The sequence below is a fragment of the Anastrepha ludens genome, chromosome 2, assembly GCF_028408465.1.
Source record: "Anastrepha ludens isolate Willacy chromosome 2, idAnaLude1.1, whole genome shotgun sequence".
NCBI lineage: Eukaryota > Metazoa > Arthropoda > Insecta > Diptera > Tephritidae > Anastrepha > Anastrepha ludens.
In genome coordinates this window covers 93,006,950-93,067,758 of record NC_071498.1, presented here as the reverse complement: position 1 = coordinate 93,067,758, position 60,809 = coordinate 93,006,950, and the positions used below count along the sequence as shown (strand labels likewise).

General features: G+C 34.2%; 4 protein-coding genes and 1 long non-coding RNA gene across 8 annotated transcripts; 3 read left to right on the top strand and 2 right to left on the bottom strand.

The window, feature by feature from the left end:
* Positions 1–9,017: 9,017 nt before the first annotated feature.
* On the top strand, positions 9,018–12,116 carry LOC128854770 (uncharacterized). The gene is made up of 5 exons (XM_054089147.1): positions 9,018–9,172; positions 9,228–9,573; positions 9,634–10,921; positions 10,988–11,210; positions 11,550–12,116. The coding sequence occupies exons 1-5, from the start codon at positions 9,134–9,136 to the stop codon at positions 11,697–11,699; spliced, it is 2,046 nt and encodes a 681-aa protein (XP_053945122.1). The 5' UTR covers positions 9,018–9,133; the 3' UTR covers positions 11,700–12,116.
* LOC128854769 (endoplasmin) lies at positions 12,021–16,035 on the bottom strand. The gene is made up of 5 exons (XM_054089146.1): positions 15,791–16,035; positions 15,591–15,680; positions 15,265–15,347; positions 13,456–14,732; positions 12,021–13,364 (listed from the first exon to the last, which is right to left on the bottom strand). The coding sequence occupies exons 1-5, from the start codon at positions 15,828–15,830 to the stop codon at positions 12,461–12,463; spliced, it is 2,394 nt and encodes a 797-aa protein (XP_053945121.1). The 5' UTR covers positions 15,831–16,035; the 3' UTR covers positions 12,021–12,460.
* A 2,990-nt stretch (positions 16,036–19,025) lies between these two features.
* Positions 19,026–19,586, top strand: LOC128854768 (uncharacterized). The gene is made up of 3 exons (XR_008453645.1): positions 19,026–19,189; positions 19,261–19,364; positions 19,437–19,586. It is a non-coding gene; the product is annotated as an uncharacterized LOC128854768 (long non-coding RNA).
* A 4,251-nt stretch (positions 19,587–23,837) lies between these two features.
* Positions 23,838–53,725, bottom strand: LOC128854767 (discs overgrown protein kinase). Of its 4 annotated transcripts, none has more exons than XM_054089142.1 (5): positions 53,602–53,725; positions 52,255–52,372; positions 43,531–43,931; positions 27,806–27,895; positions 23,838–27,738 (listed from the first exon to the last, which is right to left on the bottom strand). In XM_054089142.1, the coding sequence occupies exon 5, from the start codon at positions 27,641–27,643 to the stop codon at positions 26,336–26,338; it is 1,308 nt and encodes a 435-aa protein (XP_053945117.1). In that variant the 5' UTR covers positions 27,644–27,738; positions 27,806–27,895; positions 43,531–43,931; positions 52,255–52,372; positions 53,602–53,725; the 3' UTR covers positions 23,838–26,335. The 4 variants fall into 4 exon arrangements, with proteins under 4 accessions (XP_053945117.1, XP_053945119.1, XP_053945118.1 ...); XM_054089144.1 differs by lacking the exon at positions 53,602–53,725 and adding an exon at positions 53,102–53,541; XM_054089143.1 differs by lacking the exon at positions 53,602–53,725 and adding an exon at positions 52,769–53,072.
* On the top strand, positions 35,761–37,465 carry LOC128870327 (uncharacterized). The gene is made up of 4 exons (XM_054112957.1): positions 35,761–35,800; positions 35,860–36,789; positions 37,204–37,373; positions 37,436–37,465. The coding sequence occupies exons 2-4, from the start codon at positions 36,204–36,206 to the stop codon at positions 37,463–37,465; spliced, it is 786 nt and encodes a 261-aa protein (XP_053968932.1). The 5' UTR covers positions 35,761–35,800; positions 35,860–36,203.
* Positions 53,726–60,809: the final 7,084 nt, after the last annotated feature.

Genomic DNA, 60,809 nt, shown 5'->3' with positions numbered 1-60,809 from the left:
GAAGTTTGGTGAAGTATGAGGAAATGGTTTTAAGGGTAGAAAGTAGGCGATGGCACGCCCTTTTTCCAACATTTTCAATTGAGCGCATATATTCTTTATAAATAATTCCTTATACCAAATTTAACTTTTGGGGACAAGTGTCGGCATATAGCCGCCCAATTAGTTCGTAGATGCAAGGCTCGTGACGTCTGTCATTCTGAGCGATAAGATGCGGATAGGTATAGTAAAAGAGTCACGTTTTCATTTAAAGACATTAGGGGCCATTAGCGATGAAGTCTTATCTCCCTTATAATGTAAACTTAGAATGTGAGACGACGGTAGAGTCAGAACGAATTTCACTGCCAGAGAAACCAGCAGGCTTTTTATATATTTATATTTTATCCTACACACGATGGCTAAATGATCTAGAAATGATATGTTAGATAGTGACAGTTCTGACGAATATTACTTTGAATCTGATAAGACGGAAGATGACGGCATTACTTCGTCAAGTAGAAATGAAATCTGTTTTTGATTTTTTGAAACATTTTTCTTGTGTTAAATAAAGCCTTCGTTTTCAAAACGTTCAACGTATTTATTTTCTTTACTGCGAACTCCAGTACCTCTCGTCCTCAGCAACGCTCGCTCGTCGTGCGGCTTCGTCCCCAAAGGGTTAATAAAAGTTAGTTAACGACTTGAAATTAAAAGTTAGTCCGTGCGGAGTTTCTTGTCTTCCATCGGATGCGTCCCCAGATGGCGGATCGCGGAACGCTCGCAGATATGGTTAGGTGGGAATTAAAATATCACTCGCGGACCAAAACAAGCAAAACACTTTAAGCTAAGGTGTTGAGATGCCCGTGGCGAGAGCTGCAGTGCTGGTAGTGCCTAAATAACTAGTCGTTAACGGTTCCCTCCGATGCCCTGGCAAGGTCGGTTGTAGTAAGTGCTGTACTGCGGTACACCGGCTCTGCCGTGGCGGACCATTCCGTGAGAGTGTGCTGGCCACTTTCCATCAATCTTCCCCATTACATCTACAGCTCTAGTTGACTATAGATATCTGCCCGTTGGAGGTCTCAAAATGGTATCAAAACGGCGATTTAATGCTACTTAGGGAGTGCCAGACTGGCACTTCAGCCATTTGACCTACCTACCCTGTTAACGAAATGCCAAATTTTTTGAAGTTGTGAAAATGTATTATATATATACTTATACATACACATGCATGTAGATTATGCACTGGTTATCCTCAATCTCAGGTTCTATTGTTTCACAATTGATATATATAGCTAAACATTGTTCTTAATGCACCTGAAACAAATATTCTCAAATACCTACATTGAATTAACCCTTTCGAGTCCGATTTTTCCATCCGCGCACTGACACCCGAGGCAATTATAATTTTGTTTACATAATGGTTTTGAACAGTAATAAACGGATCAAGATAGACAGACATACATATGTGCCTATACCAAAAGCAAGATAAAAATATAGTACAGCGGAACCATGAGAAGCACTTTTAGCACTTCTGACGTTTGTAAACTCTTACTCTCTTTTCATTTTTTTTTTTTCATTCAAATAAATTAGATGCCAAAAATATTTTTATAAAAATTTAGTTTCTCTATGGGATAAAAGCATATAAAACTCGAAAAAAACTAAATATATTAAGATTTTAATCCTTAATCAACTAAACCGGTATATACCTATATCGCAAAAAACCATCACAGAGCTGACAGAGGATTTGAACATTGCTTATGCATCCATTCAGGACATTGAGCCGTGTTGCTGCAAAGTTGGTCCAAAGAATTAGACATGCAAAAAAGGGACCGTCTTGATATCGAATATCGCCAAAGGCATGATTTCCAAGACTGAATCCGACCCAACATTTATCAAACGCCTCATTATTAGAGACGAGACTTGGGTTTATGAATACATCACGCAATCCAGACATCAGGTGAGTAAGTGGAGCGCTTCGAATGAACCTAGACCAAAAAAAAGCAAGTCGTTTTCAGTCAAAAAGAAAGCTATGTTCACGATTTTATGGATTACAACTTACGGTATTGTACGCCACAAATTTTTGCCAAAAGATCAGAAGGTCAATGAGGACTATTATTTGGGCGTTATGAGATGTTTACGTGAAGCAATTCGCCAAAAAAGAAAGGATTTCTGGGAAAACCACTGGGGGATTTTGCACCTTGATAACGCACAGTGGCACAGTGCCATCACCCAACAGTCATCGAATTCACCTGATATGGCTTCCTGCGATTGTTTTCTGTTTAATCGAGTCACCCTACGGGAAACTCGTTTTAACAGCCGAAAGGAAGTATTGGAAAAACGAAGACGGCAGAACTGGATCAAACGATGGCATTGCAGTTGATGGGGAGTATTTTGAAGACTATAATATCTGTTTTGAGGAATAAATTTGTATTTTGAGTTTTCCGAATATATTCTGGGAACTTTTTGATTAAGGAGGTATTTACAACCGTCTTGCTGAATTCGGAAAAAAAAATTTTTTTTTTTTTCGAATATCTGTGCTTCTCTAAATGTTCCACATATGAGTTATTATTTCATCACACTTTGTGCAAACACCCACCCTACCATTAGCATTACGGCCAGAAAAATCGCTGCTGGTAAACCGATAAACACGAAATTGCTCTCAAGAATGATGGAGTCGAATGGGTTAAGAAATGTAAATCACAAACTAATAAAAGTGGTTTTATTTCAGCATAAAAATACATTTACTTCTATTTTTTGATTTTTGTGTTAATATTTCGAAATAGTGCAATACAAAAAGTGAAAGGTATACATATAAAAAAATTTACACCAACTTGGCAAAGCAATGTGATTTTTATTATTTATTGTTATCGACATAAAACTTGTTGCTAGATAATAAAATGTAATATATAATATAAATATATGGTATATATACATATGTATGTATATAAAATGTAATATAAATAATACCAGAAGAAAAACCTTATACCACTTTCAAAATAATTTTGTTTGTTAGTATTATTAAAATAGTACATATAAAATTATTGATTTATTATTAACTTAAATATAAAACTGCAATCATTTGATCGAACTCGATTGTATTGTAAATTAGATTTGTTTTTTCTTATATGACTGAAATCCGACAAAACTTTAATGTATGAAAGAGATAGATTCAATTAGCTTTTATTAAGCACTAGCAATCCTCCGATATGTTTCGCTACACCCAAACGGAATGTTATTTTGTGTTTTCAATTAAACCCCAATTTTTTTATTATTCTCTATCTAAAAGAAGTCAAAAATTTTAAGGATTATACTGGTGTACAAATAATTGTTTTCCTTTTTTTCAGGAATCCTATTCCTATTCAATGCCATCCAATTCCTATGTTAAATCGGTCGCTGAAACCGAAAATCCAATGGGAGAGGTGGATATAGGTGAGGTGTGCCATTTTATTTTTTCGATCTGCCAAAAAATAAAACTCAAAAATTAATTTTTAATCCAGAGAAAAAAACTAACGCCCAAGAAGTTAGTTTTATTTTCGCTCAATCAATAATCATTCAATCAATCAGTCGAGCATTACTGAAAAATAAGCAACTTAAAAAATAAGGACGATTTCTTCTGATCAAAAAAGCAACAACTCCCAAAAAATTATTATGCCAGAGCGAAAAATTTTCACTTACAAAATGTGTTTTGTTCTGAGAAAAATTAACACCCAATAAATTAGTTTTATTTTCGATAAAAAAAAAAATCTTCAAAAATAATCATTATTTTTGATGAAAAATTTAAGACTAAAAAAATAATGATTATTTCTAATCATAAAATAACAATCCACAAGATATTCATTATTTAAAATCGATCAAATAAACTCTAAAAATTAGTTTTATTTTTGATAAGAGTAATATAACCCAATAAATTATTATACTTTCTCAAAAACACAATGAAACTCAGAAATTTGTTATTATTATTGGTCGCGAAGAAGTCAGAAATTTGACGGTTTGCAAAATTTAACCGGCTATTTACATAGGTATTTCATATTCATCAAGCAATGCCGGTATGGTGTAGCCACCGGGCGGCATCGTCTATCTCTTCAAATGGCAAGTCCAGTAAACATACTGTTTCGACGAGTTGGGTCCAATGGGAGAGGTATTTTAGGTGAGTGGGTTTAAGGGGACATGTAAATAGGTGATTAGTATCGTACGAGATACCTTCACATGCCAGACATATGTTGAGTATGTAGGATAGGTAGGAGCTTAACCTACTACAATATCCTAAACGTAAATATGGCAAAGTAAGGCGGAAGCTCTTCATCTGCAATGCGGAAAGACTCTGATGGCGGCATTTTGGGATCGGGAGTCTATGAAGGTGGTAAGAAACTCCCAGTAGTCTGGTCCAGTAGTTTCAGAGATGCCTCCTGACTCGCTTGGATGGTGACTCAGTCTCCAGTAAGTACCTGCAGAAATCGTTCCTGTCGCAACAATCCAGCAAGAATTGTTTGCAGAGCATCTTACTATGCTCCTTAACTGGGAGCATAGAAACCTCGCTATAGCAAAGTTGCAAGGGAAGCATCCTGTGGCTGTTCTGATGGCAGTATTGCTTTAAATGTCGCCAGCAACATTTCTTTGCTTTTGCCCGATGTGCTACCGGTTGCGTTTTTGGGCCTAATGACAATTGAAGTGAAACATTTTTTTAGTACTATTTATTTAAGAAAATATAAAAAAAAAAAACCTTACGAAAGCGGCAGGGAATCCATTGTATAATACTGAGGTAAGAGAAAGGAGAATTCTATTGATTGAGTGCTATGATCTTTGGAAGACAGTGGCATTATTCGATTATTTCAAGAATATTTTCATAAGTGGTGCAAATTTGGAAAAAAATGTGGATTTTCTCCAACGGCATTTTTTTTTAAAAGATAACCACATATACATTTTACGATAAAACATTATATTCATAAATATTATGAAATATAAAACCTTAGTTAAATACTTACTTGGCTAACAATTGCGATATAAATACATCTTCAACGATATTTTAGGACTATCACCAAATACGGTCCTGAGAAAACTTAACTATTTCCTTTCATAATTAGAATGTTGGGTCCTTGCTCGTTCCAACACGCTTCCTCTCCCATAACCTTCCATCCAAATTTTGATAATAATAAAAAGTTTAGCCATTTTTTAAATGCATAACATTTCGACCAATTTCGACTATCTCTCGATTGTTTGTTTAATGTTTATTCATTTTTTATAAAAATATAGCCCATTATGTAACGAAAACCATATAAATCTGATTTTCAAACTTTGGACAGAAATTAAAAAAAAACGTTGGCTTTCCATTTCTACCACGATAAAATTGTTTATAATGTCTAAGTGCGTGGCCCGAATTTAAAAATTATAACACGCAAATGTAGGCACTATATCAGCCTTTTGATTTATAGTACTTTTTATAAATTACAATTAAGAATTAATAGCAATATTTAACGTTAAAAATACTTATTTTTTGCATAAGCTTGAAAAACTGCCGTATTCAGATGCTTATTTCACTTAAATACAAACACAGAAAAGTAACAATATTTACTTATAAACATTCTTTATTAAATGAAGATTCGATTTAAAGCTATTTTTACTAAATAATACTCCAAATTCTATTAAAATTCTGTTATTACAAATGTTCTTCTAAACGTTTGTAATACCGTGCAGAATAAATGTGAGGAGCGAACTGTAAAACGAACGGTGTGAGAGAGAAGAACAAAGCGAAGTAAGAAAACCCAATCAACCAAAAGGGAACAATTCTTTTATTATCATTTTTTATTATTTATAGGGGCGCTTTTTTAGTTTCGAATATATATACATTTTTTTTTTTTTTCTTCCATAAAATATTACACCTGTCGTTAGACAATAAGTAATTTGATTTACAAACGATGGAATGAGAGTGATATTGAAGGGCCAATGCCCCCAAGCTCAATTAGAAGATATATATACATATTATTTAAAAACAAGTGGTTAACAATGACATATACGATTAGTTGACAATTGATTACATGGATTTTGCAAGATCTGTTGGTGTTTGACGGTTAAGCCGATTATTACAAAAAAATATATTTTTACAAATACTGAAAATTTGGAATAAAAATCGCGTGATTTTTTGTCAAAATTTTCGCCTGCGGCCCTTTTTTGATTTCGAATATACATGTTACAAAAATTTTTTTTTATAAATAGTGAAATAGTGCAAAATCAGACAATTTTTAGCTCAAATTTTCGCCGCGGCACTTACAAATTTTACAATAAAACAACATTTTCATAAGTGCTATGAATTATAAAACCTTATTCATGAACAGAGGCAAACTAAGTTACTTCGTGAATGGTCGTATTATAAACACCAGTACTCGAATATTAACCTCAAACGTACAAAACCTGCCTATCCATTATCGGTACCCACCAACCACATTACTCCATATACACGACTCCGTATTGGGCAAACCATAACTACAAGCGTACACCTATTACAGGGTAATACATCCAACACCTGCCCCTTCTGTCAGTGTGCATCATCTACTGGTATCCTGTCCAAAACTTGCTTCTCAAAGGCATCACCACTTCAGCAGTACAGATCCTCTTCTACTTTTAAAAGATGCCACTGAAGATATCATTAAAAAAATTTACAAATATATGAAGGACATCGACCTACTCCGTCGTATCTGACCCAACACACATCACCAGCCAGCCGAAAGCCTCTGCTGCCAGCGCTGCGTTTGCTTGAGTTTATTTATAATTTTATTATTATGTAAGCTTTAAAAAAAATAATAATAATAAAAAATAAATAAAAACCTGAGTTAAATGCTTGCTGGGTTGACGATTGCTGTATTCACTTCTCTTCAACTGTATTTCAGTACATACTGCAAATGAGGTCGTAAAAAACCTTATCATTAAACTTCTCCAGGGGGTTTTATAGGGACCCAGGAGGTTGGGACTTTCAGAGTTATAATGGTGGCCTTGCTCTTTCTAATGGGCGTGGTGGGTGGTGCCACTCCCCCTCCACCTCCGCCACCCATTCAAATATATCGTGGTAGTAATGGAAAATTTTGCCAAAAAAAAAACAAAAGAGGTTCGTAAAAATGTTAAACCCATTTTTTAATATCCAGAAAATTTTCGGTAGACAGTTTTATAGCCTATCAATTTTTTTATATGGAGGAAAGTGCACAACACCGTCTGCGAAAAAAAAATCAACGAAAATCCTTATCATTTTTGTTTTCGTTTGATGATGAATCACTGCACAGCTCTAATGAAAATGGCTTTGCAAAAATCATATATTCGATGAAAACTCTACTTATTATCGATAACTGCCTATATATGGTCGATGAAATATTGAATGAAATTCGGAACAAAAGCAGTAGACTTGGAAAACAATGTACAGGTATCCCTTGTATAACGCGGTCTTATACAACGCGGTTTCGATATTACGCGATTTGGCTTTGACGATATGATCGAAGATGACATTTATGAAATTATGAATGAAGGTACAGACCTCACCGAAACAGACCTAATTCAATTAACAACTGAATCTCCATCCGTCTCAAATCTCGCACAAGATGACGTCACTTCGGTGGAAGATATCTGTGAATCAATTCCCAGTTTCACTCTGAAGCGCATACGAGAGGGTTTAAGTTTGGTTGAGAAAATGAAATCTTTCTTTACAACTAATGATCCTTCGCTGGAGAGATCCAGCAAAATAATAAGGGAAATAGATATTAATCTAGCACCTTATTACGAAATTGAAAAGGAGCTTAAAAAACCACCCACCAAAAACTGATAGCAATTATAAAACCAGTAGAAGAACCACAAGGTCCCACAACTAGTTTCTTATCCAATAGCGAAAACTATTATATGTTGAAGAAATATCTTCTGATGAAGCTATTGCTCCCCCAAAACGCCCACGTGCAAAGATCTTTGAAGACAGTGAAACAGATTAATTACCATATGAAGTTTGAAGAATAACAATAAAGTTTTTAATAAACCTTTAATTTGTTTTTAAATTTTTTAATGTGCACATAATTATTTAAATTTTGTTTTCTGAATTTTGAAATATGTATGTACATATGTATTATTATTCATATCATGTGTTTTTAATTGTATAAGAAAGTCTGAACTTTAGTATTGAGTTGAAATATATGGGCATCTGTTATTTTGTATGTATTTTATTTAAAAAAAACCTATTGGAACATAACCCCCAAATTTATATGAAAACTATGTTTTAGATAACGCGGAATTACATAACGCGCAATTCTTCTGGAACGTAACTATCGCGTTATACGAGGGATACCTGTATTGTATTTGTAGGTTTTGCTGTTTTGAAAAATTATGCCGGACATACATCCATTAAGAAATCGAGATAGGTATAGTCCATATACATGCTCAGAAAAATGAGAAGAGTCGGGTGTGATTATAAATCGATCTCGGCCAGCCTACCATGAGCAAAGATTAATATCTATACCAAGTTTCATTGAAATATATTAATTTTTGCTCTAGTTACCGTTAGCATGAATAAATCTACGAGGATATATCGACTATTCTCCTCATTCTGAGTATTTATTTACATATATATTTCTCTATATAAGTTACGACTAAATTTCTGTCCGTCCGTTACTGATCCTACCGTCTGATCTTACAAACTATTCAATGTTTATGAATTGGATTGATTCCAAAAAACAAATTTTCCGCGCAAATTCAATTTTAATTAATTGTTCGCTTGTATGTAAAGTTTAGTAAGGACAGAAACTAGCCTTTCCTTCTTTTAGAATAGGCATTTCTATCTCTATAAGTATATATTTTTATTTTTATGACCCAAATATCGTACTACTGTCCATATTGGATAATTTTCCGAAAAGTGAGAGCTCAATCCTCAGCATATTGAAAAAGAAAATCATGGCGCGTTATCGAAATATTATTGCATAATAAATAAAAACATAAAAGTTATTTGAAATTTTCCCGATACTTTCCCTTTTTATTTCGGGTAACTATTTTTTATTTATCGGCGTAAATAACAAGTATATATCGGCGCAAGTCACATCTGAATCAACACTGGTGTTGTTTTGAATTTTGCGCTATTTTTATTAAAACGCTATTAATCATTATTAAAGGTGCAATAAAAGTATTGTGTTTGTGATAAATAATGCGCGTTGTAAATTCATGCATTTTGGAATTGCGTGAGGTGAGCCAAGCGTTGTTTTCTATAATTTTAACTAAACCTCAAATCCATTCTTTAGTATAAAGACAGAAGAATTGTGTGTCAACTTAAGGCAGACTATTCAGCGAATGATGACCTAAACACCAAAAAACCACAAGGTTTTCATTGGCTGGAGGAACAACATTGGCGAAATTTCAATGCACAATTGGAACAGCTACTTGATAATCTAGCCGATAAGACACGGAGTCGTAATAAAATTGTGCAGGAAAGCTTTCAACTAAATGATGAAGTCGACGTGGAAGTTAGAACTTCTTCAACACCTTTAAAAACACTTTTAGATTGTTTAGGTCATGTAATGCCTGGAAGAAAAGAAAACACATTAGCGTTGGATTTTTTAGTTCGACGTCGGATGAAAAACCGAGATGGTAAACCAACCTGATTGATTATATTAATAAATTTGTTAATTATAATCTAAATTTTATTAGGTTGTCACACTGGTACTGTCGATGATTTGGAATATAACCCGCTACCGATATCGAGCACACCCAATATTACTAATTCGCCTTACGTGCCATCAAAGATTGGGAGTAAAAACTCGGATCTTGCCAATGTTGATCATGATATTTCCGATGTTGACGACGAGGATCGATATTCGCCGAAATTATCAAGTGAATACACCTTGCCAGTTTACACACCTAAACCCATAAACAAAGAAGATGACATATTTGCAGTCTCCAGTGAAGATGATTACAACATTAGTGCTAACATGGTTGAGAAGTCAGAGATATCAAACGCTACAGTAACTAATGGTTGTTCAACGGAAGATACGAAAATTCGTCAACCTCAGCAGTCAAAGGAGCAATATAGCAGCTCAGATGTAATTTTACCGCAAATTCCTCTTGAAAAAGGCAATTTGAATAAAAGTGAAAAGAATGCGAGATCGCGTCGTCGTGTTCACTACCATGGTACCGAAACTAAATATGAACTTGTACAAAGAGGTGAGGAAAAAACTGAGAAACTTTTATTAGATATAGAACAGAACGACGGGCAAGAGGAAATTTTAAATGTAAATATTGATGAAATAAAAGAGTCCCAAGATGATATTAATTTGGAAAAATACGTGAAAACGAAGAAAGAAAAGAGCGTGAAATTTGGTGCCGAAGTAGAAAAGCAGAAATCGGATGACACGTCGCCAATTTGTAAAAATGAATGCAAAACTGATAACCAAATCACTAGATTGCGTCGTTCTAATCGTTCGCCAGCGGCGGTACCTTTGCGTTACAAAGACAAGGAATCGGCTCCTACATACAAAAAGAAATCAAAGGCAGTTAGTAAAACCATGCTGCAATGTTTTGGATCTGATGGCGAGAGCGACGATTTCATTGAAAAAACGCCCACTAAGGCTGCTCCTAAAACACAAATTGGATCAGCAGAATTGACATTGTCAGTGAAAAAACGCAAGCGAGAAGAGAAAAATGAACGTGGAACATTGCAACAGGAACAGCGATCCATGAGTAAATGGTTGACAAAGAAGAAACCTGAAGAATTAATCGCTCCTCAGAAGAAAGAACCAAAACCGACGAAGTCGTCGCGAGTGAAAGAAACTAAAAAGAGTGAGACAAATTGTTCGAGTGGCATAATGCGCATTGTGTATCCAACACCCGAGGAGATAGCTAATAATGAGCGTAGAGAAAAGGAGCAGATGAAAGTGAACAGAAAAATGAAAGTGTTATTGGAAGACCTTTTGCAAGCACCCAAAAAAGTAAAAATATTGTAAGTACATGAATATGTCATATTTATCTAACCATTTAAATGTAAGTCTATGTGTTTTTATTACAGATCACTCAATCATATGACTGCAGATGACATTTTGAGCACTTTTCCAAAATACAAAGATCTTCTTGACGATATTTTCACTAAGCTGCGATCTAAGCCGAAAGTGACTGGCTACAATGGCATTAACCACTATTCGGTTATTGAACTGATCGACAATGAAAAACAGTTAAAAATCATGAATAAACTCGGCGAAGTCTACGAAAATGAAGCTGAAGGAACGTCTATGGTAAATAAAAAGTTTGTTCGTAAACGCAGTGTTATAGTTGCGTTGCACGTTTCAAATTAACAAAAAAGTCCTGTGCAAGTGCATATTTGAATCAAAGTACTTTAATACTAGCGTTGGCAGTACTACAGCAGCCAGCGCCGTAAATACGTTGTTGATGCTAGAAACCGAAACTAAAAATGTAAGAATCAAGACTTGCAGCGAAGTACAATACTGCGTTTATGAACAGACACAAAACTATGATAATTGAAGTGAGTTATGAGCCGTAGATTAACGGATTTTTCCTTGTACTGCATTATTTATGTATTCTTTGAATATTTCTAATATATTTTTGCATTCCAGTACTCTGCACTTTTCGCCAACGCCTTGATGCCAGTATGGCTCGTTAACATTTTCAAGGACGAGCACAACTTTTCCCATAACGATGCACTGTTGCGATTAAACGATCAACAAAAGTACATGCAGTATATGGATGTAGAGGATAATCACTAGGAAGTACCCTGGCATATACACATATTTGTTACTCCATTATTTTTAAGCATACGGTAAATTAGCTTAGGATGAAAGAGAAGTCTAAATTTAAGATTTCTGGTCCAATCGGGATTGATTCTAATAGTTGACACTATAATTCGCAAAAATAAGACTGGAAAAACGTTAAACCACAGCCTTTTATTAAATTGTTAATGTTATTTTACGCGTTCATTCCGCAATTCTCTTAAGCTGCCTTACCACTATTTGTAAAGCATTACTTTCATCCTTGTATGTAAGAAATTGCAGTATTTTTCGTAATCCAACAAAGAAAATTACTATAACAGTTTTTATATCTGAAATATTTTATTGTAGATTAAATTTTGAATTTTTGTTAATTGAATACAAATAGAAAATATTTCTATTATTTTACGAAACTTATTTAAATCTATAATTCCGCCCACGTGATAGGTGTGTCTTTGTAAATGCATGCATTCAATATACGCCCTCTAAATGGAAACACAGTTTTTGAGACGGCAGAGGTAGTACATGATCTATGTATGTGTGCGGCCGTTTTTAGCGTGAACACATTTTTCCCCATCACATTAATAAATAATATTGTACCATTTACAATTTTATAGTATAAAGGAAATTATGTGGATCTATCGGCCTTTACATTCTTTTACAATGCCAACAAAATGAAATGAGCGGTCAAACTAAAAAGAAATCAGTCTGCCATTCTTAGTAAATAGGTATGCTTTATCTAAAAACTAAATTTCCCTAACTTAGAGCTCGTCGTGCACCTCATCATCCTCCGCCGTGTTACTGGTATTTTCGCTTGAGTCATCGTTATCCTCCTCATTGGCAGTAGAATCTTCATCATCATCATCATCCAATTCTACTTCTTCTTCCAATGGCACTCCCAATGATTGGCGCATCATTTTTTCAATTGTGTCTGCAAAATCAGCAGTTTCTTGCAGCATGTAACCCGATCGCAAGGTTGCCGTGCGGAACATCATCACAGCCATATCCTTAGCAGTGTCATCGGCTTCGTCAGCTTCAACACGGCGCAAAAGTTCACGAATTAGAGGATGGCGAGGATTGATTTCCAATGTTTTCTTTTGATTCAAGTAGTAGCTACGTTGTGGATCATCTGACTTTTGATGAGCATTAGATAAAGCCAAACGCTCCATATTTCCGGTCCAGCCGAACATACCAGCAACCAGTGCACAAGGGGAGTTGCTTAAACGCTCAGAGACTTGTGCCTTTTGGATTTTATCCTTCAGCGCTACGTCATTCAACCATTTTACGAGAGGTTCAAATGCTGATTTCAATTCTTCGAACTTGGATTTGCTCTTTTCCGATTCGTTCAGTTTGAAGCCTTCCTTGGCAACATTTTGGAATTTCTTGCCATCGAATTCGGGCAGCGCAGAAATACAGTACTCATCAACAGCTTCGACAAGATAGAGAACTTCATAGCCTTTGCTTAGCAAGCGTTCAACGAAAGGTGATTTTTCCACTTCGGCGCGATTGGCACCAGCAATAAAATAGATATGCTCCTGTTTTGGTTTCATGCGTTCAACGTACTCAGCCAACGAAGTGACGCCTTTGCCATTGGACGATTGGAACCTTAATAGCTTGGCGAGGCGGGAACGGTTGCTAGGATCTTCCATGATTCCAAGTTTGATGCTAAAATTTAAAAATAATAAAAAATTAATTATTCAGAATGAAAATTGAAAATTCTTAGGTAGATGTAAGTTAGATAGATTTAACCACTTACTTTGTTGAGTATTCCTTCCAGAATTTAGTGTAGTTATCTTTGTCGATTTTCTTAATCAAATCAAGCACTTTGCGGACCAACTTTTTCTTGATGACCTTGATGAGTTTATGCTGCTGCAGTGTTTCACGTGAAACATTCAATGGCAGATCATCGGAATCAACAACGCCGCGAATGAAGCTCAAATAATTGGGCATCATGTCGTTGAATTCATCAGTGATGAAGACACGACGTACGTACAATTTGATATTATCGGCGTTAGTTCCATAACGGTTGAATGATTCGGAAGGCTGCACTTTAGGAATGAACAATAAGCTCTTGAATGTTACCTCGCCTTCAGCAACAAAATGTGTATGCGTTAGTGGTTCTGTGCTATCCTTGGTAAGTGTTTTGTAGAACTCAGTGTATTCTTCCTCAGTGACTTCGGCGGGCTTACGGGTCCAAATTGGTTTGCTGTCATTTATCAATTGCCAGTCCCAGATAGTCTTGGATACTTTCTTTGTCTTTGGCTTGTCAGAGTCTTCAGCTTCTTCCTCAACTTTAGCATCTTCTTCGCCATCTTCTACGTCATCCTCTGCCTTTTCTGGTTTCTCAGTTGTGGCATCTTCTTCAATGGGGACCTCTTCCTCAACAGTCTTGCTCGACCACATTAAAATTGGGAAATTAATAAATTGCGAGTACTTGCGGATCAATTCGCGTACAGTGTCTTCTTCAAGAAAATCTTGTGCTTCATCCTTTAAATGCAAAGAAATGATGGAGCCACGTTTGAGTGTATCGCCACGTGGATCTTCAACAATGCTGAAGCTGTTAGCATCTGATTCCCAAATGTACTGCTTGTCAGCATTATGTTTGGTAGTAACAACTACACGATCAGCAACCAAGAAAGCTGAGTAGAAGCCAACGCCGAATTGACCGATCATATCGTTAAGATCTTGACCAGAATCCGCCTTGGAGGCATCTTGCATTTTAGCTAAGAAATCGGCAGTACCCGATTTCGCGATTGTACCCAAATTGTTTATAAGATCCTGATGTGTCATACCAATACCCGTATCCATTATATGCAGCACCTTATTCTGCTTATCGGCCTTAATGCGTATATTCAATTCGGGATTACTATCCAATTCGGACTTATTCGTAAGTGCCAACAGGCGAATTTTATCGATGGCATCGGAGGCATTGGATATTAATTCACGCAAGAAGATTTCCTTATTGCGATATAATGAATTGATGATGAGCTTCATCATGCGATTCACCTCTGTTTGGAATGTGAATTTCTCGGCCTATTAATAAAAGAAAACTTATTAATTTAATTAAAAATTCGAGAACTTGTATGTTTTTTGATAGATAGATAGAGATAGATTTTATTCTGCTTCTGCTCATCGCAGTACCTCATCCAGACCCAGTTCTCTTGTTAAGCTCAGGATAGAGCTGGATTGGATTGGGGCATGTGCCTTTTTCAGGCTGCAGTTTGCCGAGATGTTTTTAGTTAAAAATGGTTATAATTTGATTGGCGAAAAACTGGCAAACTTGAAAAAAAAAATTCCTCAAATCAAACTGAAGACTTAATTAATCTTTGGATTTCTTATGTTCCAAGATGTACTCATCACTCTGACCATTATTAAAGTAAATATGGAAGTTACATTATAAAGCCAAATTCATCGCCGCCCAAGAACAATTCAACTTATGTACATACATATAATAAATTTTATAGAGATCATTTTAATTTTTTTCGGGTGGCCAACTTAAATCTCGAAAGGGGCGGAAACCGTCAAACGCACGTCATTATATACATACATATATACGTTAACTTACCTTCTCGCGCACTTCCTTCATTTGTGCAACACTTAGGCCATCCAATTGTATTGCCTCTTCTTCCCGCTTGAGTGCTTCGGCATCTGTAGAAAAGTAAAATTTGCCAAATTAAGAGAGGAAATGTTTTAAAAAACTAAGATGTATCTGTATCTGTATGTATTGAGTATTGTAATCGCCATTACCGGTCAAATGGCAAATTGCTTATGTGACGTGTACAAAATGCTACGAACTGCTTTTAGCTGGCATGCAGATTAGCTGATAGCAGTTGGGTGGGGGGAAATACTGAAAGCGTACACATACATGTGCATAACTGTATTCTGCCTTACCTGTTCTCGAACCTTCCTTGAAAGAGCCCAAATCAAGATCGATGGTCTCAACATCTTCTGCAGATTCCTCCGCTAAAATTTCACTTACACCTTGAAACAAAGAACGACCACAACAAAATTATTACAAATTTAACAAAATAAGCAAATTAGACACATCTATGACTTGCCGGTATATGCAAATATGAGAGCAGAAAACTAACCTGCTAAAAGCAGCAAACCCAAGAGCAAAAAATACTTCATTTTACTTGTAACACAATCCTCCAGGAGGTGATATTAATAAAATAAAAATGCACTTAAAGCCAATGACTTTGGAATTTCTTCGCAGAAATACTTTCCACAAGTAACTTTTTTTTTTAATTGGATATTTCAACTGAACTGTTCACTTTCCAACTGCAAAATAAATCGAAATCAGCAGAGCTTAAAATGCGTCCATTGGCTCTCGTTGGTAAATTTTGCAGTTTAGTTGGATGAGTTGTTCGCAGTGTTGCTTTGGCATGTTTAAGAAAAATTTGATTCTTGCGTTGGTAACTTGTTTCAAGGCCCTTTTCTTAAATTTTATACAAACACCGACTTTGAATTGATTTCACCCAAAGAGCAGATGTGTTCAATTTGTTTTTGACAAATAAATGGAATCGTTACATAGCTATTTTAGTTGGTAGGGCTTCCAAAACAAACTTGTGCAAGTTAAATATTTTTTACTTAACTTACGCTGAATCAGTTACACAGCAACCCTGTTACGTGGAAAGAGAGCCGCTACAAATGTCGTTTTCTGATTGGGCCAAATCATGTAAATATTTAGCACGGTTCACCACCAATTGCTCATTTCGATAATTGATTGAACTGATATGAATTTAGTTATAAATAATGCAAATTAGGTATCAATATAATTATGGAACATTTTAACCCATTTAGTTGACAACATCCAAAAATACACACAAATTATATTCGTATAGGTACTTACCACACTTTTCACATGTAAAGGCGCATAAGCAGCAAAACACACAATGTCTTTTAAATGTTTTTTTTTTTGAAAATCGATTTTATTCATTTCTCATACTTTAATTAGATCTTTGACTCAATTTATTGGTTCCCTTCTAACTGTTCATGTTAATTTCAGTATTTTCATGTACATTCTTATTACATTTTATTTTGTTCTCTTGTTTACCGCTTAAATATTACGATTACATTCTGTCATTTGTTGTTTTCTTTTCCTGGTAGTTAAAAGTGTTGAAGTAAACTTTTGTTTGTCATAATTGCATTTTGATTTAAGGATAATGCCTGATTATTTCTTATCATAAACGCAATATTTCGAAGAATGTATCACCATGTTCTTGTAATTTTTAATCTTAACCCTTTTTTCTTTTGTCTTTTCTAAGTTTAAATTTCTAATGTTTAGGTCAGTTTTATGCATCCTGCTATGAAAAGAACCTGCACGGTTCGCCACACTCGAAGCATAACTGAACTGTTTTTGTTGGCTTATTAATTTTACAATTGCTTGAACAATTAATTTTATTAATAAGTTGGAATTTGTATGCATATTAATATATACACATACGCACACATACATAGGTATATTATAATCATATTTTAAAGTAGTTTTTTGACATTAATTTCAATCATATTTTATGTGTAGTATTAAACTTATACCCTTTTCATATTAATTGTTTAAATTTAAATTTCTTTTTTATCGACATTAAGCATTTACATTCTTAGTAGCTATTATAGTTCATATGCATTATACAGCTTTTGCAATAGTTTTAAATTACAGTAAATGTCAGAAATATGTATATTAGTTATATTATACATTTAATTATTTATTTTCCGGTTACACTCCTACGCTTCTGGTTACTGCTATATTTTATAATTTATATCACTGTGGTGGTTTTTGTTGTTGCAATTTGTATTTTGGTTTTCTAATGCATTATAAATATTTGTTGATGGCTCGCACACTTTTTACGCTAGAATGTATTTAAACTAATGCAAGCAATCATATTTATTGTAATTGATATAAAAATTATTTAATAAAGATTATTCTGATATAATAAACTAACTTCACATATTGGACATTTAATATTGTAGAAATTCAAGCTTAATTTTTAAGTGTTTTTTATATTCAAAACTGGTACTACTTACACATGTATATGCACATATACCTAGATATATGTATTTTTATAATCACTTATCTAACTTATAAACTTATTATAAATTCGCTTTATATGTACATACATGACCGAGCTAAATTCAACGACAGTCGATCTATTTAATGTTGATGTACAAAATAAAATTTCTGGCTAAAAAAAATCGAAAACATTTCTTAACTGCTCTCGGCCCATATAAACCATCTGCCATAAAAGTGCTGGGCTCTTCCTTCATTTGTCCGAGATCATCCATTCGCGCTAGAAAGAAACTCGGGCTAAACATTTGTTTTCGATAAGCCACTGCTTTTCGACTTTTGAGTCCAGAGATAAAATTAAATAAGTGCATTTGAAACTTTAATACAATTAGAGTTGTTGAGAAACTTTCGTTCTGAACTGGAATTCCAAATTTAGTTACATTTTATTACACGATTGATTTATTTGAATGTGTATGTCAAAACAAATTTCATTATCGTGTGCGTGCAGAAAGTGTGATTATTTTAAAAAGACCACTTAATTTTGCTTGCAAAACGAATACATATTATTATATATATTTTCATGATTATTTTCAAATCATAAATAAAGATTAAAAATCGAAATATACATATATATGCACATATATAAATACTTACTCTTATCCCTGCGGGAAATTCCGTAGGTTACTAAAATAGTTAACTTTAGCTCACTTGTTACGATTAACTCTGAATGGGTTTCAGAGTTGTTCAAAAGACATGTAGGATGCCTACAATAAGTCTATTTTTTCAGAAAAATTGAATAAAGAATACAAGTAATGTTACTCATAAAAAATATAGTTTCGTTTTGAGTAATTTTTTATTTATTGAAAACACAAACAAATTTATGTTTTTGGAAGAATATGTCAAAATTACATGTTAATGTTCTTCCACTTTGCTTGACGTCGTTAATTGTTGTATGTTGAACTGACACTTTAAAGAACTGGCGGTACTACTAATATTCTATTAATGAACCCAATTTGGGGAAACCTAAGCAAATTTTTGGCGCAATCGCCATGCAAAAGTAAAAATAGTGTATTTAAAGAGAAGTTGAAGTGAGCTAAATTTCCTGCAGGGAAGCTTTACAATTCCTTAGCTGTAATGAACAATTGATTTTAATCGATAATCTTTTGTTAGCTCAATTAATAATTATATTATTCTATATATAATAGTATACATATAAAAATTGGATTTATTCTATATTGAAAGCGGTGGCACCTGCATCGATGAATTTTAAAATAAACAAAAGAAAGTGCTTGAAGATAAGTATTGAAGTACAAGTACATATACATATATATTGCGAAGAGCAACTATTTACATTTATAGGGCATACAAATGCAACCTTTGTTCTCAAAAACTAAAAAAAAAAATGGTAGAAAACTGCAGTTATTTTCATTTGTGAGACAACACCCAAACCATAAATTGGAGAAGCTCCGTCAAACACCCAGCAAAGGTATTCGCTAACCTATTATTTTTATAAATATTAGCAATGGCAACAACGCTTTCTCTCCATTTTGTTATTAGGGTAACTAAAATCCTACTTTAACTGGTTTTGTAAATCCTAAATGACTTATTACCTGAAGATCATTACTTTTTTAGAAACTGTCAAACAGAATTCTTAGCTTTAGGTAAGTAAATAAATTATTCATGAATATTCCCTCTATGCAAAAAACAAGAACTAAAATAACGACCCTTTTCAGTGAAACCAAAACTTTTTTGTTCAGACAAAAATTACTTTTTTGCAATACATCCTAGCGCAATGTAAAATTCTAAAGGAGCAGAGAAATGTTTTATGCCGAAACTAATAGGACTATGAATAAGTTCGTGCGGAATAATAATCAAGTTACGCCATCTGTTGTAAAACCGCACGAACTTATAAATAGACCTATTACTTTCCAAAAACAACATGCAACATCCAGAGTGTGAACGTTAGAAAAAATAATGAACGCTTGATTCAAAATGGGTTAAGCGAATGAAATACAATTTGGGTTGAGTTAAAAAAAAAGCTCAACTCACAAGTAATAGCCTAGTGCCGTTTTTTTTAACAAGGCTATAAATCTAAAAAATTGCATGTTAAACAATTTCGTAAAATTAAATAATATATTTCATTACTCATACTTCCATTTAATAAGATTTTACACATCTGCAGTGTTGAATGGAACCAAAGCGCGAATCATTTAAAAGGAGCCACCCAACTGCTTCACACACTCATCCATAATTATTTATTTCAGTCAATTATACTGCAAGTCTTTAAAAATCAATCATTTATCCTGGATAATTTTTTTTAGAAGAAAAGCCAAAGCTGTGCAGAAAGAACTGGCTGCAAAACATGCGCACACATTACACTAACACTCCATATATAGATGTGAGACGTCTGCTGAACGAAGCGCTGCAAGCCATACCGCCTGCTATGCTTGGTATGTAGTTCTAGCTCAAGTAAAGTACATCGTCGTAGTTGTTACTCGATGAGATAGTACTATTTAAGTCCCGTAAGAATAAATAACCGTTATCCTAATTTTTTGTTAGAATTTTAAGAATAAAATCTACCGTAAGGGTAGTGGGAAATTTCGAAACCTTACAGTAAGTTTATTGAAAGTTTTGGTTATTCAGACACCTCGTTAACTATACTAAAAAGAATACAAAAAAAAAAAAACAAAAAAAAAAAAACCGCTATTTAGGTTACACAAAATACCCCATAATATTATCAAGATTCCTTCAAAGTAAATGCCATAAATAAATATTGCACATTGATTTAGCTAACGTTTTGGAAGGATTTCTTAAATACAAAAGCATAATTTTAATTTCTTATTAATAAATACAATACTTGTAGTTTTATTCACCATCAGACCAATGCGCCGTTTGAAGCAGAATTCCCGAAAGACTTTAAGGTTCTGATGGTTGGAGTTAAATGCTGCCTTATTTAGTAAAAGTAATGCCTGATAAGTCTAAAAAGCCAGCTGACAAAAAAAAAATCTTACTTGAAAGTGACTTTACTCATCTCAACTCTAATAGTAGATCTACAAAAACAAACACGAACGTGTAGCGTAGTACACATAACAGAAGTGAAACTTTCAAGGCAGACAAAGAAAGAGGGAGAGACCCGAGAGAGAATGAGAGAGAGAGAGAAAGAATATATATCAAATTAAATTCACATTTGCAGAGAATACAAATACACAAAATTTACAAAAAACGGAGAAGGGTCGATTGGTGTAGGTAAACGCCGGACACAAACCGTGGCAACAACGCGCACTACTCCGAGCGTTTATCACCCGCACAAACGCAGCGATTACAGGACCGCAGCAACGGCACAAAATACCGCAGGGCAATTCCAATAAATCCGACGCCGGAATGGATAGCACTTTATAGTACGCACAAGCACTCGCCAGGAAACGGAAATAAGCGTCAAAAAGTAGGCACCAAAAAAGTAGGCGTCAAAAAAATTGGGACCAAAAAACGCCCCAAGGCACCAAAAATATATTTCCTTCAAGTTTGCACCAACAAACAAGCACCAAAAAGTAGGCAGTATTATTTCTCACTAGAAATTAGCAACCACGAGGAAAAACTCAGAAAAAATAGCCTAAAGTGTATCTAAGATATATATAAGGTATAGCTCTCTCTCTCCTTTTCCTCTACGTTATATTTTTTTCTCTCTCGCGGAACGAAAATGCCCAAAACGTTGCATGGCCTTGAAATTTTACTCTCCATTCTCGCTCATCCATCGACGCCTAAGAAGTTTCACTTCAAAAAAAAAAACTTAAAGATAAAAAATCCAAGACAAAAAACAGAAGACAAATAATAGACCAAAACGAAAAAACAAACACAAAAGAAGAAAAGACTTAAAAAAGACGACAAATAATAGTCAAAAAAGACGAAAAAAAACCATAACTGTAACTGAGTTTGCTTTTGCTAGCGTTCCCTGCATCCATTCTCTGTCTATTCTTCTGCCAAAATTATAAGTAATAAAATATGTACATATGTATATGATGGTGAAAATAATTCCGCTTAATTTTTAATAAATAGGCGCCGAGTGTGAATGTTGTTGTTGTAACAGCAAAAACGTCCCCATGTATACTGAGTCGTTCTGGTAATGTAGAACCGACTAACTTGGGAATGTGGGAGTGAAAATAATTTGGGCTTGACGGATAAGAATACATTTTTTCCGTTTCTTTACATTTTTAAGGTTCCTTTGTTTGACAATTTTGTTACTTGACACTTCTACTGGTTTAAGTTCGAGCGTAGGGCAATATACCACATATTTCATGTTTTAGTATTGGCGCACATATGTTTTATTCATGACGGGCATGTACAAATTGGCATTAAAAGAAGTCTTAGTTAATTTTTGTTTTTAAACATTCTATTCATAGTAAAATTATTAGAAAATGCCAGATGTCATTTAGCACGTTTTTTGAAGAAGTCTATTGCACTAAATTCATATAAGGCGAATTGAGTGCAAAATTATAGCAAAGTTCGGCACTGTGAGTATGTAGACATTTTTTCCAAAGTACGAACATGCATGCAATCAGAATTAGAGAAAGACAAATATTGTTACAATTCTTTTTTATCCATATCATTATGTTTTATTTCCATATATCGTACTTATACGCATTGAATTGAATTAAATTAAAAATGTATCAGTTACTAAGAGCTAATTAGGGACGCAATCTACGTGTCCTTTGTCGTTTGTTTGTTGCATTAATTATTAAAGTTACACTTAAAGGTTTTTGTTTCTAACTTGCTTTTGTTTATTCTTTTGTAGTTTTTATACGCTTTGTATTTTCCAAGTGATCGCATTTTTCTTCAATTTGTTTTATGTTGCTTACTAAATTTATGTATCTAGTTATATTACATGTCTAGCGCATTCTTAATAAAGTTATTTTAATTATTAAATATTTTACATACAGCTACTTATGGTTTAGTTTAGTTTAAATTAAAAATAATAAATGTTTCGGTAAGCTTTTTCCTAAATTTGTATATAGTTATGTACATACATACATATATGAGTATGTATATAATTTTATATGTATTTTACTTCGGTTAATAAACTATTTTATTGCAGTACATATTTTGTTTTTTTTTTTTTGTTTAATTCGTTTCTTTTATTAGAGAAACGTTTTGAATTTACGCATCAAAAATCATACGAATACCAAAATGTAATGCAAAATGCAAGAAATGGTAGAAACTATACGCCACTCTAGCGCATGCGCGTATACATGCATACAATACACACGAAATTTTATGGTGCTCTTTACAAGTAAACATAGTTTTTTATTTAAAGCTTTTAATTGATTTTATATTTATTATTATTCTTTGTGTGTTTGATTTTATTGGATTGCACGTACGCAATGATGTCGCGTCAGGTGAGGATTTCACGCATGTAAATGGCGTCCCATCGTGCTTCTGGTGACTGGCGAATACGCTTTTTTTAATTTTTTAAGCTAAATATAAGTTTATTTTTCTTGCTGCTTTGTGTTTAGCATTTTTTTTTTATTCCTATGAGTTAACAAAACATTTACATTTCTTCAGTAATTTTTGCCCCCAATCTAGATATTTGCACGCACGGTATATTAATGTGGAAGTATGAGAGCTCATGAAATGTATCTATGAAAAATGCTTTAAAGTAAGTTACCAGTATCCCATGCTTTTAGAACAAAATTGCAGTTTTAAGTCCAGCAAATGAAAAATGTGTATTAATTATAATACATATATACCTATGATTTCAAGTACTCAAGTACTATGAAAAGAACATTTGAAAGCGGTAAAGAAATCACAAATAAAATTTATGTATGAAATAATTTCCCATAGGATAATTCTAGTATGACTGAAAAAAAATCCACAACTATTTCCCTGTTAATGTTGGCGAAAACCAGAAAAGTTTTGAAATATTAAATATATAAACTCCTGAAATATAGTGCAAAGTGGCGAAGATGTGCATACTTTTACAACCCAATTTTGAGCCCTTGATCAATTAACCATCTTGCTTATTTATCAATATTGACTGTTTATCAAATGTTTGGTGTTCTGTGACAAAGATAAAAAGTACTTTCCTCGATAAATTGTGAAGATGTCAAATTTCTGTGACAAATAAAACCATTTTTGAACAATTTAAATTTAACTTTCAAGGCTGCTTCAAACATTTCAAAATTGTGTAGAGTAATTAGTAAAATGAAATAAAAAAATTTAATATTCCACGCTTCTATAAATGGACTATAAACAAGAAAAGAATTCCCATAACTCTTGAATTAGCAAAGCCATTATAAACAATTTACCAAATTTAAAAATAAAAACTTGGAATTAAAACATGAATAAGCTTAAAAAAAAAAAAACAATTTCATATCAAATAGAAAACTTGAAATGAAAACATTCATTAACTTTTAAATAAAAACAACTTCATCTGAAACTGCCTCATCGATTTTTTCGAAACTTTGGAATAAAACGTACATAGGAGACAAAACGCTGTAACTGTTCATGCATAGCACGACCGTGATTTGATTTTGTGCACATAAATAATAAATAGCTTAAATTATATAGAAGTAAGGGAAAACTGAATTTTTTACGTTTTCAATAGTTTCTTGCAGTAAACAGCTGACTTCTGTTTACATTCCATCGCTCACCATAGAGTGGTGAAGAGCACAGTATATAAAAACCTTTCAGTTTTATCAAGGTAAGCACAGAATTGAGTATTTCTAAATTTTCTGTTAATTGTGACTTTGAAATCCAACCCTATTACAATTATTGCTAATTACAAAACTGCCCTATTTCAAATTAAATCGCCTTGCACGGCTGCACGTACTTGCCCTAACCACTATGATTTGATTCGTACTCCTACGATTTCTTCTCATATACATTCCGTTCCAAGATTATAAACACACCCCTATTTTTTTTATAAAAATATAATTCATACTACAACAAAAACCATCAAAGAAAGTTTCAAACTTTGTACAAAATTTTTAGCAAGTGCAAGTTTGAAGTGAATAGAGAATACCATAGATGTTTGGCTATTATTTTTTGCTGGCATGTTTTTCTTCCGCATAAAAAAATTCTAGCAAGCACTTTCTATGGAAAAAATCATCAGAATTCTAAAAACTCTGGTTAAGAAGTAGTAAGTTTTGATGAAAATTTTCAAAATTATGTACAAAGTTTAAAACTTTGCGTTGTCACATGTTTTCTTTTAGTAGTTTTTATAAAAACAAAATAGTGGCGCGTTTATAATTTCGCAACGGGAGGTATATGACAAGAAATCGGAGCAGTACGAATTATTAGTGACTAGCGAAAATAGTATCCCAAGACATGCCTTCCAGCATTAGTTAAAAGTGAAGAAATTATAATCGATTTTTCGTTTTTGTTTTAAAGATTTCAAAATAAAGTATTTTCTTTTTCTATTTTTTCAATAAAAAATATGAATAGGTATTAATCTTAAAGAATGTTTATATATAAATATACATACAATGCAAATCTATTGGTGCACATGTGTCTTGGATGAAGGAGGTGGCCTACAACAATGCAGTACCTTCTCTCGCAATAAAAGTTCGATAAATTTCAGCAAAACTACATACATCTATTCATTAATTAATCAAATAATGTATATGTGTATGTGTATACACGCATACAATTTTGTATGCATTACAAAGTTTTATACAGCATAAAATTTCTCAATAGCAATGTGGTACCATCCACGTACATCTTCAATATTTTCTGTATTATTATTATTATTATTTTTTTTTTGTTTGTATTACGTTCTTTACATCGTTTTATTTTGCTATTTTTAAGTATACACATTAGTTTCTTTGCCTGCTGTTATGGTTTTTCCTTTTCATTTTTACGATTATTCTGCTTAATTTCTCTCTGTGTTGTTTTTTGTTTTGTTGGCATTTTTCTTCCATGCTTTGATTTCACATTCGCAAACAATGTCTAGAGGAGCAGTTTAGATTTAGGAATATAAACTTAAATATTAAAAGTATCTCCACATATATCTAAGCTTTTATATATGTATATTCTAGAGCATGAATATATGTATATATAAAGTTTGTAGGTGTATTTTTAACGAATACATACAGGTTGTATTCAGATTTTTGCGGTTATACATTATTTGTATGAGTTTTATTGTTGCTTTGCGGCAAACATCCGCACTTAAAACAAATGTGTGTCTTTGTTGCACCAACTAAACAACTTAACGCAGTTCACTTCATATATCATATCTTGTATATGTATATGTATTATTACTGTAATTCTGAAATTTAATATTTATTACATATTTTCGCCACGATTTCTGTTGAGTGATTACTGCTCAAAAGTTGTTTAATGGGGGTTTGTAAATCTTTTTCCAGCCGAATTATGCTTAACAAATATTACTGGGTCATTGTTTGTTTGCCGGCATTCGTTTCTAAACCCAAACGCAATGTCAACAACAATCAGTGCTCAGTGCGTGAAATGAAATTAAACGAGTTTCAAAATCTAAAATTGCTAAAACTACATGAAGACGACCTGACCTATACTCTATTAACTAGCGTTCAATTATGTATATGTTAACATAAATATATATATATATATATATACATACATATATATATAAGTATGTACTTGAAATCTAAACAATAAAATATTATTTCGCGTTTCTCACGTCGTTGACAACGCCCGGCTGCACCACGCCGCCGCCTCCACCACCACCTGGACGCATGCGAATCGATGGACGCCGTTCGGGGGTATCGTAGGGAGGACGTGATGAGTTCGTGGCCGCCATTGAATCATCCATATTTAGGCCGCCGCCACCATTGCCACTGCCGACCACCATTTGGGAAGTGCCACCACCGACCATTGCACCACTACTACTGACCAGTGTTTGCGCACCTCCACCGCCTCCCGAGTTCATGATTTGTGCACTACCTACGGCAGCGACACCACCAGCTATTTGCTTCTGATTGTGTTGGTGTTGTTGCTGTTGTGAAGCGGACGCCTCTTGTCCTTGTTGGCATTCACCGCCACCATCCTGTTGTTGTTGAATGGCTTGCGGATTACGTGGCCCGCCAAATTTCAGCAGATTCCAGTCGAAGACATAGTCATAAGTGAAGCCAAGACGATGGAACAAATTACGGAAGAGTTTTCTTAAATAGCAATAATCGGGCCGTTGTTCAAAGTGCATTTGACGGCAGAAATTCAAATAGTTGACAAATTCGCTGGGGAAACCTTTACACAGCGACAGTATTGTCGTCGACAGTTTCTTCTCCGAGATGCGTTCATACTTCTGACGTTTGTTGGCAGCCTTCAGACCTTGCCACGGCAGTGCACCCAAATTAAAATACATCAGCACATAACCGAGCGATTCCAAATCATCACGACGCGACTGTTCAATGCCCAAATGTGTGTTGATTGAGGCATAACGTGCGGTACCTGTGAGATTTTTGTTTTCCCGGTAGGGTATGTGTTTCAGAGAGCGGGCATCGCGGAATTTTTTCGCCAGTCCAAAGTCAATTATATAAACGAGATTTCCCTTTTTGCCCAAACCCATGAGAAAATTGTCCGGTTTTATGTCTCGATGTATGAAGTCACGAGAATGTATATAATCGATGCGTGATATCATCTGATCGGCGAGTAATAGTACTGTTTTTAGTGAGAAGCGACGTGAACAGAAATTGAATAAATCTTCCAATGATGGGCCTAACAATTCCATCACCATCACATTGTAATCACCTTCCGACCCACACCAGATTATGCGCGGTATACCAATGCCGCCCTGCATGGTTTTATAGAATTTTGACTCGATGTGTAGCTGGGGATGTTTCGTGCGTATGCATTCAAGTTTTATGGCGACTTCCTCGCCTGTGTTTATTGTGGTGCCTAGGTAAATATCGCCAAACGAACCTGAGCCGATCTTACGACCCAGGCGATATTTATTGCCAACTCTCAGTTCCATTTCTTTTATAAATCAATGGTCTGTATGCTAGTGGTGGATGATGTATTTAGAGTTGTTTGGTTTTGATGACGAAGTATGGATGATGGGCTTCTTCGCTAAAAAGCAAAAAATATTTATTAGTCAATTAAATTGATCTAAGTCAATAAATTCAAGCAATTGAACCTCTTTGTTGTATATTTAATGATGCTTTTAATGACAATTGGCTTCTTGGAGAAGAATGTGGTTTAGATCATCAATTGTAGATCTTATAAACTGAAAAAATAAAGAGAAATTTTTTTTATTTTACTGAAATTTAGTAGTAGAAAATTACAAAAAAATATAACTAAAATATAAATACAAAATTGTAGGTGAATGGAAAATTGTATTTGACAAATACTTTTGAAGGCACAAAATCAGAAGTACATATGTAAATATTTTTGTAACCTTTTTAATACTCATAGCGCACTGAAAAAAAATACCGAAATATGATACTAATTTATTATTAAACATTCAAATATGCAATATTTCACGTGGTTTTTATTAAATTACTTGGCATTTTGAGTAATGCTGTAAGGGAAATTCTTTAGTTTTGGCCAATACTGTATACCCGATAACAAGTCACAGTTTTTTACAAAACATTCTCACCCATTTTTATGAGCAGACTCAAACTTTTGAGAATTCAACGTAAGGATGGTATACAATACTTCGTCCAAGACCAGAGACAATCTTTCATGAAATTTTAACACCTGAGCACAACATTTGGAGAATGGCTTGTGCGGATTTAAATTCAAGTCGTTCTGGCAACTTACGAGGGCAGTTTGCGAGGTAAAAAAGCGTTTTATTTCCGAACGTAACGAGATCGGCCAAATACCCAAAAATGGTGTAAGCACTAACTATATACAATATATAGGAGTTTTCAAACAGAGGTGTTATTTTGATATTCAAAGAAAAATGATATTTTTTAATATAAGTGGTCGGATGTTTATTTCATTATAAAGAGGAAGGTGGGAAATAACATCAGGCAAATGACCCCCACGACCACGCTTACAGGACAATATCCTTTTCATGAAATTTGCCATAATTGAATTGCAAGTGGCTGCCCTATGTCCTCGATAGCCTCACGAAGTCAATCTTTGAGGTCTTGAATCGACCCTGGGCTGTTGGCGTATACCTTCTCTTTCACGTAACAATTAATCAAGCCTACATACATAAAATATTCCAGAGAGCTTAAAAAAATCAATAGTGAAACAATTTTTTTACTATCAATAGTGCCATCGGTTGTTTTGCAATGTTAATTCATGCATGAAAAATAACGAAATTTGCCTTCAGTTTTGCCGCCAACATTTAGAGGAAGTTTTATAAGAAACTTTTTTTTGTCATTACAACTAAATATTAACGCTTGTTTTGGCCCGTTCACAACCAGAATATAGGCTTCATAATTAAAACACTCTCAGAAAAGTTAATTGAATAACGAAATCTGATATCCCCAGCTCGAACAGGAGAATCACATTGTAACAATACCAAGGTTCTGAACACACATTAATGTAACCATAGAAACCGAAAATATAAATAAATTAACTTTGTCGAGTGAGTTAGCAGTGGCCAGCGGCCAGCAGCTATCACCCATTTAGAAGAAACGTGCACGTCACCAAGTCAACCAACGACAGGTCGGCGGAGACGAAAGTGGCATTTGCGGCAAACAATGAAGACGAAAAGTTTGTGCGCCGCACAAATATTGGCTGTTTGTGGTTTTTGTGCTAGTAGTAGTACGCAAAACAGCTGAAAAGAATAAGTTGAAGTAGCAGAAGCGGGAGGAACAGGGTGGCAATAATTTAGTATGAAAGCTTGTAAACATGAGTATGCACAACATGAAACCCCATTGAATTGAGGTGATATGAGATGTATAGGCGAACGATCGACGCAGCGCCGTGCAGTGGTCAATGAAACGCGTGTGCGACACACAAGCAACGCTTCTGGGGTAGATAATGCGAACAATATGCGCAAGAGATAGGTCACATTCTCTGACAACGTTGGTTGATAGTTAAAACCATTTATATAAATTTGTAAATACAATATATGTTGTATGTAGATAAAAACAGTTTGTATATAAAGTGTATTTTACATAAAATGTGTATAGAAAAAATCTTCAATTCAAAGGGTATTCAATATTGACTGCAGTTCGCACGCGGGGCATTAATGAGTGATTTGAGTGGTATGGTGGGGAGATTACACTAGTATGTGCCTACAGTGTAAGAGTGATTGGGGTGGAGGTACAAGCGAAGCATATGTTGCACGTACGTATTGAGTAAATCGATGTTTCTGTTGCACAAATGCAGATTTGCGTCAAAGATAGGGTAAAAAGTTGCGTAACTTAATTAAGAAATTAAAATAAAAAGATTTCTTTGTTAATTATAATGCAATGTTAAATATGATCCGTGGAAAATAAAAGCGATGTTTATCCGTAGATGAGGTGGCACCTAAGTTTGCTCAGGATATACGGTATGATGAGTTTTTAACTTGTTAAAAATAAGTTTACAAAAAACGAAACTTAGGGTAATAATAACTTGATTGAACTTATTGTATTTCAATATCAAGATACAAGTGCAGTAAGCCCCCGTTATGACGAACATTAATACAACGAAAAACTCAATGTAACAAAATGTTTGCCATGGATGTAGAAGAAACATTTCACGAAGAAATTTTGACTATGAATACCTTTAGAAAGTATGGACGGTTAAAGTTCGCTTAGCAAAAGCTTTAATGAAGTATGAAAGTTTTTACACACCGAATTTTGAATATATTGACGGTCTCTACACAACAAATTGTAGTGCGTTGATAGTATACATTGTCAGTCTTGCTTTTAAATAAGATATCCAGTGAAGCGCATGTTGATTTGCCTTCGCCAATGGCCCTTATTATGAGCAACATTCGATCTTCGACTGTAGTCGAAAGTGCTGATCGAACGAATTTTCATTTGGTATTATGGTGCTCATTCGTTGAAGAATAGGACTATTGTGAATTTCGATCGCTCGACGCATTTACAATAGATCATTTTTTCTCAGCTGATACAGCAAATCAAACTAAAAGAACAACCGATTGTGTTGAAATTCTTTGCTAACAACATTTTTAAAAGTTAAAAAAAGGATTTTTTGTGAAAATGAGTACAACGGAGTTGTGGTTCGACGATTCATCGGACTATGAAAGATTAGTGGAACTAGCTAGAAGTAGAAAACAGTTGAGGGGCGCATCCAACCCCCTAGAAATGGCTTCCACTGAGTAAGTTTAGAATTTTCAAAATGTGTTGACGTACTTAATATTACAGAAATTTCCTTACAGATTTTTATAGAACTTTAGATTATCTAAAGAGGCGTTTATGAACCTACTGTCCAGTAAAGAAACCAGTTGCAGCAGTGCACCCGATACAAATCCATTCCAAATATGTTAAAGCTAGCCACAGTTCTGCGATTTTGTGCTCAGGGATCGTACCAATTGAGTATTGGAAATGAAGGTAAGCTAGGACTTGCTCAACCCACTGTGTACGAGATGCTGAAGATATTGAAGTGGAGTCAAATAACGGAGAAGCACAAAACATAAGAAATGAAATTTTGAGAATATTATAGAAAAATCTAAAAAGTATTAAATAGAAACCGTTCCGCCACAGTTTCTGTTTTATTTTTGTTATAAATTTTCTTTATTTAATTATTCGTCATTCGAAAAAAATATGTATTTCAGTTCCTCTACGTATTTCAGCCCATACCTGCCAAGGGAAAACAAAAATGTATTTCTAGCAACATCACAAAAAAAAAACCATTATTAAGATTAATCCATTTTGCTGCCGTTCTCATTGGTGCTCCCAAGCAATTCAGCTCCGTTGTAAATTCCTCCCATTTTTTTGCTGCTTGAACTTTGGTGCAAATCCCTTTTGCGAATTGTGGATTCGCCTTTCTAATTGTTGTTTGGTACTCACGACTTTCGACCTGCATAAAATTAACAAAATTAGTATATATTTATTATTTGGTTACTAGAAAACCATAAATAATCGCAAACAACTTACACTTTAACAAGTTTTCCCACAATACGCTGCACAATCGAAAGCAAAATTGCATTCGACTCTAAATTCGGTAAACAACGAAAATTTCGATAGGGTTGCACCGCTCATAATACCAAATTGACATTCGATTTTCGAGCTTCGACAACCAGCGATTATTGAAGATCGAATGTAACTCATAATAGGGGCCAATAATAACGGGTGATTTTTTAGCTATTATCTTTTTAAACAGTTGGTTCGAACAGCAGACGCACGATTCGTGTTTTGTTTCACTGTCAAACATCTTCAGTTTGGTCTATAATTTAACCATGAATATTCTTACAAACGAACAACGCTTGCAAATCATTGAATTTTATTATAAAAATGCGTGTTAAGAAAGTTTAAGATCCACTTTTTTATCGAAAAATTGTGTTCAGCGACGAAGCTCATTTTTGGATCAATGGGTACGTAAATGCAGAATTGTCGAGTTTGGAGTGAAGATCAGCCAGAAGAATTTCAAGAGCTACCAATGTATCCAGAAAAGGTCACAGTTTGGTGAGGTTTATGGGCTGGAGGCATCATTGAACCGTACTTCTTCAAAAATGCTGCGAATCGTAACGTAACTGTGAATGGTGAGCGCTACCGTGAAATAATATCCAACTTTTTTTTGCACAAAATGCAAGAGCTTGACTTGCATGACATGTGGTTTCAGCAAGACGGTGCCACATGCCACACAGCACGCGTAACAATGGACTGGTTGAGAGGCGAGCGAATGGATCATTTGAAGCGCAGTCGCGGCCAACATTTGCATGAAATAATCTTCAAACAGTAAATTATATGGACTGTACCATCGATTTAAATAAAAATATCATGCATTTTTCTGAATTTTACGTGTGTTTTTTTGAAAAACTTTCCTATATCTCTTAAAATTCACCCTTTGTATAATATTTGAGGATTCTACAATAATATATAATATTTGAAGATTTGCCATCTGTAGCAAATTCAATTGATTCTTTTATTCAAAATGAACGAAAGAAAACTAAAATAAGATAATATTTTTGGCTCAATTTGAAATAACAACTGGAACAAAAACAAAAAAAACGACGCTATTCTTATAAGTAGAGAACGACGAAACATCTACCGGCTAATTTCGAAACAAATTTTCTCAAGCACCCAAATAATAAGCAATCACATAACTTTTAAAAATCAATTAAAAAAAGGTACATACGTTTCAATCATATTAATTTCAGTCCCTTACATATACCTATGATTGTAAAAATACCAAAAAAGTTGAATATTACAATGTAAAAAGAATAGTTTATCGGCATTTTTACCTTGCAAGCGGTTATCTACACTAATATTATAAAGAAGAAAACTTTGTTTGTTTGGTTGTAATAAATAGGCTCAAAAACTACTGGACCGATTTTAAAAATTCTTTCACCATTCGAAAGCTACATCATCCACGAGTAACATGGATTATATTTTTTTTTGGAAATAGGGCTCGAGATATAGGTCAAAACGTGGACCCGGGTAACCTTCGGATGTGTATGTACAATATGGGTATCAAATGGAAGCTGTTGGTGAATGCTTTAGTCCAGAGTATTTTTCATGCCGCTCCGTGACTAGGGTCTCGAGATAGAGACCAAAACGTGGACCCTAGAATGTGTTTGTACAATATGGATATCAAATTGAAGCTGTTGGTGAATGCTTTAGTACAGAGTATTTTTCATGCCGCTCTGTGACTGGGGTCTCCACGAGTAACATGGATTATATTTTTTTTTGGAAATAGGGCTCGAGATATAGGTCAAAACGTGGATCCGGGTAACCTTTGGTTGTGTATGTACAATATGGGTATCAAATGAAAGCTGTTGATAAGTGCTTTAATACGGGGTAATTTTCATACCTATTGATGACTAGAGTCTGGAAATATATGCCAAAACGTGGACCCGCCGTGTCTTTGCACCGAATTAAACCAAACTTACGCACATTGTTAAGTAAGTATTGAAAATGGGTTTCGTAAAGTTTGGTTGTAATTCGGAGCACTGGCAACGGGCACAGCGTTCTTTTGAACCAGCCATAATGTCGCTTACTTTTGTAACGCTTGTGGCGGAACTGAACTGTCAAATTGATAGTGTGAGTTACAATGTGTCAATATTTCTCTCTGATTTGGATGCCATAAGGAAAAAACGTAAGTGCAACATGTAAAAATTGTTTGTGAATTTTTTTGTAGTGGATTTTGGAACAGTGAATAATTTCTTACGAAATTTGAGAACTTAATGTGAAATCCGAATGAAATTATGTGTTCGTGGAAAAAAAATTTTGTTTCGTTTTTTTGTTTTGAAAAATATAAATGGATAATGGTTAAAAAAGCTCCAATGCTTAATAAAACATATAAATTGAAACGAAAAATTCATGGATGATCAGGAAAAAAGACGATTGTTTATTCATATGCGTTGATTTGAAATTTAAAAACAATCTTCTTTTTTCCTGATTTTCAATTTATATTTTATATTTACTCAAAAACAAATAGAAAAACAAAAAATATTGTTTATGCCAAAGCGCTTGAATAAAGAATAAAGAAATAAATAATATGAAAATCATATATTTTCTGTTCTAAACCATATCTATTCTATTTTAGTGTGCCCAGCGAAGGGGGCCGGGTTTGCTAGTGTTTCATCATTATAGAGCTGATCTGTAGCATTGAACAATTGCTCACTACCCACACTCGATTAAGGATCTGGAGAAGCAAATTTTCACAACAGAAAATTTGGTCCTGGATACCACCATTCAAAAATATTACAATTTCTTGGCAGAAGATATTTATTAAAATAAGGGTAAATAAGATATTACTGCAAAGCATATCGTTATCATGTAGGTACCTACATCCCAAAGGCTGCATTGAATTCTTTCAGAAGGAATGAAAGTCAGGAAAGTTCCAAACAAAGTTTGGGTTTTTTTGCCGAAGCCGAACCGAAACCAGACAGGCCGAACATGACCAAAATTCGGTCGTTCTCTACTTATAACGAATTTTTTCAAACATTTTGAATTTTTCGTATTATAGGTTTTGATATTCTCTAAATATAATGAAACTATATATGTACCTATATAACTAAAATTTAGTCCAATCCCTTCAACTTCGTTTCATCGAAGTTTCACTGTATATACCACTGAGAAAGCACAACATCAAAACTTCCAATCTTGGGGGTTTACAACCTTACTGGCTATTTAGCCGAACCCCTCCTACTATTTGGGGTGTGCGTCTTGCTGTTTTTCCACATATAGAGGGACCTACAGTTTTACGCTGACTCCTAAGGGCAGATAGCTTTTTATGAGGAGCTTTTTCATGGTAGAAATACACCTGAAGGTTTGCCATTGTCTGCCGAGGGGCGATTCGAACCTGTGTACATCGGAATAGTAGTCACGCACCAACCTATTCGGTCGTCGTAATTCTTTAAGTATTTTACATAGTCCAACATAATAACAGAAAAGTACTGTTATTAAGAGCAGTTTTAACTTAAAAACCTTTGACATCTCCTAAATGTCGACCAACATTGGCGCGAAGTTTTACTTAACTCTATTAAAAAAACTGCGTCTGAACCTCCACCCGTTTTTGGTGATTTTATTGCGGCAGAAGATGTAGGTCTAGACAACCGAAAAAGTTTGAGGACGCAGAACTGAAGATATACGTCGATGAAAACCAAATTCAATAGCAGTTACACAACAAAAAGTTTCGATGCGATTGAAATAACTGGGAATTATTTCGTTCCCACGACAATTTCTTTTGCGTACCGGAACGACTAGGATTCACACCCGGCAGCATTTCCTTAAAATTCATGGGGAATGCTGTATACTGTTAAAACAACTAGTACATTTGATACACATTTCACTGTTGTATTGATTTTTTTCTAATAGTGGTCGCCCCTTGGCAGGCAATGGCAAACCTCTGAGTGTTTTTCTACCATGAAAACGCTCGACCTAAAACAAATCTGAAAAACTGTAGGTCCGTCCATTTCTGGGAAAACATCAAGACCGGTGCCACAAATCGGAGGAGGAGCTCGACCAAACAACTAAACAGGATGTAAGCGCTTATTATATATGTACATATATGTATGTAGGAGAGTAGGCAGAAAGGAGTTCGCCTTAAGTTGTCGGTGAGTTAAGTCGTATTTTCGTGTGCGCGCTTTTGCTAATAAAAAGTCGTTCTTTTCAGTTGCCCAAACAGACGTGCCGTACTAAACTTCATCTTTTTAATCACCATCTTTTTAATTTAAAGTTGAAATAACTATTGAATAACATTTTTACTAAATATATTATCTTACATTTGGGGGCTCAACCGTCGCGAATAAAAGTTGATAAAAATTTGGTTAATAAGTTGAAAAAACCAATTCGGAAAATCTAATACCGTGCAGTTTTAATTTTTATTAAAGTCGACCTAATTGTGTTTTAAAGTTGAACAAACACTTTAAGAGAAGGTTAAGTTGAAGTTGCTTAAAATCATAAAAGTTGCTAAAAGTAGAATATATATTTTGATATAAAATATAAACGGTAAAATTTATGTCTATGCAAAACGGCGAATCCAATTTGCAAGTGACAAAACCAACAAGCCGAGAGCAGCGCGCAATAGCAAGGGCAAAAAGGTCAGCAACAGAAGAGATCGATTTACTGGAAGAAAATATAAAAGAGAAGTTTGAAGTCGACGACGAAGTTTTTCTCGACGCTACCAACGACGAAACATCAGAAAATAAAATAAAAGCAGAAATGACTGAAATTGGCGACCTAATAAAACTTCTAACGTTGAAGTTTCAGAAGGAAGAAGAGCAGCAAAAAACAAAGCAAGCAGCAATTTCAACAGAAAACGTTGATAGTGTAATCGGAGATTTCGATGGTCAATCACCGGTGCGTGTGGAGAGCTGGTTCGAGAATTTTGAGAAATGTGCAGCAGCTCTGAAATGGAGCGATAATCAAAAATATGTTTTCGCTCGCAAAAAGATGACAAAGACGGCTAAACTGTTCGTGGATTCAATTTGTGTTTTTGATTATGATACTCTTAGAAAAGAAGTTGAACGAGAATTTCGCCGTGACTTTGTAAGTGCCGACATACACAAACAATTGCAGGAGAGGCGCAAAAAGAGTACAGAAAGTATGCATGAGTATATGTTACACATGCGACGGTTAGGAACGTTCGGCAAAGTAGATGACCCTTCGATCATTAGGTACATTATTGATGGAATAAATGAAAAAGCAGAGAACAAAACTTTTTTACATGCTGCCAAGAATTTTGACGACTTGAAAGCAATGCTTGAAGCTTATGAAAAACAAATAGAAACGAAAAGAGAAGCAAAAGCAAATAATGGTAGAAATTCTAGTGCAACGGAAAGTAATAAAAACAAAAAGAGCAAACGAGAACATTGTTATAATTGCGGGTCTACTGACCATAAAAGAAGCGAATGCAAAGAGCAAACTAAATGTTTTGGGTGCAATAAAACGGGACACATATCCAAAAATTGCCCATCAAGTACGCAAAAAAATAATGACGTAAACTTGGTCCATACAGTTGAGCAGCAGCAAAACATGCAAAAGACTGTACAGATTAACAACATAAAAGTTCGTTGCCTAATCGACAGCGGTGCAGAAATTTCTATAATTGAGCAAACGGTTGCAAAAAAATTAAATTGTTCTCTAAAGAAATGTAGTGACAGTCTTTCGGGTTATGGCAATAAAAAGGTGATTGCTATCGGCAGGTGTAAAGCGAATATTACTGTTGATAATCTTGTTTGTGCGCATAGCTTCTTGGTCGTACCAGACAATTTGTCTAAGTATGAGGTCATCTTAGGTTTTGATTTTATCGGAAAATGCGAATACATTTATGATAGAAGTGGTTATAGATTTACAAAATTTCTTTCGGAAAATGAAAATTGGATTCACAATATTTCGATTGAAAATAAAGAGTTAGAAGTGCCAAAAATATACAAAAATCAAATAGAAAATATTGTTAAAGAGTATTCACCTAAAACCGAAGTGACAAGCCCAATGAGTATGAAAATTGTGTTGTCAGAAGATAAAGTTATTCGACATTTACCGAAGAGACTACCATTGCCAGAACAGAAAGTTGTAAGCGAGCAAGTTGAGGACTGGCTGCAAAAGAAAATAATACGTCCGTCGAGTTCCGAATATTGTAGTCGAGTTGTGATAGTCGATAAAACAGATGGTAAAAAACGTTTGTGTGTAGACTTCCGAGACTTAAATAAAATAGTGCAAAAAGATCGTTTCCCAGTTCCACTCATGGAAGAGGTCATTGAAGCGTTAGAAGGCGCAAGCATATTTACAACTTTGGACCTTGAAAATGCATTTTTTCATGTACCAATAGAAGAGAGTTCGAAGAAGTACACCGCTTTTGTTACCCGCGATGGTATTTATGAATTCAACAGAGCACCGTTTGGGTTCTGTAATTCACCGGCTATGTTTTTACGTTTCGTCAACCACATCTTTCGTAATTTGATTAGAGAAAATGTTATGCAGATGTACATGGATGACGTTATAGTGCCCTCGAAGAATGAAGAAGAAGGTATAGAGAAGTTGAAGAAAGTATTAAGTTTGGCTGAACAGTATGGTCTCCATATTAAATGGCAAAAATGCAAGTTTTTAAAGCACGATGTAGTTTATTTGGGATTATTAATAAAAAACGGATGTGTTTCACCTGATGCAGAGAAATGTCTTGCCATACGAAAGTTCCCAGTGCCTAAAAACGTGAAACAGCTGCAACAAATGTTAGGACTGTTTGGATACTTTAGGAAATTCGTTGAAAATTATGCTGTAATCACCAAACCACTCACAGACCTTTTGAAGAAGGAGGCCAAATTCGTATTGGGCACCGCAGAAATGACAGCCATTGAAAAAGTAAAAGACATACTAACTAGTCAACCAGTTTTGCGTATCTTTTGCCCGTCAGCACCAACGGAGCTTCATACCGATGCGTCGAAGGATGGTCTTGGAGGAATTCTTTTGCAATTATTCGATGGAAAGCTGCATCCTACATACTATTGGAGTAGAAAAAATACTGCTGAAGAAAGTAAGTTACATAGCTTCTACCTTGAAATAAAAGCTGCATATTATGCTGTACAGAAATTTCGTCACTATCTTCTGGGACGAGAGTTTAAATTAGTCACAGATTGCCAAGCGTTTAAGAGCACTACTACTAAAAAAGAGTTACCACCCGCCGTAACACGTTGGATACTATATCTTGAAGATTATAAATATGTTATAGAGCACCGTAAAGGAACTTCGATGAAGCACGTGGATGCTTTGAGTAGAGCACCAGCGAGTGTTTTAATGATTGACGAAATAAGTGCTAGACTACGCCTAGCCCAAACAAGCGATGAACATTTTAAAGCCGTGAAGCAAATTTTACAAACGCAAGATTATGAAGATTACGTTGTTAAAAATGGTATTTTGTTCAAAAGTCAAAATGGTTTACTACTGCTTGCTGTACCACGTTTAATGGAGCAACAGATTATTAGAGAAGAGCACGAAAAAGGGCACTTTGCGGTTGATAAAACAGTTAATGCGGTTCAACAAAGGTATTTTATACCACATTTACGCCAAAAAGTTGAAAAATATATCAAAAATTGTATCAAATGCATTTTATTCAACAAGAAGCTTGGGAAACAAGAAGGGGAAATGCATATCATTGATAAGGGAGATGCGCCACTGCTGACAATCCACATCGATCACCTTGGACCTTTAGATGCAACAGCAAAATTGTACAAGCATATTTTAATCGTTGTTGATGGTTTTAGCAAATTTACTTGGTTGTACCCTACAAAAACAACATCTGCAGAGGAGGTAATCAGAAAAATGTCGGAATGGGCTAACATATTTGGAGCACCGCATCGCATTATCAGTGATAAGGGGTCAGCATTTACATCGACGGCGTTTAAGGACTGGTGTCAGACAGAAAAAGTAGAACACGTCCTGACAACAACGGGTGTGCCGAGAGGCAATGGCCAAGTCGAACGATTGAACCGAGTTGTTATAAATGTTATTTCGAAGTTGTCAGCAGATCGTACAGAAGCCTGGTATAAATACGTTGGCAAAGTGCAAAGAGTCATCAATAGTACCATCAATAAATCAACGAAATACACACCATTTGAAATAATGTTTGGTGTGAAAATGAAAACGCCAATGGATGTCAACATAAATAATATGGTGGAAAGTGAAACAGCCGATATTTTAATATCTAATCGTGACAGTATGAGAGAAAATGTAAGAAGACAAATCGTATACGCTCAGAAAGAATACAAAGAAAACTTTGACAGACGTCGTAAATGCAAACAAATCTACAAATTGGGAGATTTAGTGGCTATCAAACGGTCACAATTTGTCGCAGGGAAAAAGTTGGCCAACGAGTACTTGGGCCCTTATGAGGTGATCAGGGTCAAACGAAACGATAGGTACGATGTAAAGAAGGCAGCAGACTTTGAAGGCCCCAATGCAACATCAACGAGTTGTGACTATATGAAGCCGTGGAAACGGGATGAATCCGATCTATCCGAGACGGATGATATTGTCGAATGGCCGAATGTAGGAGAGTAGGCAGAAAGGAGTTCGCCTTAAGTTGTCGGTGAGTTAAGTCGTATTTTCGTGTGCGCGCTTTTGCTAATAAAAAGTCGTTCTTTTCAGTTGCCCAAACAGACGTGCCGTACTAAACTTCATCTTTTTAATCACCATCTTTTTAATTTAAAGTTGAAATAACTATTGAATAACATTTTTACTAAATATATTATCTTACATGTATGTATATAAGATCCTTGTCTAACAAAAGTCACATAAATCCAAGTTTCAAATTTGGTGTAAAAATTAGAAAAATTCCACAAATTTTCATTCCAATTTCACGGTTTTTAATTAAAATTTTCAGAAAGATTTTTGGTATGCTGTTTTATAGCTTAATAAATTGTATGATAATAAAGTCCAATGTTGGAATTGCTAAAAAAAAACACCGTTGATTTTTTATAATTTTATAAAAAAAATTTCGGCAAAAAAAAAATACAGGAAACTAGCCAAAACTGGCCAAAATGGTGATGTAGTTACTATTATCGAGGTGTGCATGTTCAGTCAATAAAATGTTAACGGTCTTCCAAAAATTCCGTTCTATATTACATACTTTATTTTTTCTTGAACTGAATGAGGGTTAATTTTGATCCTCCATATACACGCGACTGTCGTTCAGACTAATGTGTGGAACATAATATAATAACTTGATGGCGTATTTGTTATGGTAAATTTGGTGACGAGATTTTCATATGAAACGGAACAATGATTGTAGTGCAAAGCTTATATATGTAAATATACATACATACATATCTCTTAGCTTATGCATAAGTTATAAGTGAACACTTATGTATGTATAAAGCAAGAACATGTAAGAATAAGTCATAGTGGCAGTGGCGTTAACTTGTATAAAGCTGACTCACATATTATATATGTATGTCTGTATGTACATACGTACCTAAGATTCAAATACACAATAAAACTTGGATTAAATCAATGATATCATAGATTCAACCATCAAGAAATAAAATTATATTTTGAACAGACTTTAAAAATGCAACCAGTTTTTTTATTTATTTAATTTTGTTAAATCGATCTATGCAGATATCCAACATAATAAAAATAGACGATTGTCCAAAGGTTTCCCAACACGTGCATAAAAAGCATAAAAAGCGAAACTAAAAACTTCTCAACTTTGCTTTTATCAAAATACGAGAATACAGTTTCATATTTGTGTCTGTATTCAATTATTTGAAATGACGTTTTAAGTGACATGCCTTCTATGAACATACAAGTACTTACATTCATACATACATACATATTCATATATACATTTTTTTTAATGTTATACATATCTATATACATGTACTTATGTACATACATATTATATACATATGTATTTATGTACAATTTGTACACTTAGTTTTGAGTTTAGCGGCCAAGCATAAAAATCCAGAAATAGAAACGAATGCAAACACAAATTCTGACAGTTTAAGGTGAGTGAGAACCAACAATAAAATAACATAAAGTGCGAAATGGCATGAAAGCCACACAAGTTTTTACAGATTCGTTGTTCTTTTTGACTGACTGATGAGCGAATAGACGGGGGAAGCGGACAAACAAAAAACGAAAAAGTAGACAACAAAGCAACACTTTTAGACAAGACTTCAAATTTCACTTTACACGTAAATAAATAAAGACTACAATTATCATATTCCAAAATTTCGAGCCCGAAATTCAGCTCAGATTTTATTCTATGCAAGTTTGTAGGCACTCAACTCGCACTAGCTGCGTGAACTTTATGCCTATTAAGGGGTTAGGGGTAGTCAGAATTTTCAAAAAATCGATTTTTTTTTTTGCATTTTCTTAAAGTATAATGTTTTAAAAATATTGTGTAAAAATTTGAAGTGAATCCGACAAATACTTTTCAAGTTATTCAACAATTAACAAAGGGCGCTCGGCCGCTCCGGAGCCGATAGCAAAACTTTAAATGCGTTTTTCTCAAAACTATGTTTTTCAAACTGGTGAACACTGTAACTTAAAAACCGCTACGTAGATTTCAATAAAATTTATACAGCTTTTGAAAAACATAAAAAACTTGTGCCTGATCGAAGGATTTTTTTTTTTCAAAAATTTCGATTTTTTTTAACAATTAACTGTTGGTGTTTTCCCGAAAATCTGAAAAATATTTCCTGAGGCCGCCATTTTGTTCATTTTGAAAAAAAAAAAAAAAAGCTTCGATCCGGCTCGAGATTATCTATCAATAAAAATAAATTTTCTCATCCGATTGGTTTTAGATGAATCTGCAAGGACTTGTGATGTTCACCGCAAGGGACTTCTGGAGAAACGGGCTTCACACAAACAGCGATAACTTTTGCAATTATTAATTTTTTTTTTTTGAAATTTTGGTGAAGTCAAGTTAAAACATGATGTTTTTATGCTGTTTTTATTTTTGTTAAATAAATTAATTAAGTAGCAAAAAAAAATTCGTGAAAATCATCATTTTTTCGGGCCTCTGACTACCCCTAACCCCTTAAAAGTAGAAGGCCGATAAATTCAACCGTAAATTACATAGATGGTGAAGAATTGGAGAGCAAAAGGATGAATTTATTTGTTTAGTCTGTCAGTGTTGCCTAGTTGCAGATTATATGACCTAAGATCTTTTTTGCTGCTGGTTTTAGTTTTGGTTTCTTATCAAATCACAAATAATTTTGGTTTCTTATCGAATCTTTGAGTTCATGCTCCTGCAGACTGATTATTGTATGGCCCAAGCGGGACATTCTTGAGTAAGATGCCTTCTCAAGAAAAGAGTGGGCGGAGTACAACATTCGGAAACAGGGCCTGGTGAATCAGTTCACGGATGGCTCGAAGTTGAATGAAAGGGTTGGCGGAGGAGCATTTTGTGAGGAGCTACTTACCAAACTCAAGTTCAGGCTACTACAATGCAGGTAGCCGCAATCAAAGAAGCAGCTGATTAGCTGCACATTTGTGTCACAACTGTCAGGGAAGTAAATATTTACTCCGACAGTGTGCATTAGACACTGGAAACTGGTAGAGGGGATGAGTTTGCTAAACAGGGGATGTGAGAGTTGGCTTCCCCAAAAAATGAGAGGATTGGGAACTCCGTGACTACCGATGGTCTGTTTGTGCAAAGTTGGACTTCGAGTCAATTCAGCGATGGCTGGGAAGGAACCAAACTCGCAAGGCGGCGAGATCCTTCTGGTCACCTATGGATCGGATGCGCCCGAGGGAACTTCTAAGGTTTTCAAAGCCTCAGCTCAATTTTGTGGATGCTGAAGTCAGAGAAAATTATATAAATTATCTTAAATCTTACCGTGCTGTAATGGTTGTGCCGTTGTTGTTGTTATTGCTGCAGATGGTGTTGCGACAGCTGGCAACAGTGAAACGATGCGTTGAATTTGCTGTTGACGATATCGAGGCAGTGAGTGGTGAGGAGATCAGAGAAGGATCGATGTGCAGTATATTGACGTCTGTCAATATGTAGCCGAAGACGTTGTGACAACCGTTTAGTTCGGCAGGTCGTCTTTAATATTGATAATCTAAACGCTGATCTTATTGCAAACCGTTACTACAGCTATTATTCCTTCTTGTGTTTTTATTGCATTGAACCATCTGTGAATTCTCTAGTTTGCAGTGCTCCTTCGGTTTGTTTTTCTAATATTTTCTTTTGTCTGCTTATATCATATTATTGCATTAGCTTTGAAAAATATGTAACTGAAAGAAGAGAAAAAAATATAATATAAAGAGATGCCAGCTTAAATTTGTATTACAGAAATATGTGCTCATATACGTTAACCAGATGATGAACGTACACCACATTTCTTTATTTAAAAAAATTCTTCTTTATTCAAATTATATTTAACAAAGATTTCAGTATTTCTGCATAAAAAGATTTAAAAATTATTAGTTAAATTCAATGCCAATAAAAAGCAAGATACGTACATATATATGAAAAATATTTCAGAAAAATGCAAACTGTACATTAAAATTTATTTCATAATCTTGAAATTACAGTTTCAATTCAAAACAATCCAGCATTTATTTTCAACTGTAGTCTAGGAATCTTACTTTTTGTCTTGTTTTATAAGACTGAAAAAGATGAAAAAATGTGTATCGAAAAAGACGACGAATATATTGATTAAAGAAACAAATACACACTGGTTGTTTCCATTTGTAAAAGGTTTTTTTCGAAATGGGCGGTATAATTAACATGTTTTATGTATTCTTTACCTAAATAAATTCCTCATTCTAACGCTGAAGTTACACAATAAATCTTTTCATACCTATTTCTTGTAAAAAATAATCAAAATTTAAAGCCCTTGCGTAGGTTGCATTTAATTCTAGCAGCAAATTCACGATTAAGTTGTCGTCTTCAAGAAAACAATAGCAGGTAATAAAAATATTTAAAGTGAAAGAGGAAAATAATGGATAAAACCCACAATTCATAAGGTTTTAATTATTTTGTATTATTATGAATGAATTTATGAAATGAATTTATTAACCCAATAGTCTCATCCGCCTTAACTTTTAAATCGTTACGCTGATATGCAAAAAGTAGTAAAATAAGAGAAAGTTAGTGAAAAAATGTTGAAAATTGGTTGTACAATGCCCCGGTAATCATAAAAAAAATACTGCATAACAATTTTCTAACTTTATTTGGGTTATTTTTCATAGCACCTAAGAATTTCTAACCTTTTCTTAAGTTAATTTAGCTTTTTTTTATCCCAATGGTATAGGGGCCGATATTGGGATGCTGTGGCGGTCGTGTTGTTTTTGTGCCTTGACAGATAGGATTTTCATTATCAAATAAACTTACAACACAGATCAAATGATTGTGCAGTACTTGTAAATGATGATAAACAAAATAAAATAAAATAAAATGAAAAACCGCGGGAACTGACAACAAAAAAATTATTAAAAATCAACGCAATTTTTTAGTGGAGTACAACTTCCATTTATTTTACTGAAGTAAATTATTTTTATATTTCATATTTTTGCATATTATCTAATGCAAACAAACAAAAAAATAAACCAAAACAAAAAACTTGTTTGTGTTCTAAGCCGTCATTATTGATTATTCGCTTACAACAAACGTTTACCAGGTAGGCATAATGTGGAAAACTCAGAAAATGCAGTTAACTCGCCCCTTGGCAAGTAATAGCAAACCTCCTAGTGTGTTTTAGAATTGAACAAGGAGTCAGCACAAAATTTTAAAACACAACCGACGCACACCATAAATTGGAAGAATTGAATTTTAAATTATTTTTACAATAGAAAGCAAATGCAACCAATTCAATATTTTATGTTTTATAATATGAACGTTGGCAACTTTGCAAAGTCAATTAATTGCCTCCAAATAACATCCATCACACACATGAACCATCGATCGGCTAAAAACACAAAACCATGATAAACAGCTGACGAAATCAGCTGGAAAGACGAATGCTGAGAAACGAAAATAAATAGAAAAGAAAAACACACCCAACCACCAATGCCATCAGCAAACAATAATAATAAACAGACAACAAAGACAGAACTACAAAGCGAATGTGGAAATGCAAAGTTTAAGCCGAAAAATATAGAAATGAACGTCAGACATTGCTTTGTTGCAGTAACATTTTAAATTTTTTGTGGAATATCCGTTTCCGTTGCTAAGGCACATTTACGTCAATACAACGGGAGCTCGGCATACATAACTTCATACTTTATTCCAATTGCTGTTTGAAAGTATAAAATAACATACAGAAGCGGAAAACCAAATAGTTCGTACATAGTAACCTCTGAAATTTTCCGATTTATATGTACGTATAGAATATTTTAACGATATGTACCTACTAAGCTAGACAAAAGAATTTTCTTTCCTCACATATCGATGAAATAGGAAAAAAATGTACAACAAAAAATAACACATTTTAAGAACACGCAAAATAAAGTGTAAAACAAACCTTACTTTACCTCAAAATCAACTATTCTTATTTTTAACAAGGGAATTTATATATACTTACAAAAAGTATCTCAGGATTACTATAACATTCGGTATTTATTATATCTCGACAATATACATTTTGGGTTTGAGTGCGCATCGTCAGAAAATAACTCGAAAGCAAACAAGAAAGTACAAAGTTGAAGGAAAAATAGTTCGGAATTATTCCATAAACCGATCAAATGCTTTTTACAAGTTATATACAGCGTAGGACAGCAATAAAAAGAGAAACCGTAATGGAATGATTCGAGTTTTTCCGGACAGAGGGCTGCAGTCTGAGCGATCTACCCCTGTAAACATAGGATAGTAACATATTTAAGACATGGACAGTGGCGCTCTAAAAAATGTATATTATTAAAAATATGTTTACTATTAATTAATTGTTTATTTAATTAGGGGAACTTTTTTCCTTGAGATCAAACAGTATTTCTTTATGTATTTGAAAATTATTATGTGAAAGGCACTGAAAGCCCTACTAGCCCAGTGTGCTAATTAAGTTAGGGTTATATTGTATATATCCCATATAAATAATAATTATGTGAAAAATTCAGTCCACCTCTGCACGCATTTACAGCCATACACTTGTGCTCACTTAATTAAGTTACTTTATCTTTTTACAATATCCGTAATATTTTTCATGAAACATTTTTTCGTACATTTTTTACAGAAATAGTTAATTGCATAAAAAAAACTTTATAAATATAATTTCCAAATTTTTTACAAAACTCACAGAGATTTGACAAATTTCAAAAAATTGTCGTCAAGAACTTAGAGCTTTAGAAAACTTGTGAGTATACAACTTCGTGGAAAAACTTGAACACGCACACCACAAATAGAAGGAGTGCACGGCCAAACACTTAACAAAAGTGTACGCGCAAATTATTTATTTATTTTAATACAATTTTGTGGATTCATCAATTTTAGTATAAGTGAAAGCTTGAAGTCACTCGAAAATACAATGTTTTTTGAAAATTTCTGCCGGCGTAGCCGAATGGTTTGGTGTGTGCCTATCATTCGGGAGACGTAGGTTCGAATCTACGTGAAACACCAAAATGAAGAAACATTTTTTCTGTTGTTGTTGTTGTTGTTGTAGCAGCATAAACATTCCCCATACTTACATACGGGGAATGCTGCTGGAGTGACAGTCCTTGGCCGGATATAAATCCGGGTCGTTTCGGTAACGTAGAACCGACCGAAACAATTTTTTCTAATAGCGGTCGCCCCTCGGCAGGCAATAACAAACGTCCCAGCGTATTTCTGCCATGAAAAAGCTCCTCATAAAAATATCTGCCGTTTAAAGTTGGCTTAAAACGAACGCCACAAATAAGAGAAGGAACTCGGCCAAACACCCAAATAGGCTGTAAGCGCGAATTATATATTGTATATATATATGTACATATGATGTTGACCATTTTCTTCGATATAAGAGGCTTCCGAACATTTGTATTTAATTACAATATATTTTTACTTTATCCTACATCAAAACCATCTAATTCAGAGATTCAAACTGTATACAAAATCTCATAAAAATTTGTTTGGGCAAAATTAAAAAAAACTTTGAATAGGGTTTATAACCCATTTAATTTAAAATAGCTCAAAACGCGGATAGATTTTTGATATTTTGTTTCTTGTTGACGGCGGTATGCATTTTCGACCATATAACAAAATTCCGAATATCTTGTCAAAACTTCGCAACTTTCGCGTTGCTATTGTTGTGAACACACTATACATATGTATGTTCATGGATACATGTTTAATATATATAAACATACTCATGGAAGGTACACATAGTAGATGACAAAGTTTGAGATGTCCATTGAATGTATTTTACTTGGATTCCGATATTTCGTTTACTTTTGTTTTCCTTTGACTCATTGCTTATAGAAGGACTGGAAGCGAACTTGAATTGGTAATATTTTAGGGGTTACTTCTACAACAAAAGAATAAAAATAATTTGCTGAAGAGCAAAAATTCAACGATAAACTGGCCAACAGGGCCTTACACGCAATTAAATAATTCTATTATGAGCTTTCTACTTTTATAACGATTTGTGATGTGAAAGTATATCCTAATTTTCTTATAACATAAAGTAATTCTCATATTTTAAGTTTTCCTCATCGAAAATTTGCTCACAGTCATGGAAGTGCTTGCATTCTATATTACGCCTTGCCTAAGAGATGCGTGTGATTGGCAGGTACAGATAGAAACAACGTAAAATAAGTACATAGTTCGCATAAATAAATGCGTAATTGTGTGTAATATTTTCCGAGTCAAACACTGAAAAATACACATACGCATAACCACACACACTAGCGCACGCACATGCACGCACGCATGTACATACGTACAGTGAGTCAATATGCAACACACTTTCACTTTTGCTTTACATTTTGTAGCAAATCACGTTGTTTAGTTATGTGCATAAAGCTTTTATAACTTAAAGCCTCTGAGTTGGTAAAATTTTCTTCAGAAGTTGCGTGTGAAAGTCCCTTGACAAAGAAGAATGCAAATTTGCGATTAAGTTTACAGAAGCAAGAAAAATTGGACCGATATATCATAGTACAAATATATACGCTATTAGAAAAAACCATTTTAACAAATCTTTATGCATATGTACATATATGTATATTTGAAACTTAAGGGGTTATACGCAGTTATGACTTTCAAAAAAATCGATTTTTTTTATTGCATTTTTGTAATGTACATATATTCAAAAGTATACGCACGACATTTGAAGTAGATCTAAGCAATACTTTCGGAGTTATACCTAAATATGTAGAGATGCCTCGGCACGTTTTAAGGTAGGTATTGAAACTTTAAACGTGTTTTTTTTCAAAACGGCTTTTTTCAAGTCGGTGTACACGATATCTCGAAAACGGCTTGTTTGATCGGTCAACCGTTTTAACTCAATCTTTAAAGATACATTTTCTAGTAATTAATCGTTCCTTTTGTAAATCTGATACTTATTTTCCATTTTATAATCAATTTACGGCCAAATTTTAACGTAAAAATCGAAATCATTTCTTTTAAAAGCTGCCATTTTGTGAAAATTCACTATTTTGATTAGCCGAACGATTAATTACTAGATAATCTAATATATTAACAAAATTTGTTTGGTTTTTTGATTTCAGATAATCCAATCCTGAGTTACGATGTACACCGTAAATCGTCTTTTTTTAAAGGAGGTTCCAGAAATCGCCTGCAGCGCGCTCTATAATCAACATTTTCATAAATAAAAAATTTTGTTACGTTCTTGAAGGATGCTTTTATAACCGCCAAAAATTTTCAAATTAAAATATTCTGAAGTTTCTTCAGGATAAATCCTTGACAGCCCGTCTTTTATTTGCTTCATAACTGCGTATAACCCCTTAATACATATTTAAAATATTGGGTAAAAGGGTATATATATATATTCTAAGATTTGATATATATGTACATCCATATATGATTGACGTTCTGGAAGAAATGCATTTTTAAAAAAGATTTTTGTACTCAGACATGTGCTATTCCAATTAAGTTAACCAAAGTTTCAACACATTCAAAAATTTTCAGTATGCATCACTGAAATTCCTGTGTATTAATAATTCAATCACTAACAGTCAGAGAGCCTAGAAACAAAATTGTATCTTATGACATGTGTAGTTCGTGTATATGACAGGCAGATATGCATAGAAATCTATTAGAGATTATTAATTTAAGATTTTATAATTATAAGGAAAAAAGAAATTGCCAATAACGGCATACAATACGAACAGACGTAAAGCTCACATAAGTTCATTCCAAATATACATGGAGGAAAGTAAATATAGTAGGTTCTGTTTTTATGCGGTAGATACTTTTCGCAAGAAACAGCATAAAAAAAGCTACTAGTTCTATAGTAAAACTATAGATACGTTTCAAAAGTGCTAAAACCGCATAAATCTGAAATAATGTAATAAAATCGCATAAAAAAGGGCACTAGTCCCATATTATAACTATAGATACGTTCCATAGACCGCATGAATCTGAAATAATTAAATAAAATCGCATAAACAAAATATTGTATTTTTGAAAATTATATCTTTATTTAAGAAACGTCAGAATCGAAAAATAAATTTAAGTCAGAAATAGAATCAGACAATACCCACATGTTGCGCGTTCATTTAGGATTTGGCGTAAATTCACTTTCATCACTTGATGAAATGTACACGTCTGATCTAGATAGTTATGCAGGCGGTTCCATACTTGTAGGGTTAGCATTTCTGATGTAATCTGTGATGAGTTTTTGCTTAGCTAGTTTAGAATCTTATTTATATGTACAATTCCCGATAGGTCGACATGCATTTTGTAATTAAAAAAAAAACCGCAGTATTTCAAAACCGCATAAAAACAGTACCTACTGTATGTGAATATTCTTAATCTTTTTAAGCTATATTATCGTGAGATGAAATTCATACACAATTTGACAGATAAGAACTTTAGTAGAAAAGGAGGGGGAAAATATCAAAACGGAAAAGGTTATCCATGCAACTGATAAAATTTATAAAGATGCTAATATCAGCAAGCTTAGCAAAGACGTGAGAGCCAAGATGCCGAAATTTTTGCCCCGTGGAACTACAACAGCTAAGGAGAATGTGCTGAGATGATTAAATCTCATCCTAAATAAAACTGTCGCAAAAAATGACTCGAGGGAATGTCAAATTTAGTAGCATGCTTACTTCGTGGACAGTGTCCTGTAAGAGCCAATTAAAAGAACTCCCTAGAACGCCCCCGAGAGAGAAGAAACTAGTTTCTAGTTTTAGAAAAAACTTGCTACTTTAAAAATTTGTGTTTTTGCCCAACGTTCACCGAGTTGAGTTGAAATCCACCTTTCCCCTAGCAGACCATAGATGACCATTTCAAATTTTGCGGGGAAACCTCTCACAGATCCCCTATCTATCTAGCAGGTACCTAGATGCGCCAAATGTTAAAGAATTCGGATCCGATAGAAAGAGAAGCCAGACATTCCCACAACCAGTTTCGTACGCACCATTATCGAGTACAGAGACCTAATTGTCGCTTGGCTGTCGGAGTACACTTATTTCTGTGGCAATTATTACACAAACTAGTAGCCCATCAACTGCTTCTTTGCTTGTGGCTACTTCCGCTTGGAACAAACTGCAGTTTCATATGGAGATCCCCGCGGACTACTCGTCGTCACTCTTTCGTCATCAGGCCCTTCCTACAAGGCTGCACCCCGTTCACTTCCCTTGACGGAATGTGAGTGACCAAATGTTTAGTAGTTCAACTATAATAATTTTAAATGCAAATTTGAAGGTTCTGTGCAACAAAAATAACCATAAAGGGTTTTTTTTATTATGAAAAAGTTATCCTTACTTAATTTAATTCCATAATAAACATTACTTCTTGCATTTGATTCTTGTTTTATTTATAAAAATAATACCAGTAAGAAATAGAACTAGCGAATAAAAACCAAAGCAATGTCAGTCGAGACGACTATAAAGATACACAATAACGCTCTAAACAAAGAACAATTTGGTCAGATTCAAAAATTGCCACAAAAAAAATTTACAATCGAATATACAATTTGTAGAAAAGTTACTGGAGGACAAATAAAATGCAACTTCAATTCATTCAAAGTCAATGGCCTCGCGTTAACGAGGACAACCAGATGTGGACAGACAGCCACAAAAGGCAGAAACATAGCAGGTAAATAAAATCGTATGCAATTGGAACGAACTAAAAAAAAAAGCAAACAGAAATCAACGGAAAAGCTTATTGGACTCTCAGTTAACAATCGAACATTTTGCAATAAATAGTTAATTTATTTAGAAAAGGGAAACAGCTGGGAATTTTTCGGATATTAACCCTGATCAACATCGTTATTTGTAAAAAAAAACTAACATCGTATGGGAAACTTTTACCCCAAACATAATATTAAAATCTAGAAGAAAAAGTTGATACAAAGTATACAAATATATCACGAAAAATTATTTTTATGGTGAAAATGTATCCTCTATGTTAGTTAAGGGTTTACAAACCTATTTGCACCTATCGTGGTGATACATTACTTACTTTTTCAAGATCGTTGAGCAAATAATATATTGCGTATCACTACTCCAGAAGACTATAGATGTTATTAAGACGCACCTGTCACCAAAAGCCCACACACAGATACCTCAACCATAGAATTCTTAGAGAAAAGAAAAATTAATTTCTTTTTATTTCACAATATGCGATTCAACAAGAAATGAACGCAGTGTAGCACATCTTATTTTATTATTATTCGTAAATTGAACTGAAGGAAAGGCGATACGAGACGATGTTCACGACGACGACGACAACGGCACGCAACGGACACGGTGTTCACGACGTAGTCGCCCAGCGCTATGTTGAGGAAACTTGAAATCCAGGAACAACACACAAAGGGCTATTAATTACAGGAGGACCGTTACCGAAAATGGCAAAATTTTTAGTTTCAATTTTCCTTTGTTTGCTTGCGTTTGTCGTCGTAGTGATCGATGGTTTCGTAGCGTCAAAACATTTTCTTTTCATGCATGGCCACGACTCCTCGCCAAAAGCACCCTACCAGCACACTCCACGCACGCACACCACTCGAATTTCCGCTATCGAAATATTTTAATAGTTTTCTTCAATATTTTTTAGCACACGAATAAGTTTAAAATGTATTTTCCAACAAAACCGCACTTTTCCACACCTGCTTTTTCTTCAAATTTTCAGTTAGTAAAGTTATCACAAAAAACTTTTTCGAAGTCGCCTCGTTGGAACAATTCCGTCTGTCCGATTGCTAAAGTTCGTGTTTGGCAGCGCTGCCTATGGTTGAAAAACAGTAAACCGCTATTGCTATGCCGCTTTTACACGTTTATTTCCTACTTATAGCACGTTTGGTCATCTTACTTACACACACTGCTGCAGCAATAGCGCGAGACACCTCGCTGGCCTCATTCGACAATGGTATTCGCCTTACTCAACTTCGAATTCGCATGTGAACGGGCAGGGTTACCGTTGCCAAATGCGGGAGCAGCGAATTCAAATGGCTAATAATTTGGCAAAAACCAAGCAATCTACCAATGTTAAAAAGTTTAGGTCGCGTAATTAAAGATAAAAGCAATGTTAGTAGCACTAAACCATAAGCTAATTTTAGAACACAACACGTTTTCTCGTCACTCAACCGTCACAATGATTGGCAGCTCTGCTAAGACAGACGTTTAACAATTCGCATATTTTTATTTTCGAAGTTACTTTTTTTATTGCTCTCGATGTTTTCCTTTCGCTCTTTTCGATCACTATTTCCAACAATTGGATCTATACAGCAACACATGCTAAATTCTTAGGTTACTCATATTATTTGTGCTACCCTCACGATTTTAATCCGGCTACACACATTTATCATACACTTACTTTTCGTTTTTGATTTATCCGTACTTTTGCTGTTTATTAATTTAGAAATTCACTAGATTTAGCTTTTCAGCAAGACTTCGCCATTTTGCTAGGCAATCGAACAAAATTTCAGTGTTGTATCAGTGCGAAAATCACAATCAATTTCGAAACAACATGTCGCCAAATAGTATACTAGAGGTTTACACGTGCAAGTTTACAGGCTAATTGCCTTTCAGTTTCGAACACACTAATATTTTCTAAAGAATTTTCATTTGTTTCCGTGATGACGGACCTTGAAAATGAAATGAAATGAATGAAAAGACTTGAACATGCAATCTTGTCTGGGAATCCGAAATATAAAATCATATTTTCTTAATAAGTGTTTTTGTATTTTACAATAATTTTGTTCGCCTGTTTTACAGAATAATATCTCAATTGTACAATATCTGTATAGTAAATTTCGAAACTTTCAAGCTTCATAAACTTGCTTGAATTCAAGAGATAAATAAAAAATATAAGTAAGATGAATATTGAATGCATATTTATAAAGAAATTTACTGAGTAAATTTTACGAAAAAATCACTTAGTTTTTCTCCAGCTCAAAGATTTGCAACTTACTTCGAATTAATAGATATGTTTATTATTGTATTTAAGACGTACCTTACATAATCGTAGTTTCTTGGATAAAATAACAATATTCTAAAAATAATTTTAAATATATATAAAACAAATCAATCGCACAGTTTAGCAGTTATTTTCCTAAATTGAAGCAGTGCTGGAAATCTCTTGTGGAATATTAGATTAGGTCCTAAAATGTAGATGAACTCGCACACAACCCTAAATTTTCTTTATTTGCTTAAATTAAAAATCATTTGTGTTATTGCTGGCAATTTATTAAAGTAACATTTCATTTAACAGAATTTTCTATAATTTAATAATAATTTAATTAATAAGGAATTTTCCCTAAAAATTTGCTAATGCCAAAACTGCATAATATTAATTAAAATATTATAGGTATGTTAAATATGTTTTTCGCAAGTTATATTTCCAAATTAAATAGACACTTAAAATATTGTATTCCTTATTTCACTTAAAATAATCAATCAGTCAATTATTTTGTATTCTTGAAAGCTTTTGAAAACCTAAGCGTTAGTACTGACGGAACGTTACTCAATTAATTTTCCTTTAAATGTTCAATACACTCAACATTTTTCAGTAAGACCCTCTTATTTTTTACTTGAACATTTTTCCTTTAAAATTAGCTTAAGTTTCGCTATCAATTTTGATCAGCGTTCAGCATTGATAAACGAAAGAAAATATTACAAAGCCACAGTATGCTGAAAAGAAATATAAATGAAAGGCAAATAGTTCATAGAAAGTGCTCCGGAACATGAACCTTCCTGCATATCGGCGAAACGACTTAAAAGTGAAGGCGTACGAGAGTATTGCATCAATTCCAGTATCAAAGTTGAGAGAATACAGAAGCGATTTCAGCGAACCCCTATTCTTTCTACGACAGTCGGTTCTACATAATCGGAAAGATCCGGATTTATAGCGGGCCAAAGACTGTCACTTCAGCAGCATTCCTCGTATATGTACGGGGAATGTTTGTGCTGCTACAATACAACAGCAAAACAAACCAGCTGCTCTATTTATAACACCTTGTTTGAGTCAGTGTTGCCAATTTAGCGACTTTGTCGCTAGAATTGACGACTTTTGCTTGAGTCTTGGCGACAAAAAAAAAAGTTTTGACGACAAAAATGATTTAGCGACTTTTGGAGAGCAAATCAAAACCGTTTAAGGCAATAGATACTTTTCTGTCAACTTGATTACCCGTGAACGCCCTTTACCTTCCACACTCTAGAGTAACAATTTACTGACTATAGGTAAAATAACGCACTACCTATTGGTGTGTTATCGTTGATAAATTATCGATCTATAATTCAAATTTTAAATTTGTTTTTACCTTAAATTTTTTTATGAAATTAACAAAAATCATACGTTGTATTCAAAAATAATAATATATATTTAATTCAATTACACCTTGTTTCACACAATTGTAATGAGTAACCAAATTATTTTTACCACTGATCACATAAGAGCAATGCGGTCGGGGAATCCCCGAATTTTACTATGTTCTGTACGTGAAACAATTGAATTGATATAGGCTCAGTTGATTGTTTACTATCCTCTAGCTTACTTACTTTTTAATTAATTTTAAGTAAATATAAAATATTTAAATCTATCTCTCAGAATGAAATTTAGGATCCGCCCCTGATGGAGTTAGCGACTTTCTAGCGACTTTTGATATTGGGCGTAGCGACTCAGAGTTATTGGCGTTGGCAACACTGGTTTGAGTGCGCTTTGGGGGTGCTTATAAAGAAATTTACCATACACCGCATGTGAAGAATATTAGGTTTACTTTCGAAGTATCTTTTTTTATCTAAGTTTCGAACCAATATCAATAAGGTATTTAAAACTTTACTACAGTGCTTTTCAAACACGCTTTTAAAATTACTTACTGGCATAAGTTTGTTTCTGTACTGATAATTAAAACATTTACCCAGGTTTTGCTGACAAATGGCTTCTTAACCAAAAAAAAAACCGTTGCAAAAAGTAAGTATATGTAAATATAATATATGTATGTATTTGATATATAAAACGCCAGTTTTTCAGTGCTAGTTTAAGTATGCTTTACAGTTAAGCGGAGAATGATGGAATACAAGCAAGTCGAATCAAGGTGACTTCACTAAAACAACTGATTTTTTTCTTGGATTTGTTGGATGGAATGTCAAAGTGCGCTGTTTTGCTGTTGTTGCCATTCGAAATTATGAGAATAACTTTGGCGGTTACGTCATGGGGGATTTGACTCTATTTCGCCCACTCATTTCACACGCATTCTTTTGCTCTTCCAATTACAATAGTAGTTGTTCAGACGGCATGGATAACTAGATTCGAAACTGTTTCATTTTATGTGAGAGCCTTCCCTGGGTAGATGAACAGCTGATAGGCGAAATTGCGAGCTGCCAGACAAAAGGCGCCAACAACAAATTACGAAAACAGGAATTTATGTTAAAATAAGAGGGAAAGGTAAAAAGGAAGAAGGTGAATATTAAAGCTATTTAATAATAAGTGAGATAATTTTAATTCAGATTTATTATGGTATAGCGTTGCCACCAATATTTAAATAGTAATTAAATACATTAAGCCTTGGCCAAAAGTATTAGGCGCGGCACTAAAATACAAGTTGTCGCTACCAAAGTGACCACTGCTTTTTGCAAATGTGTTGCCAGCAATAAATTTTATTATGGGAATATCCGTGGCTCACTGTGTAAATTCTAAAAGGTTGCATATTTAAAGGTATATTTAAAATATTTGGGAATTTAAGTTAATTTAAATTAGTGCAAAGTTATCAAGCGGATATAGATAATTTATTTTTATCGAAATGCCTAAAAAAAGTGAACACAAAGAGTGAGAATCCAAGCTTTAAGTGAAAAGGGAAGCCTCAGGTTGAGATTGGCGGAAACAAAATCCCACCATAATAAATCAAAAAGTGGAAGAAAACGTCTCACTAGCGGACGGAAAGGCCGAAAACGTATACATGAGTCTCTTAAGGATCGTGAAAAATACTCTTCTGCCCTTGCAGCTGCCCTTTCGCAGGAAATTAAAAAATTCTCGAAAATGCTCGAACAGCTAGAAGAAGGTTTCTAGGAGTAGGATTGAAAGGATGCAAAGTCCGAAAGTAGTTGTGGCTTTAAGAAAAAAAAATCGAAACAAGTGGCTCTCCGATATCAACATTTTACGGAGGAAGATTGGTCAAATATTCTGCATTATGATCTGGGTCTGTATGGCTGCTGATGGTGGCGGCGCAATTATCATTTGTGCAATTGTTTTATGAAAAAAAAGAAATTCTAACTTTTTCAATATTTGTTAATTTGGAATTATTTGGGTATACGTGTACATAAAAAGTTCGTTTTTTTAATATAGCTGCATAAGTCCCATCGATATCGATAACTGTTGTTTGACAGCTGAGAATGGCCAACTATGTTGACATTCCTGCTCAGTAAGTGTTGACAAGTCATCATACATTGTTTAACGCCAGAACAACGCTTCCGAATTGAGGAAATTTACTTTGAAAAAAAAAAAAAAAATAATAATAAATCTGTTTGCGTAGTGTTGAAGAAGACGCCAAATATCGATTTGTCGGCGGTCTCAACTTGTTGGCCTTTGTCCTTCGACTACGTGGAAAATGTTACGTAAGCCGTACCTATAAAATACAGTTCGTGCAAGAGTTGAAGCATACATATTATTCAAATTTATTAGACAAGGTATCAAAAATGAGGCTGATCGAATGGACCATGTATCTCGTAGTCGCGGCGGGTATATGCCGCATATCATCTTCAAAAAATAAATGCAATGCAGTTATCTATTACATTATTATAAAAAAAAAATCATTCCAACAGTATTTGTTTTTTATTATCATTTTAAGTTCTCAAGCTCTTAAAAAAACTTCCGATATAATCGTATCAACTGGATATTGGGGATCATTCTGACCATTATTTATAAAAATCGGATAAATATTAAATTTGTAGTGTCGATGGAGGGTTAAAATATTCCACAAAAATATTCTCCGAAAAATTTCAATAGGAATCTTCTTAGACGAAAATAGTGTGCGATAACGAGATCGCTTCTCTTTGTAAAAATGCATAGCAAGAATGCTTTAATTATTTATTAAATATTAGTTTGGGGAAAAAGAAATCCATTATTATAGGGATCGATATGTCGTAAAGTATCGTTCAAACAAGTTCAAGTTTATGCTCGTTGTCAAGGTTGTTCACACTAAAAAAATTCCTTTTCTGTTATTTGATTGTTCCATTCAGTTGCGAGATACAGGGCGTTAATGAAATCATGTGATTCCGAAGCTCGTTATTTTCCATCTTATTTGCTTTATTATTATTTTTGACGTGATAACGTCTTATAATTCGATTTAACAGGCTGCACGCACGAAAAAATGTGTCGTTACCTTGCTCATTAGTGTTACCTTGCTCTTTAGTGTTACCTTGCTCATATGTAGTTACCTTGCTCATTAGTGTTACCTTGCTCATATGTAGTTACCTTGCTCATTAGTGTTACCTTGCTCTTTAGTGTTACCTTGCTCTTTAGTGTTACCTTGCTCATTAGTGTTACCTTGCTCTTTAGTGTTACCTTGCTCATTTGTCGTTACCTTGCTCATTGCATTGCATGAACTGCAAGCGAAAGCGCATATGTACATATATAAATTCACGTATTTGTATTTGCATATGCCTTCTTATTGATTATTATTAATTTGATTCACTTGAAGAATTTAAAATAAAACCAAGTTTGTTAATAATACCTGTTGTTTTAATGTTATAATTATTAATTTTTTTATTATATATAAAGGAAAAAATGTATTTTAATATTTACCATATACCTTATAAGATATGTTGTCTATACTAGTATTATAAAGAGGAAAACTCTGTTTGTTTGTAATGAAGAGGCTCAAAAACTACTGGACCGATTTTAAAAATTCTTTCACCATTCGAAAGCTACATCCTCCACGAGTAACATGGATTATATTTTATTTTGGAAATAGGGCTCGAGATATAGGTCAAAACGTGGACCCGGGTAACCTTCGGATGTGTATGTACAATATGGGTATCAAATGGAAGCTGTTGGTGAATGCTTTAGTCCAGAGTATTTTTCATGTCGCTCCGTGACTAGGGTCTCGAGATAGAGACCAAAACGTGGACCCTAGAATGTGTTTGTACAATATGGATATCAAATTGAAGCTGTTGGTGAATGCTTTAGTACAGAGTATTTTTCATGCCGCTCCGTGACTGGGGTCTCGAGATATAGAACAAAACGTGGACCCGGGTAACCTTTGGTTGTGTATGTACAATATGGGTATCAAATGAAAACTGTTGATAAGTGCTTTAAAAGGGGTTAATTTTCATACCTATTGATGACTAGGGTCTGGAAATATATGCCAAAACGTGGACCCGCCGTGTCTTTGAACCGAATTAAACCAAACTTACACACATTGTTAAGGAGGTATTGAAGATGGTTTCCGTATAGTTTGGATACCTATTGGTAGATAGGGTCTCGAGATATAGGTCAAAACGTGGACCCGGGTAACCTTCGGATGTGTATGTTCAATATGGGTATCAAATGGAAGCTGTTGGTGAATGCTTTAGTTCAGAGTATTTCCATCCGCTCCGTGACTAGGGTCTCGAGATAGAGACCAAAACGTGGATCCTAGAATGTGTTTGTACAATATGGATATCAAATGAAAGCTGTTGATAAGTGCTTTAATACGGGGTAATTTTCATACCTATTGATGACTAGGGTCTCGAAATATATGCCAAAACGTGGACCCGCCGTGTCTTTGAACCGAATTAAACCAAACTTACACACATTGTTAAGTAGGTATTGAAGATGATTTCCGTATAGTGGACCCGGGTAACCTTCGGACGTGTATGTACAATATGGGTATCAAATGAAAGCTGTTGGTGAATGCTTTATGATATGTTATGTTATGTTATGTTATGTTATGTTATGTTATGTTATGTTATGTTATGTTATGTTATGTTATGTTATGTTATGTTATGTTATGTTATGTTATGTTATGTTATGTTATGTTATGTTAATGTTAACTCATTCTCTATATCCATACAAAATATCTATCAAACAAATAAAATTAAAATTTTCTTTTGAAAAATGCAACCATTCAATCAGTATTTTCTTATGACGTTATCACGTTAAACTATCGTCAGTAAACCGACTTTACAGACAATCTCTTTTTATTTAATACCAGGTAGCTCAAGTGAAAAAATTTTCCTACCTTCTATGTAGAGGATGTGTGTGTATCTGAAACATGGTTCTCTACGTGGAATAATGACGATTAGTGGCTATACAACTTTCCGTTCAGATGGAGCCAAGCGTGGTGGCGGCGTTGCAGTGTTTGTCAAACATAGTCTGTCTTGCTCCCTCAAGTATATTTCAGAAACTATGAATCTAATAGAATATATTTTCCTTGAAATTGAAATTAAGTATGACAAAATCCTTATTGGCTGTGTATATAGACCTAACAAATACATCGCCTACGGATCAAATGATCTTGATTTCATCGAAAATTTGTCTCTTCATTATAATAATATCGTTGTAGCAGGAGATTTTAACAGCGACCTGCTATGTGAAAATGAGTTCGT

Coding starts and splice junctions, on each gene's coding strand:
- LOC128854769 (XM_054089146.1), bottom strand. CDS start 15,830: ATGAAGTATTTTTTGCTCTTGGGTTTGCTGCTTTTAGCAG. Junction 14,733..15,264: donor TGAAGGAAGTGCGCGAGAAG/GTAAGTTAACGT, acceptor TTTTATTAATAG/GCCGAGAAATTCACATTCCA. Junction 13,365..13,455: donor TGGAAGGAATACTCAACAAA/GTAAGTGGTTAA, acceptor TTTAAATTTTAG/CATCAAACTTGGAATCATGG.
- LOC128854767 (XM_054089142.1), bottom strand. CDS start 27,643: ATGGAACTGAGAGTTGGCAATAAATATCGCCTGGGTCGTAAGATCGGC.
- LOC128870327 (XM_054112957.1), top strand. CDS start 36,204: ATGTCTATGCAAAACGGCGAATCCAATTTGCAAGTGACAAAACCAACA. Junction 36,790..37,203: donor GCGCAAAAAGAGTACAGAAA/GTATGCATGAGT, acceptor TGGTCCATACAG/TTGAGCAGCAGCAAAACATG. Junction 37,374..37,435: donor CGGGTTATGGCAATAAAAAG/GTGATTGCTATC, acceptor TTGTGCGCATAG/CTTCTTGGTCGTACCAGACA.
- LOC128854770 (XM_054089147.1), top strand. CDS start 9,134: ATGCGCGTTGTAAATTCATGCATTTTGGAATTGCGTGAG. Junction 9,574..9,633: donor TCGGATGAAAAACCGAGATG/GTAAACCAACCT, acceptor AAATTTTATTAG/GTTGTCACACTGGTACTGTC. Junction 10,922..10,987: donor CCCAAAAAAGTAAAAATATT/GTAAGTACATGA, acceptor TTTTTATTACAG/ATCACTCAATCATATGACTG.